General features: G+C 38.0%; 3 protein-coding genes and 1 long non-coding RNA gene across 4 annotated transcripts; 2 read left to right on the forward strand and 2 right to left on the reverse strand.

Moving 5' to 3' along the window:
• The first annotated feature begins 19469 nt into the window (after nt 1-19469).
• LOC145061893 (Chaperone DnaJ-domain superfamily protein) lies at nt 19470-22437 on the forward strand. Its single transcript, XM_079009475.1, has 7 exons — nt 19470-20298; nt 20647-21158; nt 21248-21327; nt 21408-21473; nt 21574-21663; nt 21776-21952; nt 22078-22437. The coding sequence occupies exons 1-7, from the start codon at nt 19751-19753 to the stop codon at nt 22126-22128; spliced, it is 1524 nt and encodes a 507-aa protein (XP_078865601.1). The 5' UTR covers nt 19470-19750; the 3' UTR covers nt 22129-22437.
• Nucleotides 22438-25551: 3114 nt separating this feature from the next.
• Nucleotides 25552-26576, forward strand: LOC145061367 (Mitochondrial transcription termination factor family protein). Its single transcript, XM_079008811.1, has one exon. The coding sequence runs from the start codon at nt 25561-25563 to the stop codon at nt 26512-26514; it is 954 nt and encodes a 317-aa protein (XP_078864937.1). The 5' UTR covers nt 25552-25560; the 3' UTR covers nt 26515-26576.
• A 228-nt stretch (nt 26577-26804) lies between these two features.
• Nucleotides 26805-31101, reverse strand: CIPK23 (CBL-interacting protein kinase 23). The gene is made up of 15 exons (XM_079008810.1): nt 30257-31101; nt 29875-29937; nt 29600-29671; nt 29397-29504; nt 29233-29313; nt 28727-28780; nt 28514-28639; nt 28337-28426; nt 28128-28247; nt 27916-28041; nt 27558-27674; nt 27410-27466; nt 27249-27323; nt 27069-27144; nt 26805-26986 (listed from the first exon to the last, which is right to left on the reverse strand). The coding sequence occupies exons 1-15, from the start codon at nt 30428-30430 to the stop codon at nt 26961-26963; spliced, it is 1365 nt and encodes a 454-aa protein (XP_078864936.1). The 5' UTR covers nt 30431-31101; the 3' UTR covers nt 26805-26960.
• A 28381-nt stretch (nt 31102-59482) lies between these two features.
• LOC145064237 (uncharacterized) lies at nt 59483-61070 on the reverse strand. The gene is made up of 2 exons (XR_013688053.1): nt 59874-61070; nt 59483-59663 (listed from the first exon to the last, which is right to left on the reverse strand). It is a non-coding gene; the product is annotated as an uncharacterized LOC145064237 (long non-coding RNA).
• Between the last annotated feature and the right edge of the window lie 11019 nt (nt 61071-72089).

A 72089-nucleotide genomic window follows, 5' to 3' on the forward strand; every position in this document is an offset into this window, starting at 1 on the left:
TTAGACTCGGCGAGTCGGTCCCCGGACTCGGCGAGTAGACCCTGTTTGGACAAAAACCCTAATACGGGTGTTTGCACCCTATTTAAACGCTCTAACTTGGCCTCCTTTGTCCCTAACACTTCCAGAGAGCTGTAGAAAGAAACCCTAGCCCCCATATTGTTCTTGAGAGTGATTTTGGCTTTGTGGAGAAGGTTTGGAGCTTAGAGGAAGGAAGAGGAGGTTGAAGTGTGCAAGGAGGGGAGGTAGATCTGGAATCTACACTATGAGAAGCTTCCATTCAGGTAGAAAAGTTCTTACCTTGATCACTAGTTCATTCGATCCCCTTTTTGTCCCAAATTAGTGGTTTTCAAGCCCTAAAACCTCAAACTCCATATATTTATGCTCTAAGTTCTGAAAGGACTTCAGATTGGGATCTTATGGACATCTTAGAAGTATAAAGTCTCTGTGGTTGGAGTTATTGAGGTCCCTATTGAGTGTATGACCTCTTAAAGAGATTGGATTTGCCTTCTTGAGCTTATAGGGCCATGCATGCACGTAAAGTTTGCAACTTTACGTGATAAGCATGCCCTAGGAACATAGATATATGGTTTAGAAGCGTTGCATGTCTCAGATTTGGTCTGTATGGGAAATGGGTCGAAGGGACTCGGCGAGTTCTATGAAGATGGTCCTAGACTCGGCGAGTTGGATGAACAACTCGGCGAGTTGGATGAACAACTCGGCGAGTCCTATGAAGATTGCCTGGAACTCGACGAGTTGTTCTTCAAACTCGGCGAGTCATATGAACTTTCACTGAGTAAGAGGGGTTTAAGTGTTGAAGGTCCAACCCTTCGTATCTGCACGTAGAATTAGCAATTTAACGTGTAGAAATAGTCCTAGAACCCCAAATCCTCTTAAGGGATGCTCTGGTGAGGATTTGGAAGCGAGTAGGAGATCTGCTTGTGGGACTCGGCGAGTTGTTCTTGGACTCGGCGAGTCGGATCACGAGTCGGTTCTATATTCCCGAGTAGTGAGTTAAGGGTGAGTCAGTGAGTGGGAAGAGGGACTTGGCGAGTAGGACCAAGTTGGTAGGAGAAGGACTCGGCGAGTCTGTGCCACGACTCGACGAGTCCAGTCAACTGGAAGTTGAATTTGACCAAGGAGTTAACCTTGGACCAGGGATGGGTCAGTCAATTGACCTAAGGGTATTTATGAGCGGCTAATCTATGTTTATGGATTTGTAGCCGGAGGATTACCGGTGCAGCAACCAGACGTCTAGCAGTCAGACTTTCGGTAGCTACTTTTCGAGGTGAGTTTCCCTCCAGTAGTAACGGGTCTAAGGCACCAAGGCCGCTCCATATAGACGATATGTTAGTGTCGGAGTGTAAGCAGAGCCCATATCTCATGGTTGAGTTTGATTATGATATATGCCAGTATGATAGAATTGTTTATACTCGTTGTCTGTGTGATACTTGTACGTTATGGTTTAGCAGTTGAGTGTGGGTGAGGCCCGTATCTCTCTGATAGTGGAGTGTGGGCAAGGCCCATATCTCTCAGATAGAAGAGCGTGGGAGAGGCCCGTATCTCTCAGATAAGGGAGTGTGGGCGAGGCCCGTATCTTCCAGATAGCGGAGTGTGGGCGAGGCCCGTATCTCCCAGCTAGCGGAGTGTGGGTGAGGCCCGTATCTCCTAGTTGTTCATTATATGTTTGTATGGTATGAGGTATTATGGGGGAACTCACTAAGCTTCGTGCTTACGGTTTGTAGTTTTGTTTTCAGGTACCTCTTCTTCAAGGGGGAAGGAGCTGGCGCGGTAGCAGCACATCATACACGCATTTCGTTTTCCGCACCATGAGTCATTCTGGGATTTTGTACTCTGATAGTTGATTGTTTTCATGTTTCGGTTTTTAGACACGATGTATGTTATGAAATGGTTATATCAGACAATGTTTTAATTAAAATCGTTTTCTAAGTATTGATTTAAAAAGAAAAATTTTTGGACGTAAAATTTGGGTCGTTACAAGTTGGTATCTGAGCCTTGGTTTGAGGGATCCGGACACACCCTTGGGGGTGTCTGAACTCAACTCGAGGGATTAGAAGATTTTGAAAAAGGAAATGTTTTCTAAAAGTTAAGAATGAGTTTTTTTTTAAAGAACAAAGTGTGTGATGTGTGCGACTGGCCGAGCTCAAGTAAGTATTCCCCAAAGTACCCATAAAAGTTTATGTTTCGTTTATCAGTTTCAGTAGAACAACATGCTAGAATAGGACTAAGGATCTAGGAGTGATGCCTTAAGTGTCTGCTTTATGTGTTTCAGCTTATGAGAGTTGCATGCTAGTATTGAGTAGATAGTAGTAGGATAGCCTGTTTAGGTTATGCCTGGTAGTATGAGCTTAGCATTGTATGCTAGTTCAGCTTCTCATTATGAGGACAGACTTGCTTGAGTAGTTCTCCTGCGTTCGAATGCTGCTTGCTATGTGCTTTGTGGGACTCTGAGTGAGGAGAGTTAGTCATTAGGTGAATACGTCACATTACACGTGATCAAGGTTGGATAAACTTAGAGTGCTGGAATTGGCCCTATTGCGCAACTCTCGTTTGAGTCTAACCGTTATAGGGATGAGTCTGTTACTCGAAGGATTATCTGAGCCTCATCGCACGTGATGGTATTCAGGTAATGGCTAGTTGACATTACAAGGAGGCCTTCAGCAGCTGAGGACCGGGTAGGGTGGAGTCAGAGATTCCCTAGGGAAAACCTAGGATGAGTATAGCAGTGATTAGCAGTAGAGAAAGGGATCTGGTGGAGTCGAGGCAGTCCTTGAACAAGGTACGGATAGATGTAGAAGGTAGTATGGGCCCGTACTACTGAAAGCAGAGGATCCGTACCCGAACTAAGGAAGGCTGAGACAAGACCAGGGAACTTGAAATAGATGTGATCCTTTTAGAGGTATCAGTATCACTAATGGTTGTCTATGTGTATTGCAGAATGGTGGTACTACGCCAGAGGCCAGCTGGTGGCAGTTCTGGAGAGGGATCGGGTTCGGGATCAGGTTCCGAGCCAGTAGATGAGAGGCTACGCGAGTTCATCGCGTCAGAGATCACCAGAGGCATCCTTGAGTCGACCACCATCATTTTCGGGTCAATCAAGGAAGGGATAGTTGAGCTGATGGAGGACCGCCTCAGGGCGTTCAGGAGTGATATGGCATCTGGCCAGTCAAGATCTCGCACACTGTCCTTTAAGGACTTCAGGGGCAGTGGTGCGCCGGATTTCCATGGGGCGAAGGACCCCATTGCTGCCAGATGATGGATTGCGGACATTGAGTCCGCACAGCTGACCAGCTTCTGCCCCGAGGGGTCGAAGGTGAGATATGCATCAGGATGTTTACGAGACCGAGCTAGAGATTGGTGGGAGTCCGTCGGTGACTCATTGGGAGCCTCGGTTGTTGAGGCTATGACCTGGTCGGACTTTGTGACTAGGTTCAGGGCAGAGTTTGCACCGGCTGTCGAGCTTCAACAGTTGGCTAAAGAGTTTTTAGCCGTGAGGCAGAGTACGGAGACTGTGGCGGAGATCACCGCCAAGTTCCGGGAGAGGGCATTGCTGGTGCCCCAGTATGCGGGAGATGAGGATATGAGGAGGACTCGTTATCATGACATGCTACGGTCTGACATCCGGGAGCATGTTAGCTTTTCAGCTTGCCCTACCCTGGAGTCCATGATTGCCAGGGCGAGGAAAAGGGAGATTGATTTGGTGCACATTCGAAAGAGAAAGGCAGAGACGGGGCAGGTGGTTGGGGCTTCAGGGAAGAAGCCCAAGGGATCAAATGGTAGGCCGAAAGGCCAAGGAGGGTCGGGCCGTTGCAGGAAATGCGGCAGGTCACATGAGGGAGCATGTAGATTGGGATCATCAGGTTGCTACATGTGCGGCAAGGCAGGGCACTTTAGCAGGTATTGTACTGCCCCTGTCTCGGTTGTTCAGACATCTGAGTTGCTGTGTTTCCACTGCAACCAGAGGGGCCACAAGAGGGCCAATTGCCCCCAGTTGATAGCAGCATCAACGCCAGTGAAGGTGCCAGCTCCAGCGACTCTGAGGATCACCGATGGCCGGTAGGGCAAGTCAGAGACTCCAATGGTGAGGAGCCGGGCCTTTCAGCTGACTACAGAGGAGGCACGCGCCACGCCCGATGTGGTGACGGGTATGATTTTTTTATTTATGCTCTATGTTATGCTGCTGTAATTTTTATATGCTATATGTATGTGCTATGTTTAGGATCGTTCCATGTGAACGGTATTCCAGTTCAGGTGTTGTTTGATTTGGGGGCTACCCGATCATTTATTTCTCTTGCGCTTAGCAAGAAGTTTCCTGAGTCTTCGGGCACGTTGGATTGCCCTTTAGAGGTGGAGATTGCCAATGATCGATCAGTGCGAGCATCAGCAGTGTTCAGGGATTGTGTTCTAAGGTTGTTTAAGGAGTGCTACTTGGTGGATTTGGTTCCCATTCCGTTGCGTGGGAACAAGGTGATTATAGGCATGGATTGGTTGAGCCCTAATGGGGAGGTGATAGATTGCGCACAACAACTGGTGAGGATCAGGACCCCAAGTGGGGGAGAGTTGGTGATCCACAGTGAGAGGCCAGAACGTGGACCCGCAGTGTGTTCGGCAGCGAGAGCTAGGCGCTACCTTCAGCAAGGTTGCGCGGGATATGTCGCATATGTTATGGACACCCGGGAGGCAGGTAAGGCGACGGTGAGCGAGGTTCCAGTGGTACGAGACTACGCTGATGTATTCCCTGAGGAGCTTCCGGGAATACCTCTGGGGCAACAGGTAGAGTTCAGGATCGACCTAGTCCCCGGTGCGGCTCCGATAGCTAAGGCACTGTACCGACTGGCTCCTCCCGAGATGCAGGATTTGTCTACACAGCTGCAAGAGCTGTTAGACAAAGGATTCATTAGACCGAGCAGTTCACCTTGGGGAGCCCCGATTCTGTTTGTGAAGAAGAAGGACGGGTCGCATCGGATGTGTATAGACTATCGGGAACTGAATAAGGTAACGGTGAAGAACCGTTACCCACTCCCGAGGATTGATGACCTCTTTGACCAGTTACAGGGAACATCTTGGTTCTCCAAGATCGATTTGCGTTCGGGCTATCATCAGATGAGGGTCAGAGAGGAGGATGTGCAGAAGACCGCGTTTCGGACGCGCTATGGCCATTATGAGTTTGTGGTGATGCCGTTTGGGCTCACCAATGCCCCTGCCGCGTTCATGGACCTCATGAACCGCGTGTGCAGACCAATGCTGGATCGGTCTGTAATAGTTTTCATTGATGACATCTTGGTTTATTCCAAGACGCAAGAGGAACACGAGGGGAATCTACGAGAGGTGTTGGAGACCCTGAGGAGGGAGAGATTATATGCTAAGTTCTCCAAGTGTGAGTTCTGGTTGCGCGAGGTGCAGTTTCTTGGGCACCCTGTCAACCAGGACGGGATTTCGGTGGATCCGGCCAAGGTGGAGGCCGTGATGAGGTGGGAGGTTCCGAAGTCTCCATCTGAAATTCGGAGTTTCCTAGGATTAGCGGGCTACTATCGGAGATTCATTCAGGACTTCTCCAAGATAGTCGTACCCCTGACACGGCTAACCAAGAAAGCTGTGGTCTTTCGATGGGGGCCTGAGCAGCAGGAAGCATTCGAGGTACTGAGACAGAGATTGTGCGAGGCGCCAATCTTAGCCTTTCCAAAGGGCGTAGAGGATTTTGTGGTATATTATGACGCGTCCATTTCAGGGTTGGGCGCGGTATTGATGCAGAGAGGTCATGTCATTGCCTACGCTTCAAGGTAGCTGAAGCCTCACGAGGCGAACTACCCGACGCACGATTTAGAGTTGGGGGCGGTGGTCTTTGCCCTCAAGATTTGGCGACATTACCTCTATGGGGTTCGGTGTACCATTTACACGGACCACAAGAGTTTGAGGTACCTCATGGATCAGCCGAATTTGAACATGAGGCAACGTCGGTGGCTCGATGTGGTGAAGGATTATGATTGTGAGATCCTTTACCACCCAGGGAAGGCCAATGTGGTGGCCAATGCGCTTAGCCGCAAGGTGGCGCCGATCAGGGATATTTGCATGCGGATGACAGTGGTGACTCCGCTTTTGGAGCGGATTCGGGAGGCCCACCAGGAGGCCATGAAGGAGGAACATCGGAAGAGTGAGAGCATAGTGGGTCAGGTTTCCTCCTTCGACTATGCTAGCAGGGGATTATTGACATTACACCGCAGGGTGTGGGTGCCATACCTCGGAGGCGTGCGCCGGGTCTTGATGGAGGAGGCGCACAAATCTCGATTCTCCATTCATCCCGGGGCAACGAAGATGTATAAGGATCTTCGTCTGGACTATTGGTGGCCCTGCATGAAGCGGGATGTGGCTTGGTACGTCTAGCAGTGCTTGACCTGCAGGAAGGTCAAGGCCAAGCATCAGAGACCGCACGACAAGATGCAGCCATTGGATATCCCGTTGTGGAAATGGGAAGATATTACGATGGATTTTATCACGAAGCTACCCAGGACCGCGCGGGGAGTGGATTCTATATGGGTCATCGTGGACCGATTGACCAAGAGCGCCCATTTTATCCCGATTCAGGAGAGCATCGTGGCCAAGAAGTTGGCCGACATCTATATCAGGGAGATAGTGGCGCGACACGGGATGCCAGTATCAGTGATTTCAGATAGAGATGTGCGTTTTACTTCCAGGTTTTGGAAGAAGTTCCATGACGAGTTGGGTACTCGTCTGCATTTCAGCATCGCTTTTCACCCGCAGACGGATGGTCAGAGCGAGCGGACCATCCAAACGTTAGAGGATATGTTGCGGGCATGTGTTCTGGATTTCGGAGGTAGTTAGGATACCTACCTCCCGTTGGCGGAGTTCTCATATAATAATAGCTATCATGCGAGCATCGACCATCCTCCCTTCGAGATGTTGTATGGAAGGAGGTGCAGGACCCCTATATGTTGGGGAGAGGTTGGCCAGAGAGTCATGGGAAGCACCGAAGTGGTGCTCCAGACGACAGAGAAGATCCAGCAGGTCTGGAGTAGGTTTCAGACTGCCCAGAGTCGGCAGAAAAGTTATGCCGACAAGCGCAGTTCAGACTTGGAATTCCAGGTCGGAGATATGGTTCTCCTGAAGGTGTCGCCATGGAAAGGCGTCATCCGATTCAGGAAGCGAGGCAAGTTGGGCGCAAGGTTCATCGGGCCATTCAGGGTTGTAGCCAGGGCGGGCAAGGTGACGTATAGGTTGGATCTGCCATCCGAACTCAACCAGATCCACATCACTTTCCACGTCTCTCAATTCCGGAAGTGTTTGGTAGACGACTCGGCAGTGGTGCCCTTGGAGGATATTCAGGTCGATGACAGCCTGAATTACGTCAAGCGGCCTGTGGCAATCCTCGACAGGAAGTCGAAGGATCTAAGGAACAAGAGGGTGGAACTCGTGAAGGTGCAATGGTAGCACCGAAAGGGATCAGAGTGGAGTTGGGAGCCGGTGGAAGAGATGATGGAGCACTACCCCGAGCTGTTTCAGGATCGAGCAGCAGACTTCGAGGACGAAGTCTAAAATAAGTGGGGGAGATTTGTAGCACCTGGTTCCTGGTACGTACTCCTTGTGATTAATATTTTAATTTAGTGCAGTTTTGCCTTGGACTCGGCGAGTTGAAGGACCAACTCGCCAAGTAGGAGCGGGATAAGGCGCGGGGTTTAAACTTTGGACTCGGCGAGTCGGTCCCCGGACTCGGCGAGTAGACCCTGTTTGGACAAAAACCCTAATCCGGGTGTTTGCACCTTATTTAAACGCTCTAACTTGGCCTCCTTTGTCCCTAACACTTCTAGAGAGCTGTAGAAAGAAACCCTAGCCCCCATATTGTTCTTGAGAGTGATTTTGGCTTTGTGGAGAAGGTTTGGAGCTTAGAGGAAGGAAAAGGAGGTTGAAGTGTGCAAGGAGGGGAGGTAGATCCGGAATCTACACTGTGAGAAGCTTCCATTCAGGTAGAAAAGTTCTTACCTTGATCACTAGTTCATTCGATCCCCCTTTTTGTCCCAAATTAGTGGTTTTCAAGCCCTAAAACCTCAAACTCCATGTATTTATGCTCTAAGTTCTGAAAGGACTTCAGATTGGGATCTTATGGACATCTTAGAAGTATAAAGTCTCTTTGGTTGGAGTTATTGAGGTCCCTATTGAGTGTATGACCTCTTAAAGAGATTGGATTTGCCTTCTTGAGCTTATAGGGCCATGCATGCACGTAAAGTTTGCAACTTTACGTGATAAGCATGCCCTAGAAACATAGATATATGGTTTAAAAGTGTTGCATGCCTCAGATTTGGTCTGTATGGGAAATGGGTCGAAGGGACTCGGCGAGTTCTATGAAGATGGTCCTAGACTCGGCGAGTTGGATGAACAACTCGGCGAGTCCTATGAAGATTGCCTGGAACTCGACGAGTTGTTCTTCAAACTCGGCGAGTCATATGAACTTTCACCGAGTAAGAGGGGTTTAAGTGTTGAAGGTCCAACCCTTCGTATCTGCACGCAGAATTAGCAATTTAACGTGTAGCAATAGTCCCAGAACCCCAAATCCTCTTAAGGGATGCTCTGGTGAGGATTTGGAAGCGAGTAGGAGATCTGCTCGTGGGACTCGGCGAGTCGGATCACGAGTCGGTTCTATATTCCCGAGTAGTGAGTTAAGGGCGACTCAGTGAGTGGGAAGAGGGACTTGGCGAGTAGGACCAGGTTGGTAGGAGAAGGACTCGGCGAGTCTATGCCACGACTCGGCGAGTCCAGTCAACTGGAAGTTGAATTTGACCAAGGAGTTAACCTTGGACCAGGGATGGGTCAGTCAATTGACCTAAGGGTATTTATGAGTGGCTAATCTATGTTTATGGATTTGTAGCCGGAGGATTACCGGTGCAGCAGCCAGACGTCTAGCAGTCAGACTTTCGGTAGCTACTTTTCGAGGTGAGTTTCCTTCCAGTAGTAACGGTTCTAAGGCACCAAGGCCGGCCCGTATAGACGATATGTTAGTGTCGGAGTGTAAGCAGAGCCCGTATCTCATGGTTGAGTTTGATTATGATATATGCCAGTATGATAGAATTGTTTATACTCGTTGTCTGTGTGATATTTGTACGTTATGGTTTAGCAGCTGAGTGTGGGCGAGGCCCGTATCTCTCTGATAGTGGAGTGTGGGCGAGGCCCGTATCTCTCAAATAGAAGAGTGTGGGAGAGGCCCGTATCTCTCAGATAAGGGAGTGTGGAGCCCGTATCTCCCAGATAGCGGAGTGTGGGCGAGGCCCGTATCTCCTAGATGTTCATTTTATGTTTGTATGGTAAGAGGTATTATGGGGGAACTCACTAAGCTTCGTGCTTACGGTTTGCAGTTTTGTTTTCAGGTACCTCTTCTTCAAGGGGGAAGGAGTTGGCGCGGTAGCAGCACATCATACACGCATCTCGTTTTCCGCACCATGACTCATTCTGGGATTTTGTACTCTGATAGTTGATTGTTTTCATGTTTCGGTTTTCAGACATGATGTCTGTTATGAAATGGTTGGATCAGACAGTGTTTTAATTAAAATCGTTTTCTAAGTATTGATGTGGTAATGTTCATGCTAATCCAATTTCAAAGATAATTGTCAATAGATTCATGTTTTGTATTAGTTTAAAGTTTAGACTAATTACATGAAAAAGTTTGATTTGAATTATCTTGTTCTTATGAGCTGCTTAGATTAATAGAAAAGTTAATTGATTATGTGTTTTCAATCCATTTTAATCTAAGAGTTGATTCTAAAATGTGTTTTTGTTACTTGTCCTCAAGTTATATGAAAAGTCACATTTAAGTTTCAAAAAACTCATAAAAGTTAGCAATGGTTACAAAAAATGAAGAGTCTTGTCCATAAGTTATGGAGGTTCAAGAGTCACTTCATTAAGTAATAAAATGTGTAACCTTAATTAATTCCATAAGTTACAAAATAAAGAAAAGGTACATTCTTTTACTAGTTTAAAGTCTTCCACAACTTGTTCTCAAGTTATGGAACTTGAAGAGTCTTTTAATTAAAACTACTTTAAACACATAAGTTATGGAATTAATTAGTTTTGAATAGTTTTCAAAACTTGCCCTCAAGTTTTGGAATTTGAAAAGTTTTCATTTATGAATACTTTAATTCCAAGTTATCCCTTAGAATTTTAAAAGTTAAAATCTAACCCTAATACTTTATAATATTATAAGTTAATAATATATATATATATATATATATATATATATATATGTATAAGAGTAAAGTCAGTCTTACCGTTAGTAGGCCTCATTCACGAAGCTGGTCTATAAGGGGGGTATAAGGTTACTGCATATAAAATGGCAGTTTAATGGGTGTCCACTCTCACCCACCGCTTCGTTGACCAGTGGAGGGTCGTTAGCCGAACAGGTAAGACAAGGACTACAATTCTCCCTTCATTAAAAGTATTAATGATAAATACTAAGTAACTAAACCTTTTATAAATACCCAATCTTAGTTGCTTAGGAAAAAGTGAATAAGGTGCTAATCCATGAAATTACACTTCGCACTTTGTTTAAGTCGGTTAGTGGAGCGTGTGTGGTTAACCGGCACACTAACCTGGACTTAACAAGATAGGCAAAGGGTAACTTAATATTTATCATAGTATTGGTGGAACGTGTGTGGTTAACCGTCACATCGATTAAGGGGTAAATAATTAAGGGTACCAAGTATATTTGCATGGTTACTTCACACCTTGTTTTGTGATCCTCGGCATCCCAATCACAAAACCTAAAGGGCACACTTGAGATTGAAACATGCCATTGAACAGTTCAATGAATCTCAAAAGAATCTAGGAGTTTCAAAAACCAATTAAAACCTAATAATACATTTCGTTTATCTTGGTGGAAATTGGTGAATCGTCATTCACCTACCTTCAAATATTTTATAGCTTGGATTACGGCATCCCTCTTCCAAGTTGTAAAAGTATTGTGTTGGGTCTTAGCCTTAATTTTCATTTTGGGTGTTATATTAAGGACTTTAAATCAACTATCTTGAATATCTCCCAAAAAGATGTCTGGTTTAGACATTTATGATCTTCCCAAATCTCTTGAAACAAGCTTTCCTAAATGAAGATAATGTCCCATGGAAATCATACTTCTTTCACCTCCTCCAATTATTCTCCCTAACCCACAAGTTCAAGGTCACTCAAGCCCTATTGGCAATGAAAGGTCTAGGTGTGATCACATCTTGGAGATGAAGTCACATATTGACAAGCCGGGAGAGTTGGGTGTCAAAGTCTTGAGAAAGTTGGTGGCTCTACTACTTTCTGAGTCACATAGTGAGTTCCTTTGGGACTCCTATGAAACAGACTATGACAAGACCCTTAATGATCTTATCTATTTGCTAAGATCAACTTCCTAAAACTTTATGGACATTGACAATGAAGACACTGGAAATCCAGAAAAAGCATTCTCTTCCCAATGGAAAAGGATCGGCCATAGTCAACTCGGTTGATCAAATGGTAAAGAGCAAGGCTAAGTCTATGATAGTCCCATGTTCCATTACCAAAGCGCCCATATGTTAAATTGCCAAAGGAAGGGGCATTAGTTGCGAAGCTGCCAAATTTTACCTAAGGATGTTAAAGTCAATAAGATTGACTCTACTTCAGGTAAAATCCACTATTTAACTCTGCTAAGTTTCTATTCTGAGATTCTTGATACATGATGTAACTGGGTCACATGTTGCTGTTTTAAGAATCAAAGAAAAGTAAATAAACTTAAAGAAAGAATATGTTGAATCTGATCGCGTAGATGGATTTCTATCGCATAATTTGAAGATCGGATTCTTGAGCTACTTCTTAGGAGTTATGATATATTGCTTAGGAATAGATAACAATAAAGTTTTCATGTGCTTTTGCACTGTAAGGATAGTTTTTCCGCAAAGTTTTTAAAATAAAAGGAAAATTTTTGATTTTATTTATTTTAAAATATCCTTACAATGACATTTGTGAAAATTTTTGTTGCTTATAAAGATTCCATTAAGAGCAAGAGTGGAAATATGAATTTGATTCTCTCATTTGTGGTAATGTATAAACTTACCAAAGAAGGAAAGATTCTCATCACCCAAGTTTCAATCGGAACGGAACTTGGAATCATGCAAGTTGTATAGCATGATGAATGAAAACTTTCAAGCATTGGAAAAATTAAGACTAACTACTTGTTCACATGGATGTGTGAGTCAACTGAAGGACTAAGGGATCGATTACACATTCTTGTGCACTGGTCAAGTCCACCACAAAAGATCGATAAGATTATTCGTCAAAGCTTAGTAAATATGGTTATACTTACAAGCTTAAGTGTAATTCTGAGACATTGGAAAAGGTTCCAATGTATGACAGAGCGAATAAGAAGAATCAACTTAGGCAGAAAGATAAAAGTTTCTCAAATCTGAAAAGATTGGAGAGTACTTTAGTATCAATTTTGTGATCATCTTAATGATTAATAAACCATAACACAATTAGTTCTCTAAGGAAATCTTAGTGCATTCTTATGACTATGAAGAGGAGCTATGAATTGTTGAAGTGGTTAAATCAAGAAGATGACTCATACTTCGTTCCAAAAACAATTCCTAGAGTTATACTCTAAGAATGTAACTTGAGTGACAAATCTTAAAGAAGGTTTATTAACACTATTCAAATGTATGAGTAAAATTTTTCTACTCTTGTACATTTGAAATTGGTAAATTGTGATGTTTTGGATAAAAAAAAGACCAACTAAGGCCAATTGTGTGAAGTGTTTGTCTTGATTAGAATCCACACTATCTCTTGAATATCTGACAAGAAAGTCTTATATGTCAAGAGGACAGTGGGAGTCTTAAAGGTCTTGAAAGTCTCAAAAACTAATCAAGAATAAAACCTGAAGTTCTTCACAAGCACACGACTTGAGGTTCATAACCTATCGTGTTGACATATTCTGTGCCCATTCCAATTAAAGTTGGCTTTGCATATGAGTTCTTAGAGTTCTCAATTGGTTGCACAACAACTTGGAAGCAATGACAGGCCCTTGAGCTGCTAGATGGCAAGAAATTAAGATTGAGTTCAGTCCATATAAGTTTGAATTTGTCATTATCCTTGTTTTGTGACTATGGTTTTGACAATTCACATGGATAAGAACACATACACTATTAAATCTAAGTGTCATAAGGTTTCTCTCCGATTCATGAAAATGATGGTGAGGAAACACTTTCACTGAGTAGATTTTAGCTAGATAGCAATTGTGATATTTGCATTCTCAAAGTCATTAGTGGAGCATGTGTGGTTTACCGGCACACTAACATGGAGTTGTGAGAAGTGGAAAAGGTCTAAACAATCAAGACTATAATTACGACATCCTTTTTCATAGTTCTTAAAATTATTTAGACACACATGTGAGCTATCTAAGATAAGGTGTATGATTATGATAAAGTTTTATCAAAGCAATCTAGTATCATAAATCTGAACTTTGGTAAGAAAGTCAATAAAGTATTGATTTCTAGAAGTCCAGCTGATTTCTGAGTACATGTCAAAGCTAGTGGGAGCATAAGTGTTATGCTAATAATCATCATGTTAGTGGGAGCATGATAATTATGATAAGTATTGCAAGTTAGCAATGTTAATTATAGAAAACAAAAAGTTTCAATTGGGAAAGAGTTGTTTTGTTATAATTAAGGGAGAGGAAATTATACTTCATCTCAAATCTAAAAGCTTAGATTGAGGTTTTAATCGCATTTAGTCAAGGATATATATATGAATTTTATGTTGGAATGGCTCAACATAATGAAAATTCTATATATGGGTCCATTATTTGCGTTCTAAAATTCGATTATGATTACGACACCCCTTTTCATAATCTGAATTATGAGAACTTGGCAAATTGAAATGGAAATATTATAGCAAAAGACTAGTTTAGTCTTTATGTGAGCATCATGAATCGTGTCCCATATGCTTCGGATATAGGATCGATTACATGTGCTATATTCATCCTTTCTAAAATTTTCCAAATGCTTGGGGAATTAAGAAGGGAAAAGGTCTAGAACTGGATATGACTAAAAGGATTAAACAATTGTTGAGGACAATCTAAGGTTTACCAAAGATTGGTTGCTCAAGGACAGTTGGAAGTGTAGTGTTAACTATGGAAGGACCATATTGACATAATCTGTAAGGAGGCAACTCTTTTTCAGAAGTGATAGTCAAAATGGAATATGAAAATGTTTCAAAGTTAGAAATTATTCAATCTGTGTAAGATTAGGAAACTTAATGCAAGAAGGATGTTTCCAAGGAGTTGATCTCCTTTGGAATCCTCTGTAATGGTTGTTGTCAAGTCTGTCTGACTTTGTGCATAATCATTATAAGAGGATCAATGCATATAAGTTTAGAATCTAACAGATTTTAGTAAATGGCATGAATTTGGAATTCTTTCATTTGCCTTAAGGATTTAGGACTGTGAAAAGATCGAGGATCATTGGAGTTATTTTCAATTGATCTATGTCACAAAGTAAAGATCATAGACAAACATAGTATGCATACTTGGTGTATGGCATGACTAGTGTTTAGAAAACATAGTGTATATGCTTGGAGCATGGGATAACTATTGTTTTAAATTCAAGAATAAAGTTGATAGCTGAAATAATATACAATGAATAATGTGTAATCATATGGTGATGAATAAAAGGTGTTTTATTTATGTTCATAGGTTTTGATACCATATTAGATTCAATTATTATTGTGTTTCACTTTGCATGTTTTAACTTCCTGAATAACTAGGTCATTGTTCTGGATGACTAAGTTATTCAAACCATCCACAGTCGGTCATATGTTGGAAGTAGATATGAATTAATACTGTCATGGGTTGGCTTGTAGAGGTCTAAGATGTTGGACAAAGGGCTACAACACTCATGAGTGCTCATAAGTTCTGAGTATTGGATTCAACCCGCGCTCATTGGAATCAGTTCATGGATTTTATCATGAGTGATCATGAGATGATAATATCTTATATTCTTCAAACCTAGAGATATGATTTGTTACTATGAGTTGGTTGTACATTGATTTCACGAAAACGCATTCGGTAACTCGGTGTTATAAAATGTGCCATTGTGTATGATTCAACAAGCAGTAGAACAAGCCATATGAGTCGAAGTTTATCCATTCCTTTTACCTTCGAGATAAAAGCGATATCTGTAGGCCAGGACTGATTTGATTTGTTCAATTAGTTAGTCATCATAAATCGGAAATCGGGAAACAAAAAATGGACAGAGAGAATGATTATAATCCATGTCTCAGTCCATATGATATCTAGAATGGAGGAATATATGATCCCTTATGTAATAGACAAGTCATTGACAAAGGTCAGAGTTCATCTACAAGGTCAGAGTTCCACAGAAGCTTTTGAGAGCTACGATTGCCAGTCGGTTCTTGAAGTCATACGCAATAATAGTTTTAGACTTATCCAAATGGGAGACTGTTGGATTAATGTCTAAGTCCTTAACTATAATTGATAAGACTTGACCCGACCCGACATGGTCCATTTGGGTTGCATGGCATCATGCATTTGGATAGACTATAATGAGAGAAATAACACTTAAGGTTGGTTAATATATTATAAGTTCTAATATATTAATAAGTTTATTTAATTAGTATTGATCAAGAATTAATTTGGAATTAATTAAGTGATCAAAAGGAGACTAATTAAATATATGGGTTGATTGTGTAAATCATTCATTCTTATATATGTGGGCTTGTGATCCAAGATTCCTTATGTTGGACTAAGTCCATGGGGTGACCCATGGATACTCCATGGAGGTTAAAATTCATGGAGCATAAGGAATGGGTAAAGTTATGAGTTACATGGTGTAACCCTAATAGCCACCATATAAAAGAATCCCATGGCTCAAGAAATGGGCACTATGCGAGAGAATGAAGGGCTAGCCGATTTCATGAGGTGTGTATGTTCTCTCAATCTATTCCAAGTGTATTTGGTGTTGTGTGAACCATTTGAGGTGTCACACTTGGGGCACTAGGCACTCAAACTTCATGAAGACAATCTACATCAAAGAGGTATGTAATTCTAACTTGATATATTCATTTGAATCAATGTTATTATGCTAGTTAGGATGAATACCTTGGAAAATTCATATTTGCATGTATAATAGAGAAAACATAGATCCAAGGTATTTAGGGTTGCATGTACACTTAAGAGTGTTAGAATGCTCAAAACCCAATAGGTTATAGGTGTTGGAGTCTCGTGCAGTGCTTCGGGAGCGTAATTTCGTGGTACAATTCGACAGTTGCTAGGTGAGTTATCCTCACTATATCAACAGGGTCTAAGGCACCAAGGCCGGCCGTTTCTCATATCGTATGCTGGTATTGGCTTGATATGTTTAGTGACCTGGTTTAGGTCGGTATCCTGGTATATAAGATGATGTTATGTTTAGTGATATGGTTTAGGTCGATATCTTGGTATATAGGATGATGCTATGTTTAGTGACCTGGTTAGGTCAGTATCCTGGTTAGGATGTCGTTATGCTATATGATCTGCTAGATCAGTTTGTTTATATATGGACTGTTATGTGATTATCTGTTTATGTGCACATGATTGTTGGTATGGGGGTTGGGTTGAGGCGGGTCCTGCTTCGTGTTTTAGGCCAACATATAGACTGTAGACCCAGAAGGGTACATAGTCAGGCCGAAGGCCAACGAGCGGTCCGGATAGGCTGAAGGCCCGAGAGGGCGGTCCAGACGTGTCGAGGCTCGGAGAGTGGTCAAGATAGACTGAAGGCCCAGTAAGGGCGGTCCAGTCACCCTGTAAACTCGATATGCATGGTTGTTCTATATTTGATATATGATATGGTTATGGTATTATGAGGTTGGTATTTTGGGGGAACTCACTAAGCTTTCGGGCTTACAGTTTCAGTTTATTGTTTCAGGTACATCAGGAGATCGTGGCAAGGCAAAGGCGTGATTGTACCGCTCCTCATATTTCATGATTTTTGTGATTTGTTTTTGGGGATACTCTGATGTTTAAACTATTTTGAATACAAGTTGTAATAACTTAATGATTTTTGAATGGATTAAAATGTTTTAAATTGGCTTAAAATTTATGAGTGTTACATTTACCCTTTGACTCCAAAGTGAAAACCGAACTATTGGGTCACATATTTACATTACCTACATCCAAATGGGCCTAAATCTTACCTTTTCAAAGGCCCTAATCCTTATGATGGCCGCTCTTCGGACCACAACCTCGAATTAGGAATTGGTTCGGAACAGGGCGTTACAACTCTCCCCCGCTTATATTAGATTTCGTCCTCGAAATCATTCACTACCATCCCCGGCATACCATGTAACATGAGCAACAGAACCATAATCCCGTGAATATCATATCCTTCCCAAGGCAACCGTAACCAACCCTAATAGAATTCTCCAAACCCAAAGAGAATGAATCCTTAATCCCTTACAGAGGACCACATCTACCCTTCCAAGACCTGAAATATGCATTGGTCTGACTCCTCGACAGACCGCCCCCGCTGAACCATTACCGTGCCAATTCCTTATCGAATAACTGATCGAACAACCACTTCCGGTCCTGATTATCTCGGTGCTACCAACCGAATGAATTCACTTACCATATTCGGATGCCGAACATCCGTCTTAACAGATAGTCCAAATAATCCTTCGAGTAGAGGATCCAGCTCAGCAATGGTTAGACTCAGACGAGAGCTACGCAACAGAGTCAAATCGATTACTCTGAGATTATTTAATCTTACTGCAAGTAGCTTACAATCTCTCAGTCAACGACTACTCAACATAAGGATCCCAAATCACTGTCGCTACTCGGAATACCATATCGCCATCTAGCTGCTTTCCATATCAACCATGACTTCCTTGGATCCCAATCTTGCCTGACACTATCCAAAATATCGGATTCCTGCCCGGTTGCTGAGCCAAGAAGCAACCTTGCATTCACCCCACGCGGCCTCCGGAGGATACCTCGTCTAACAGTAACTGCCCTATCTATACCACCACTCATGGCTACTTCAATCCTCTTGATCCATCTGATCATGATAGGCCGACAACATGTCGCCACTGAATCTAACGCAAAAAGGTGAATGCTACCAGAATAAATATAGTATTACATCATGCCTGGTCTCTTTTGACCTACCCTTTCTTGAATCCGATCATACCGTGACCTACTCACATTCATGTGGCTGACCCGCCTTGGCCTAAATAATCTGAAGGAATCCGTTAGTGAATCACAAATCTGTCACATTCTCATTATCGAATGGGGACCTGTGAATGCTACGGTCTACCCCACAGTCATACAACACTCCCATACTAACTGACCACTGGTGAATGCTACGGGCCACCCCCACAGTTATTATACCACTATACTAGCGACTAACGAACGAATGCTACGGGTCACTCCCGCAGTCTTACAACATTTCTACTCTATCTGTCAACTAGTGAATGCTACGAGCGACACCTCAGTCTTACAACACTTCTATACTACCGGCTAACTAGTGAATGCTATGGGTCATCCCGTAGTCTTACAACAATTCTACTTAATCATCTTGGTTAGCTTGTTATTACATTAATATGTGAGTAAAAGGGTCATCATATTGTGAGTTGTATGAGTGGTGATAGTTGTATGTGTATTAGGGTTTTCTTGTTCGCTTTTTAAGATAATCATTGTTAGAGTTAATATTCGCTTTTGAGATTTATGTTGAATTTCATTTAAGTAGCCCTTGTCTATAGGGCACAACATACTTACCATCAAATAATACTTTTTTTTTTCTCTAGACAAATACTTTAAACATAAAAAACTATTTTGCAAAACCACTGTGAAAACGAAAAAAAACGATGTCGTTAGGTTGTTCGAAGTGGGAAGGGCATCATTGGACGTTGTCACCTTCCACCTCACCGCTAGGTCAACCATGTCCCTCCACCACTACCAATAGGCTACTCTTGACATAAGGAAGAAGAGAGGAGAATAAAGATATAGAGATATAGAGGGGAGAACCAAAGAAGATATAGATAGAGAGAGAAGACGTCAAAAAGCCTAAACCAGACTACATACCCATCACCACCACACCAATGACGACACCCAGGAGTGGTGTTCGTGCCTATCATGCACACAACACGTCTATGACGCCCATTTTCTACGAATAACCTTATAACTATTTAAAAGGGTCTTATCTTATTTTTCAATGGACCCTACAAAATTAATGATTATTAAAAAATTCATTTTTTTTGTTATTTTTCTTAAAATACTTAAAAAGAAGTGTCGTTTTTGTTTTGTTTTTCTTTATTTTTTCTATTATTATCAACTATGTTCCATATCAAACATTCTCTTGTCAGTTGTCACCCATGACCTGTTATTTCCATTTGTTTAGTATCCTTCTATCTTTCTACTTTATATTTTGATTATTTTCTACCACATGGAGGTTGAAGCTAAAAGAACCCACTTTCATCAAAAAGGAATAGCGAAAATGTCGATTACCCATGTCCTAATCCCTGAGGAAAGTGTCACAATTATCAGAAAGCAATCTTTATCGTCTTCCACTGTCCCCAGGCATGAAAAACATCAATCATTTCTCATGGCCCCTCACATCAAACTTTCCAGATAACCATATACCTAAACCATGGAGTTTTACCCACTCTGCAAAACCCCATTACACCCATACAACAACAATCACCACCACCACCGGGCGCCGCCCAACCAAAAATGGACGAATCATGGAGGATGAGAATGGGATCAACGGCAACGGCAACCAAACACCAACCCAGTAACCTCCCTCCGCGACGCTCGGCGGATGAAGCAGATCGCCCGAATGGTGACTGTGGCTACGAATCCCTAGATCCTGAGGACTTTGATGATGTGTTCGGTGGTCCACCTCGCAGTGTGCTTTCTCGTCAATACTCCGTTGATGCCGACTTCGCGAGGTCAAGGAATTTGGTATTTGAAGATATTTTTAGGAAACCGAAAGGGTATATGGATTTGGGAGGGAGGAGTGATCGGACGTTGCCGGAGTTTAGAATTCCGGAGAGTCGAACAGGAGGAGGAGAAAGGCGGAGGACTGAAGAAGAGTTTTACAGTGATATATTTGGTAACTCCAGAAGATCGAGGTCGAGATCTAAGTCGCATACCAACTCAAATTCGAAATCAAAGTCGAATTCGTCTTCAATCTTGAGTTCGGAGGAAGTGAGTCCGTTTCGGCCGGCGGTGGTGGACGACGACGACGTCTCTTTCTCTTCCTTTGCTTCCAAGCTCAGGTCAGTGTACTTGAGTCCCTAAAATTCCAAAATTACTTCAGATTCCGTCTTAGGATTGAATGGAATCCAATTCCATTCCTTTCCTTTATATTAAAAGATTAAAACACCTTCAATATATTGAAATTGAAATAAATAACTAAATATGATTTTATTAAGCATAACTGAAAATTTTAGAACTATATAAATGATAAACTGCTAGAATTATATAACACTTACTATTCTTTGATATTATAATTCCATCGTATTCCGATTCCAATTCCAATTAGTTTGACAAGCTACATTCCTTCAAAAAAAAAAAAAATTTCGTATAAAAATGGAAAGCTCATAGAAGTTTATGATTTTGTGAAGGCCAATAAATGTCTCATCGAAATGGAACACATCGGAGAAGATGCAAACGGCGGAGGAACAACCGGATCCTCCTTGGAGTTGTAATTCTTTCGCTAAAACCCAAAGCGTCGAGAGTGATTATATCCAGAAATTCAAAGGTTGCTATTCCGGATTCTCACAAAGGGTTTCATCTCCAGAAATTATCAGTTTTGGACTCGATTCATACACCAGTACTCTCAAGGAGTCCATAGAGGATCTGCAAGTCAACTCCCCGGCATCATCCGCAGTGTCTTCGTTTTATCAGGAGCAAGATGAAGGAAAAGACATCGATCCAGAAGACGAAGAAGAAGACGAAGACGAAGTTATGAGCTCTTACGTAATTGAAATAAACCCTAGGAATCGGGAAAGAATAGGCGAAGGGATCGGTATAGATGAAGCGATTGCTTGGGCTAAACAAAAGTGTGAAACGCGTAATTTGGAGAAAGTATGGAGTAAAGAAGAAGCTGAGGAAGACGAATGTGGTGGCGTAGAAGGTGATGCAACTAACAATTCCAAATTATTTCAACTTTGAAGTAGCATTTACATTACTAATTTTCGATTTGTATGTTATGTTTCTTTTCAGACACAAACACAAACCCAGCTGGTGTAAAACAGGTTCCTGAAGTGCAGATCACCGGACATTCATCAAGAGAATCACCATTGGTGAACATTTTAGCACTAGTTTTCAGTTCATATGTTCTTAACTTCTTATACTGACTGTGTCTCTTAATCTTCACATGCAGTTGGATAAACAAAAGGAATGGACTACAGAAGAATCACTGGAAAAAGATGCGAGCCCATGTAAACAGGTAAAATTTTGCCATGTTATAATGAAAACCTTGGTAGATATACATGCATGAATCCATGAATTTTCTTTTAACACTTGTGTTCTTGGATTATTTATACAAGATGGAACTAGAATTGTTGGATGAGGATATAAAATTGTGGTCTGATGGAAAAGAACCAAACATCCGATTACTTTTATCAACATTACATCATGTAAGTGGATGTGGATGTTGTTTCTTTTTTACTTAATGACTTAATCCATTAAGTCCTTATCTTTTTACAAATTTGCCCTCATCGATTCATTGTTAATCTTGGATGAATTCAGATTCTATGGCCTAGTAGTGGCTGGATCATGATACCTTTATCAAACCTCAAAGAAAGCTCAAATGTGAAGAAAGCTTATCAGAAAGCACGATTATGTCTGCACCCTGATAAACTCCAGCAACGAGGTGCCACCATCCCACAAAAATATGTTGCAGAGAAAGCATTTCCAATCCTACAGGTAAATCTCTCTCTCTCTCTCTCTCTCTCTCTCTCTCTCTCTCACACACACACACACACACACACAATGAGGATGGGTTTTGAAATATGGTTAGTGATGAGTTTGTTGATGATGTTTTTGGTTAGGATGCATGGGCTACTTTTATATCAGAAGATGTTCGTTCATCTGTAACATGAAAGTGGATGCAAGAATCTGTGTGAACATGTTTAGACACACACACACACACACATACATACACATAAAAAACACACACACAAACACATATGTATGTATGTATATATATATATATATGTAAAGGGAAGTTGTGATGGGTTGTGTAATGATAAAAATGGAAAAGCATGATTTGAGAAGATGACTGCAGAAGAATTTGCAGGAGTGGTGTGTTTTGAAGAGATATAGAAGATATTAAGATAGTGTTTGTTTGTGTCATCAAGTAACGATATTCTGACATGTTGGTTATAAATTTTGTGGTTTTTCTTTTTTAATTTAAACTTGAGATTAGTAATCTGAATTAATGAGTGTGTGAAATTGTTACGTGTTTGTTGTATAAAAACAAACATAGTTGGTGCTTTTTGATTGTTGTTATATAACACTGTTATTTGAGTCACAAAGGTTAATACTCTGCTCATTTCTAGACAACAAACAAATATATATTTTTTATTTTTTTTAGTTGTGCCATAACAGTGCTTTTTATTACAACTCTAGTTAAATTGCATGCCAAACACTATTGTCAACACAATTTTATTCTTTCAAAGTTAATGGTGTCTTATGTTATCTTTTAAAAGTGTTTAAACTTGTACAACATCAAAATGTAGTTTAAGAAAAAAAATATGGATTATTTATATAACGCATTCAAAACTGTTTATTAGCGCTACAAAACCGTAATAATTAGTCGAAATACTAAAAATTAACTTACCAATATAAACAAAAGCACTTTAAATAACCAATCCCAAACTCCTCTTAAAAAACAACCAATATTGCACAATGTTGGTCAACAATTATCTAATTGGAGTCTGAAATAAACTTGTACTAGGAATATATATGGTTGGTTTAAAATCAGAAATCTAGTCTAGGCCGATTTTTGCTTTAGACAAAGTGCTTTTTTTAATCAATATTATTTCATTTATAATATGCAAAAATGTTGTAAAACATAAATTATGTAAGCTATTTCTATCCGGAAATAAATAAAATTTAAAATATGTTATTATTGTACAATAATACAATATCAAGAATGAGAATTGGCCTAAAATAAATTGTTCTTCTAGATGCCTCATATACATGGTCCATTCAACAAACGTGTTTTAAAATTATGGTTATTGTTACTGTAGCCCAACAATGTTTAGTATATTGGTTTAAATGGTCTCTCATGTTTTTTTTTTTTTTTTTTTTTTTTTTTTTTTTTTTTTTTTTTTTTTTTTTTCATATGAACTTATGAGCTTATGATTAGTTTATATGAACTTATGCCTTTCATATGGTTACCCGATCATCACCATCCTAATCACCAGTTTGCATATGTCACCTAGTTGCCAACTAATCCACTTTATTTGTCATGTTGGTGTGAGAGCTATGACCAATACTTGTGATTGCACCAATGACTGCCACCACACTAGCTCCACGAACTAGCTTCGTTTTCGTCGTTTGCCCTTTGATTGCGCCAGTGATTATCCCGATTAGACTCAATTTCATTAGGGAAATTTCTGAATCGGATCGTGAAATTGGATTAGGGAAGAATGAAGAATGAAAAAACAAACCTAAAGTGAAGATGCAAGTGAGAAACGTTGAGAAGATTCTATTGATGAGATTTAGAAGAGTCTCGATTTGGAAATTAGGCATGGTGTTCGCCAACCTGAGCAATATACAGACGAAATGAGGGAGTCGGTGGAGGTGGGAATAATGTAGAGGAATGGGGGTGTTCGCCGACCAGAGTATACTTCTCCTACATTGTAATTCCAAAACCAGAATCTTGGAAAGTGTAGGTATTTTCTGATGTGGTGGTGGGTGTAAACAAAGAGAAGGGGGTGGCGGTGGTGACTGGATTTTCCGGTGTGATGGTGGCAGGAAGCTTCACTAAGGCAACGAGCCCTCGCTCTAGATTCAAGTATCAAAAGGCTTCATTCATTCATTGCTTCCTCTCTCAAGAAAGGGAATTTGGATCCAAAAGATGCTGAAAAAATAAGGCTTTGTTTGTTTGGTTGAATCTATTATCTTAAACTTCATAAAATGAACTAGATGTGTGATGAATCAAGCTCATATCCATTCTTGATCCCTTGCATTTGAACACACAAAAAGTCACACAATCGTTCTGGTCAATCGCAAAATAAGCACCAGGATGAAAAGAATTAAAATGACCATATATGGAGAAATAAATATTGAAACCACCACTAATCAAGAAAGGAAAAATCAAAACCATTACAGATCTATAAAGTCACAAATTAAACAAAATCAAAATCAACCACCATCACTGATCACTGCTTCTTGGTCTTTCCCATCTGAATTTGCTAGAGACCTACTTCGGAAATATTTCAAACACAACAATTCTAAAGCTTCATTCAACAACTAAACACATATGTAACAACTTTAGCGACAAAAAAAAGGAATTAGATTCACCTGTTATGAGTTTCATTTATTGATTTTTGCGTTTGAATGTAACGATTTAAGAAGATCGTATCGTATCAGATCCATAAAATGTATAGTTGCCAGAGGAAAAGATTTTGGCTTACGTGGCGACGATGATTCAACTCACCACTTAGTTATTTTTGACTTACCTACCTGGTTGACAGTTGACAAGAGAATGTAACCTTAAAAAATGAGTAAATATGAGTAAATGTACCAAATTAATCGATAAAACACAAGTTCGTACCCTTTAAAGGCAAAGAAATCACGATGAACCATTTAAACCAATATACTAAACATTGTTGGGCTACAGTAACAATAACCCTCAAAATTATAATTCAAATGCCTAATTTAAAATTTCTAAAGTCACTATCGATGTAAAATTAAGAAGTCAAATAGTCTAAATGTATGAAGTTTTTGAAAATGGCATCATAACACATTCATTTTGGATACACAATAAAATTAGTTTCAATTTTGAATCACATAAGCTTCAACTTTGAGATTTAAAAGCTCTAAAATAAAGTAAGTTTCATGTTTGAATCCCAAACCCTAAATTTTGATTTCCAACAACTTTAAACAATCATATTGACTCATCTGCAATGAATAAAATATAACTAATAAATCAAATACTCAACACTCCCATTGCTGAACTCGAATCAAGGTGTTATTCTCGAAAACCGCAACATATCACATCAAAACCAACTAAGCAACTAGGTCTACACTCTACTATTCTAATATCTACTATGTTATAAAAACTCTATACGAGGACTATCAATGTAAATTTTGAAAAGTCAAAGGGCCTAAAAGATAATTTCATGAGTGGTTCTTTGTACAAAAGATTGAGAGTAACCTCTTACCTCATCCATAAAATCATCCAACAGCCAATGGGTTTCTAGCAAAATTGCCCACCTCACCTCACCTCACCTAACCTACCCCACCCCACCCCACCCCACCCCTCTCTTTTTGCACCGGATATATAAGATATATATAGATATATGCACCCCACCTCCCTCTCTTCCTTCACACACAAAAACACCATGGCTGCAACAACAGCAATGACAACATTCAACTCATACTCACCTCAAGAACAAGCACAAGAATCAACAGACACCCCTCAACTTTCAAAAAAACCCAAAACCCTCCTCCATAAACACCCTCTCTACACTCCAACCCACTCAAAACTCTCCCTCCAATTCAAAGAAAAAATCCTCTGTCTCGAAGTCATGGGAATCGATTCAGGGAAAGCCCTTTCCTTAAACCCTTCAATCCATTCCACCTCCCTCGATTCCATTCACTCCATCATCACATTCCTCCGATCCAAAGGCATCCAACAGAAAGACCTTCCAAGAATCATCGGTATGTGCCCTCAAATCCTCACATCCACCATCACCAACGATCTCATTCCGATTTTCAATTTCCTTTCACACGATCTCAAAATCCCAGATCACAATTTCCGAAGAGTCATCAATAAATGCCCTCGATTGCTAGTTTCGAGCGTTGAAAACCAACTGAAACCTGCTCTGTTTTACCTTCAAAGACTTGGGTTTCGGGATTTGGGGGCGTTGGCTTATCAGGATTGTGTATTGTTGGTGTCGAATGTGGAGAACACGTTGATTCCGAAGCTGGATTACTTGATTGGACTTGGGTTTTCGAAAAGGGAAGCGATTGAGATGGTTTTGAGGTGTCCTGGGTTGTTTACTTTCAGTCTTGAGAATAATTTTAAGCCGAAATTCGAGTATTTTGAGAAGGAAATGATGAGGGATTTGAGTGAATTGAAGGATTTCCCACAGTATTTTGCTTTTAGTTTGGAGAAGAGGATTAAGCCTAGGCATTTGGAGGCTTTGGAATGTGGGATTAAGATTCCATTACCACTTTTACTTAAAACCACTGATGAAGAGTTTGCAGATTTGTTAAAGCAGGGGGATAACAACAAATCAAGATATTTGTAAATTCATTCGTTCTTCTCTTTGTAAGTATTGAGAATAAATAGCTACCTACTTTTATTTATTTATCTATTTATATTATTTTATAGTGAATTTTTCTTTTTTTAGATGACTTTATAACAAAAAAAGTGAAAGTAAACAAATCAATGGAAATAGGTAGCTATTTTGTCACATTTAATCCTCTATGGAAAAAAACTACAAGTCTTATTTGTGGATCATTTATGTTTTTTAACATCATTTTTTATTTTTAAGGACTTCTAATAGACATATCAAAGACAAGGCTGACAATGCAAGTCTTCTATTAAACATCATTCATCATAAAATCGTATGAAAACCATTACATTACATAGTTTAGTGTTTTAGTCATGACAATATATAAATATATAATTATATATAGATCAAACGAAAACAAGAAATTAAAAATAATAACCAAAACATCCAAAAATCCATTATCAAGGAGGTAGTGTAGTGGTAGTACCTGAAAAAAAAAATGAAAAAAGAAAGAAATATTTATTAAAATTTTCATTGAAGCACTTAATCGAAATAGACAAAAAAGATACCATTCAGATCTCCATTTGCTTCATCTCCATTTCTCCACACAATATCCTTCAATCCAGTAGAAAGGTTCTTGTAAAACTGCATACTCAACAACAAATAAAATGTATACATTAACAACATTTTCTCCTGAAAAAGATCTGAATGCAAAGAATTCATGACATTTTTATTTTGATTTTGTATACCTTGTGAAATTCTAATGTATCTCCTCCTGCTTTTCGAACCTCAACCATGTGCAATGAAGGTGCCACTTCAAAAATCTGAAAAAAAAGTAATATTTTAATAAAGATTTTTATAACCAAAAAAATAACAAATAGTTCCCAGTTAATTTTTTTTTTAAATATACCTCTGTTGCAACAGATAAATGACCCTTGCGTCCAGTCTTTTCGCCTTGAAGTTTCAACTGTTGTGAAAAAAAAAAAGATTATATAATGGACCATTTTTTTTTCTAATTCAAAAATATAAAAAAGGAACATGCTTTATTATCTTATCACCTTGTAGTTATTTTTCTTGACATCAAATCCAAGTGGAGTAGCAGCTTCTTCTATTTTTGATATAATCTCATTGGCTGGACATTTGGATGTAAATCTTGTTTCACGCTTCACAAGCCCCTATCAAATTGTTTTTTTTTCCCGAATGTAAGGGTACAATAGTCATTTAATCTCCTTTTCACATATTTTAAAAAGTAAGGGTAAAATAGTCATTTAATCTCTTTTTGACATAATAAAGAACAACTTAATAAAGAAAGTCAGGAAAATGAGTTTTTTTTTTCCCATCTAGTCCTAACTTTTTTAAAATTCGTACTTTATTTTTTTTTTTTTAACATAAATTATTGGGGAATAAAAAAATTACCATTTGTTTTTCAAAAAGAGAACTGAGATTGAGGCCTTGAGATTTAGAAATTAGCTCAAAAGCATTCATGGTGACAGGTTGAGCAGGGCGTTCATCCCGCCTTTCCACTACAAGGATAGGAGAATCCTATATTTCATAAAACAAAACACCATCAACACAAGGGTATAACCGTAAAATGACACATCATCATATCTTAGAGAGAGCATCATCACCCCAGCTTCATTGAAAATAGCATCCACATCAGCAAGACTAACATCCTCTTGTTCAAATCTAGGTGGCACATATCCTTTCTTAAACCATTCATTCTCCACCACTTCAGCTGTTGTAATTCTCTGTCATAAAACAAAAAAAAAATTACAATATTGGATTTTGACTTTTTATTTTGACTTGATACAGAAAAAAAAATGACTTATTAACATACTGTTAAAGGATTAGGATCCAGAATCCTTTTGATTAGCTTCTTTGCACTTGAAGAGAACCATGGAGGACAAGAAAAGTCAGCCTTGAATATCTGCAATCACTTCAATTATCTTACAAAATATTCCGATATTAACCCTAATGTAAATGTAAAGGATGCTAGAAATAGAAATTCAAATACCTTCTTGTATAAAGCCATAAGATTTGATTCTTCAAAAGGAAGGTATCCAGCCATAAGAACAAAAAGAATTACACCACATGACCATAAATCAGCCTTAGCTCCATCATAACCCTTGTTGTTGATCACCTAATCAAATACATAAAACCAAACCCTGACAAAATTAGCTTAATCAAGATCTGTAAAAAAAATATTTAGGACCAAAATACAACTTACCTCAGGGGCAACATAGTTTGGGGTCCCACATGTTGTGTGTAATAATCCATCTTCCTGTAAACAAACTTAGTTCAATCTCCCCTATTTTATATTTTTATGGTAATGATGCTTACAAAATATTTTAGAAAATCACATCACACTTAGGGAAATGGAAGGAGAAAGTAAACGAGGGCAAATTAGTAAAAAGTTAGGACTTAATCGGGAAAGTCTCCTTTTTCCTAACTTTTCTCTTTTAAGTTGTTCTTTCTGCATTAAGTCAAAGAAAGTCAAAAGGAAACACCCAACGGGTGTTTCTTTTTGACTTAATGCAGAATGAACGACTTAATAGAGAAAGTTAGGAAAAAAGGAGGCTTTCCCGATTAAGCCCTAACTTTTTACTAATTTGCCCTCGTTTACTTTCTCCTTTCGTTTCCGTATGTGTGATGTGATTTTCTAGAATATCTTTTAAACATCATTTATTCACACAAAACTTAATGGGAAAATAATAAGGAAAATATGACACTTACACGAACTTGTTGTGGAAGTGCACTTAATCCAAAATCAGAAACTTTGAGACAACCAGTTGCATCCAATAGTAAATTTTCAGGCTGAAAAAAATAAAGAAAGAAATAGTGGTGTTTATATAAGAGAAAAGAAGATGTATAAAAATCTTTTAAGTAAGAAAAATGACCTTGAGATCTCTATGAAAAACACCACGACTATGGCAATAATCTACAGCATTAATGAGCTGCTGAAAGTACTTTCTTGCTTCATCTTCTTTAAGTCTACCTCTAGTTGCCTGAAAAATATAAGGACAATTTTTATTATTATTATGCAAATTGTGAATTATCACATGATATATATGGAAAATTTAAAGCTACAATGAAAACTTACAATTTTGTCGAATAGTTCACCACCTGTGACAAATTCCAAAACAATGTATATTTTTGTCTTGCTTGCCATAACCTAATACAAAACAACAATCCCTTGATTATGTTACTGCAAAAAGCTTAAAAATAAATGTAAAAAGGAATGTTTTTCATTAATATGAATTGAAACTTGAAAGGGTAAACTAAGTTTTTATAGAAGATACACGTGTGTAATTAATGCTAAGATTCTAATTTCTATATGTGACTTAATAGTGGAAATGTACTGATTGACATACTAACCTCATGCATTCGAATGACATTTGGGTGTCTGATAAGTTTCATTGTTGATATCTCTCGTTTGATCTGCAATTTCCCAAAAGAAATGTTACAAAAACAACTGCAAACAAAAGAAAACACAGAGGAACTAAATCACTGATTATCGAACATGGCAACAGATGGACTTTTGTGTTCAAAAAACAATCCCAATGCAATTATAAGGAATCAAGCTATAGAGTGAAGAAAGAAAACTAGATAACTCGATGATTATTAGATCATATTACAGATTTTCAATATGATCCCTCTGCACTTGAATCATGAAAGAACGAATCGCGAAAGCTGATTGAGATCAGGCACTTGAATGAAGGATTTACGAAATCAACGTTTATGAACAGAGACTCCATACCTGAGTGATCATCTTATGCTTGAGAACTTTCTCCTTATCGAGAATCTTGATGGCAACATTCTCGTTTGTTTCAGTATTTCTAGCGAACTTCACCTTCGCAAACGTCCCTTCCCCAAGCGTCCTTCCGAGCTCATACCTACCGACTCTTGTCCTCGAAGGTCGCGACGACGACATCTGTTTACCCCCTCCTTCTAACCCTCTATGTAAAGTATACCAAATGAAACCCCCGTCTGTTATCTATCTATACAGAAATATACAAGTATATTCCTATGAATCTTTGACGATCTTTCCAAAAATTGTATTATTCCATCTTCTTTATTCGAAATCGAAAGAAATATCAAGTTAAGATATGCATATACCATCCATTTCCCCCCGAAGAACTTTTTCAATCAAATCAAAGTCTCTTCTTCTTACAAGGTTGCCAAACCTGAGATCTGGAAACACTCATCTTCCCTAAAAATTCAGATTAAGAAAGGAGATGAAGCAAAGAGAAAGAAACCCTAGAACGAATTAACCGCGTAGGAACCGCCTTCGAGATCTTCAAACATTAAAGCATGATCATAATTAGCTGAAAACGGGATCACAACATGACAGGTCTTCAATTTCCAAAAAGTAAACATTCAAAGAGAAAGATTGGGAAAAATGAAGGGATTTTTGGCATGCCAATTTTGGGGAAATTGGGGGGTTTTGAGAATCTTGATCTCTTTGGTAAAAACGGAGGGCAAAACGAAGGGGGTTGACGCACACAGAAATCACAATAATTGAATGGCGTGGTTTTGGTTACTTGAATAAGAATTTCATATTCGCATGAATTCTTCCCCAGTACAACCTCTCTCCCTAATCTTCTAAATTAATGTATAAAGAATGCTTAATTTTTGTTTTTGTCGTCTTTCATAGGATTATAATATATTCCTTTCCTTAATCACTAAAATACTAAAATAAAATAAGATCTTTTCATAGATATCATAAAATAATCAAAATCTATGCAAACATCAAAATGTCTTTCTTTTTATAAATTTATTGTGGTTTGGTAAGTTTGATTTAATTTTTAAAAAGTTGTTAGGTTGTGTCCATATAGTTTCAAACAATTACATCATTAGTCCCTTTTGATGGATGTCGTTAATAACAAGACGTTAAGTCAAAGTAAAAGACCTATATATATCTTTTTTATTTTTGTTATTCTTCATTTTCCAAAACTATAGAGACCAAATGTGTAATTGAGAAAAAACGAAGCCAAAAAACTAAAATCTTTAATACCCATTGACCATGTTCGATCCTAATCCTTTGCATTATCCAGTGGATACATTGCCACCTTGTGTTGTATTAGCAGCGTCCTTCGACAACATGTGCTCGCATTTTCTCCTTAAAATGAAAACCTATTGGTACCCAAAGCCTCCCCTCGCATCACCTAATTGTATAACTCTTCGACAAGCAACTCCATCACCTTATTGTTTGTGTCTACCAAAATGTCATCCCTTTGGTTTCCCTTAAATGTCTTCACCTCACCGTTACTCTAGTGAGCCTTATCCCTTCTGTCTTCAATCTCCATTTTTTGCATTCATTTCTACCCTCCAGTCTCCACCTTCTTCATAGAGCTACATCAGAAGACATTTTTACATTTTAGTGGTAAACATGGAAGATAATATAAGATAATTTCGTTTGGAGAGGGCGAGGCAACAAAGGCATGCTCCAAGTTCATATTAGAGGTGGAGATTAAATCTAAAAATTGAAACTCATACACATATCACTTTCATGGATTTTTTGATTCTTAATTGTGAAAAAATTGACTGTTATTTGAATTTCATTTGTTTCTTGTTTACATAACCTTATAGTTAGGTTTTGTTTTTTTTTTTGAACAACGTATACACGCACCAACTACTTTACTCGTAAATTAGAAGTGAAGATTAAATCTACGTCTTTCATCCTAAGCGAGAGTTGAACGCTCAACCTTTGGTTGGGGAACATAACCTTCAACAACTTGTGATACCGCTAGGCCAAGGTCCTTTGGTATTTTCGTTAACTACTATCAAATTTCAAGATTTTGTTAACCCGTGATTATTTCTAGTGATTATTAACTGAAACTTGCATATAAAGGTCAACTTTTGATCTATGTATCCAACAATACTATGTGGGATACGTTAGCTTTAATTGAAACTAGTAAAAAAAACCTGGGCTTTGCCCTGCGTACGTTTTTTTTTTTGTTAAGATATTGTGTAACATTGTACTTTATGCTTCAAAAATATGAAACTCGTTTTATATTTAGATGACGTGACTATAACTAAGTAGAATTTTAAAGTACGATGCCATAATAGTAGAACTAATAGTAGCATGCTATAATGTATACACATCGTCCAAAGTAAGTCCCCTTTTCTTGTATTCAACCCTCAATTATCATCTTGGAAGGTTTCATATCGGTGCAACAGATAACATGTAACGACTCGAAACTCCAAGGTAAATATTTTTTTCTATTTTAAAACAATAAATCATACAAACTAGTTATTTTAAAACCGATCAAAGTGAATATATCATTTAAACATCAGAGTAATATCATTAATTGTCAATGCGGAAAACTTTGGAGGATGTTGTGCAGTCACACTGGGCCCTTCCTTTTCGAACAGAAAGTACCTGAAACCATAAATATGAAACCGTAAGCACAAATGAAACATCCCAAAAATATGGTCCAAAAATTTCGTTTTTATTTATAATAAAACCATAGTAATCTGAATCATCTCATAAAAACATAAGTGGTAATATCTCAAGACATCATGTCAAAACACTGTATCAAAATCACATATCAAAATATCAAAGTAAATCATCCCAGGCTAAACGTTGTGGTGTGTGCAATGCAGTCATCCCGAGCTCTTCCCTTTGCTACCAGAAGTACCTAAAACCAAAACTGAAAATTGTAAGCATGAAGCTTAGTGAGTCTCCCCAAACTACCACATACCATACAAATAATCATGCTACTAAGAGATACAGGCCCCACTCACACTCAAGGAGATACGGGCCTCGCCCACACTCGGCTAACTGTGAGATATGGGCCCCGCCCATACTCAGCTGCTAAACATACATACAAGTATCACACAAACATCAAGTATAATCGAATCTATCACTCAGTCTTATATCCATACTCAAGTAACGTTATGAGATATGGGCCCCGCCCACACTCAGCTATCTATGAGATATGAGTCTCGCCCACACTCAACCACTAATCAAAACATATACGGGCCGGCCTTGGTGCCTTCGACTCATTTAACCAAGAGGAAAACTCACCTCGTAAAGCTAACTGTGAAATCTCACGTGAGGAATCTCTGACGGCTGCTCTAACGAATCCATGACTATCATTATCACAATAACACTTAGTCAAAATCTCATAATCATTCTTAGGGTAAAATAACCATTTTACCCCCTGGTCAAAGTCAACGTTCTGGGTTGGCTCAACTCGCCGAGTTGACCCATCAACTCGTCGAGTTCTATAAATCAAATACCCTGAAATCGCGATCCAACTCGTCGAGTCATCCCCCTGACTCGCCGAGTTCCCTGGCTACTCATAGTCGCGATTAAGCGAGTCAACTCATCAAGTCATCCTCAGACTCGTCGAGTTCTACCATGTTCAAAATCGGGACAAATCGACTCAACTCGTCGAGTTCCTCTATGGACTCGACGAGTTCCTCAGTCTGTTTGGGCTATCTTAATAGATTAAGCCCCTACTCTTTCAGATCTGAGCTTCTTACTTCTCATATATACTGAAAATGCCCTTTTAAGAGTAAAATTTTCAATTTTACCCATTTATACCCTCATTTGACGGGTTTAGCTCAAACCCTAAATCTTTAGGACATAGATCTTGGTTCACAAGTCATCCTTACACCAAACTAAAGCATACAAACAAAGATCTAGGCCTTAAACACTTAATAAACACATAAAGCTTCCACTTTTCACTCCATGCATGGCCTTTTGGAGCTTAAAAGGCCAAAAATAACATCCTATGGCTTGCATGGGCTTCAATGGTTATAAAGGTTGCACTTTTATGCCATGAAAGCCCTCAATGATTCCCAATGTGATGGTTCACTCACTTGGGACGTCCATATCCCAAAGATCAAGCTTCTTGGACCAAAAACCCAATAAAAAGATGATAAGAGATCTAAGAAGCTACTATGCAAGTTTGAGACTTGTTTACCCAAAAATGCTGCAAATGGAGTGAAGTTTTTGGATCTACTCTCTTCTTCTTGAGTCCTCTAGCTTCCTCTTCTTCCACAAGCTTCAAAAGCACATGTTTTCTGTCAAAAAGGTCTCACAAGCTCACACAAGGCTCTAGGGTTTCGTGGCTAGGGTTTTGGGACTTGTAGGTTGTAAATGAGGCCAACCTTTAGGGATTAATGTGTTTAAATAAGGTGCAAAACCTTGAAATTAGGGTTTCACTCTGGCAGTCCTACTCATCGAGTTGAGGCTTCCAACTTGTCGAGTAGACTTCAAAACCCACGTCCAAATCCATTTCCTACTCGACGAGTTTGGGGCCTCAAACTCGTCCAGTTCCAGCCTAAAAATGAATAAAATTATAATTTAAAAACATACCAGGAACCCGGTGTTACAACAAAGCTTAGTGGGTTTCCCAAAATACCACATACCAAAACATATAAGTGTCACGGGCTACTCCCATGGTCTTTCCTTGCAATGTTGAGGGCCAAATCTTGGTCTTACATACAAATGTCATGGGCTACTCCCATGGTCTTTCCTTGCAATGTTGAGGGCCAAATCCTGGTCTTACATACAAGTGCCATGGGCTACCCCCATGGTCATTATTTGCGACGCCGAGGGTTAAATCCCGGTCTTACACACAAGTGCCATGGGCTACCCCCATGGTCTTTCATACAATAATCACAAAGACAATAAGCATTCCATAAAACAAGAAATGGGTCGACATTGGTGCCTTCAACCCATGGATATGGTGAGAAAACTCACCTCATAGTTTGAAAGAATAGTTGCACCGATCACTGCTCTAAAAGCTATCTCTACCGGTCACCTATATAATTAACAGGGACCTAAATCTCAAACTGAAACATCCCAAAAACACAACCCAAAAATTTAGTTTTTAAAACATTAATAAAACCATCAACCATCCAAAATCATAAGTAAAATCATAACCATGTATCATAAAACATCATAGTATCTGTCTCAAATCAAAATCTCATATCAAATCATTAGAGTGAACTCCCAGGTTGTGACTGTGGTGTGTGCCATGCGATCAACCCAAGCCATTCCCTTTGCTAGTGGAAGTAACCAAAACTGAAAACTATAAGCACAAAGCTTAGTGAGCTCTCCCAAACTACCACATGCCATACAATAACACAAATAACACATACTGGGCCTTGCCCACTGCATCGGGCCCCGCTCGGCATCAGACCGAAGTCCGGCATAATCTGGGCCCCGCCCACTGCATCGGGACCCGCCCAGCATCGGACCAAAGTCTGGAATAACTTGGGCCCGCCCGACATCAGACCGAAGTCCGGAAGAACTTGGGCCCTGCCCGACATCAGACAGAAGTCCGGAATAAACTGAACATAACATAACATGAACATATAGAATAGTCACATACTGCATCGGGCTTGCCCGACATTGGACCGAAGTCCGGATTATATAACACATATTACAAACATACATGAATCACGAAGACATCAAGCATACCTATTACTGCATCGGGCCCCGCCCGACATCGGACCGAAGTCTAGAACTACTATCATCTAAACAGGCCGACATTGTGGCCGCAGACCCATTCCTACTAGAAGGAAACTCACCTCACACTGCTGAAGTCCCGCTGACAGAACCATAGCTGCTCGATGGCAGATTCCCGATCTGTCAATATCAAAATAACACCTGATTAATAATTGGGTTCTAACACATATTCATAAATCCATGCTTGGGGTAAAAGACTACTTTACCTCGTAACTTGGCTTGACTCAAGTCCAAGGCCCAATCCAAAGGCCCAAAAGTCTAATAATGGACCAAGACCAAATTGGCTCAAACCTCTACATGGACTTCCCTTAAGGCCCAAATGTTCAGTCCAGTCCAACATATCTCATTCTAAGGGCCCAATATCATACAACCATCTAGGCCCAAACTATGACTGGATTTTCCAAATTGGCCCCAATCTTTCATATGGGCCTTACCCTAAAGCCCAACTAATTACTCTAGTCCATTTGATTATTCTTGGATGACCCATTAATAAACCAATTACCAAAGCCCAATCGAAAGGCCTAACCCAAGGCCTAAGTGAAACTAGGGTTTCACATAAAATGGCGATTAGGGTAAGTGTTTCTTACTTAACCCATTAAGGACTTAATCCATTAAGTCCTTTACTCTACTAGATCAATGATATGGAGAAATTGGGCTTAATACACAATCCAATCTCAACGGCCCAATAGTGGGTCCAATAAGTCTAAGGCCCAATTACCCACAATTAGGGTTTTCTAATCCCTAATTAGGGTTTTTCACCCAAACATGGCCCAATAGGTCCAAAACTAATCCTTAAGCCCATTAGGGTTTCACATAGAATGATGATTAAGGTTAAGTTTCCTACTTAACCCATTAAGGACTTAATCCATTAAGTCCAATATCGCTTAGATTAATCTTTGCCAATGATTATTATTTAATATCTCAAGTTATTAAATAATTCCCGCGTGTCTCGGTTAATTCCCTAAATTAGGGTTTTATTGGCATTAGGGTTTTCCAACCCAAATACTAGCCCATTTATCAATTTGTCGGGCTTTTAGGTCAATTAGGGCTTTATTGGGCCTCTTAGGCCCACTAGAATATCATTAAGCCCATTAGGGTTTTATGTGGGTCAATTAGGGTCCATTAGGGCTTACAAGGCCCATTAGGGTTTCAAGCACCCCAAACGAATCAAACTCAACGAGGCACGCAGACTGCCACCCGACACGGCGGCCGCTAGTGGCAGGAGGCGACAACCACCACCCTAAGGTGGTGGTTTTCAATTTCTTTCCATTATTCCATTTTTTTTACAATTTAAAATGATCATACCAAATAAAGACACACACACTAAATAAACACACACACGCAACCACCCTTGCGGTGGTCGGCGGTGGCATGTGGCGGCAGCCACCATCCTATGGTGGTGGTGATGCCTTTTCCGGGAATTCCAGCCATACACACATACACTCACCAACTACAACACACCCATCTTCACGTCTTTTGCTCAGAAAGAGAAGCCAACCACCCACCTGGCGGTGTATGGCGGCGGCAGCAACAACTCTTGCGATAACAGCCACCACCTCACGGTGGTGGTGGCGGTTCTGTTGTTTCTTAGCCAAGAAACACACGCCCATAACACCAAATCTCGCACATCCATATTCGAATACGCACCAGCCCCGACCATCCCTGCGGTGGTGTGAAGCAGACGAGCAGAAAACGACGGAATATACATCAGGATCCCACATCGTCGCTGCACCGGGCAGAAGCGAAGAAGGAAAGGAAGAATATAGTAAGGAGGTGGTCATCCGACATCCAAGCAGCAACAACGACTAGGCTATCTTAGAACTCCACCGCTCATAACTAGACATCGAATTCACAACTCACCCTTCGCCGTTCACAGTGCAGAAACCTGGTCTCGGTGGTCCTTGTCGCTCACAACGTCGCCGACAGTAGATAGCGACTTGGTCGGATCGGAAAAAGAACAAGGAGAGGGAGATGACGGCTACTTCACTCATGGCGGCTGGAACCTTTAGGTTTAGGGTTTGACATGGTGAGGGTGTCGGGTTATATCTGATGGGTTTGAGCCATAAGAACTTTCCTATGTGCACATGCAAACCCTAATGCTTGGATCTAGGTTTCTCTAATTGAACATGCAATGTATCCAAGGCTTGCAATTCTAGATCTAGTGTAAACAATTGAATCATAACATATGAAATCAGATCTAGAAGAATACCTTAAGTTAATTGCTTGAAACTTCCTATTCTTGGAGCTAAGAGTCACAATTGTCACTCCTCTAATGGCTTACAAACACCAAATAGCAAGAGGATGATCTTGAGAGAGAGAGAGGAGGTGAGGAAATCGGCTCTAGGGTTTCTTTCTTTCAAGAGTAGTCGATTTCCCTCACCCATGGGATCTATTTATACTATGAGCTACTAGGGTTTCACCCTTAACCCTAATTGAATAACTTAGGCCCTAAGAAATCCAAAGATCCTTCTAGATATGAGGCTTGGACGATTTTAAGGTATCCAAACCCTAAAATTCGTCCCCCTTAATATCCATAAGGATTCATAGCCCGAAACACAACTATCATACATTTGACAGTTTATGCCCCTTTATTCAATTAATCTCTTTAAGTCACCAAATTAATTCTTAATTAATTTATGACTTATATCAATCAAATAATATTATTATTCCTTTAATATATTACTCTCATAATATGTTAATAATATCTCTTCTCTCTTTACAAATCATCCTGTCAAGTTGCTATGGTAAAGGCAACCCAAAAGGACCATGCACAACTGGGTCAAGTACTTACCAAATATAGTTACAGCCTTAGACACTAATCCAACAGTCTCCCACTTGGATAAGTCTAGTAACTATATATGCAACCACAATCCGATTAGCAATCATAGCTCTCAAAGACGTTGTCAAACTCTGATCTTATCAGTATCCTGTCCTTTAGATAAGGGATCATACAGTCCTCTGTTTAGATATTGTGCGGACAATCTCATGGAACATAGTCATACTTATTGTCCAGCAGTTGGTTTCTCGATCTCAGATTCATTTGATGTAGAACTTAATTGAACACATCAATTCAGTCTTGGCTGGACCCGACACATAAGTCAAATCAAATCATCGAGGGGCCCTGATATCGCTTTTACCCTCTTAGGATAAAAGTAACAGATAAACTTCGACTTATATGCATTTACTGTTTACTAATCAACTATACACAACAATGCGTTTTATGACATCAATTTACTGATGCGGTTTCGCATTGTCAATGCACAACCAATTAATAAACAATAAACCATATATCTTGGTTTTAAGACCATATGATATTATCGTCTTGTGATCACTTGCGGTACATTCCATAAAGTGATTCCAGCAAGCGCGGGTTTATTCCAATGCTCAAAACTTGTTCATAAGCACTCATGAACATTGCAACAAACCTTTGCTATGTATAATACCTTTTAGACAATCTACACATCAATTCATGACAATCTTCATTCATACCTACTTCCAACATATGAACGATTGTGGACCATTCGAATAATTCGATTATTCTTAATAACTCAATTATTCAGGAAGTCAAAACATGCAAAGTGAAACAATAGTTAAACAATTAACATAAGATAATAGCTTTACTTATAAATAATACTCCTTTATTTAATCATCAAATGTCAATTACATTTATCTATTACATGTTTCTAAACTATCTAATCTAAACTAATATCATCTTTCAGCCCAATGCTCCTAGCGTGCTGCAAATGCTTAACCCTACTCAGTCCCATCATAAGCGGATCTGCTGGGTTATCCTCTGACGATACCCTCTTTACTACGAGGTGTCCTTCTTCTACTCGATGTCTAATAAAGTGATATTTTCTGTCGATATGCCGAGATCTACCATGATCCCTCGGTTCCTTGGTCAAGGCAACCGCTCCTTCATTATCACAGAAAATTTCCATAGGCTCCTTTATGGCAGGAACAACTCCAAGGTCACCAATGAAGTTCTTTAACCACATCGCCTCCTTTGACGCTTCGCTCGCTACAATGTACTCTGATTCGCACGTTGAATCAGCTACGGTCTCTTGCTTGGAACTTTTCCAAGTCATTGCTCCTCCATTAAGGGTAAAGACCTAGCCCAACTGCGAAAGGTAGTTGTCCCTGTCGGTCTGGAAGCTGGCGTCACTATACCCTCGCACCTTTAAGTCATCACTCCCTCTGAGGACTAAAAACCATTCATTGGTCCTCCGAATGTACTTAAGGATATTATTAACTGCGATCCAATGAGCTCTACCAGGGTTCCCTTGATATCTACTGACCATGCTCAAAGCAAAGGCCACATCAGGGAGAGTACAAGTCATAGCATACATGATTGAGCCAACTGCGGAAGCATAAGGTACTCGGCTCATCTCAACTACCTCGGCTTCTGTACTCGGACTTTGAGTCTTACTCAATTTGGCATTACTTTGTATCGGTAGTTCTCCCTTCTTCGAGTTTTCCATACTAAAACGTTTTAGTACCTTATACAAGTAAGTATTCTGACTAAGTCCTATTAGTCTCTTACTTCATTCTCTCACTATCCTTATTCCCAAAATATAGGAAGCCTCTCCGAGGTCCTTCATAGCGAAACACTTCCCGAGCCAGGACTTAACCTCCTGCAGAGTCAGGATGTCGTTTCCTATGAGTAGTATGTCATCGACATACAAAACGAGGAAGCTAACTATACTCATACTGGCCTTGACATATACACATGATTCATTTTCACTTCGTACAAATCCAAACTCTTTGAGTTTCTCATCGAAGCAAAGATTCCATCTGCGAGATGCTTGCTTAAGTCCATAAATGGACTTCTCAAGCTTGCACACTCTATTGGGATGCTTAGGATCGACAAAACCCTCTGGCTGAGCCATGTAAACATCCTCAACCAACTTCCCATTAAGGAAAGCGGTCTTGACATCCATCTGCCATATCTCATAATCATGAAATGCAGCAATGGCTATCATCACCCTTATAGACTTTATTTTAGCAACTGGCGAGAAGGTTTCATCATAGTCAACTCCGGGAGTTTGAGTAAAGCCCTTCGCAACCAATCGTGCCTTATACGTGTGCACATTCCCATCCACGTTGGTCTTCTTCTTGAAGATCCATTTGCACCCAACCGTCTTACGTCCGGGCACATTGTCAACCAAATTCCAAACTTGGTTGTCATACATGGACTGAATCTCGTTGCCTCTTTCCATTTTGCAGACTCTGGGCCTGCCATGGCTTCCTTATAGCTATTAGGTTCATCTAGATTTATTAGTGTACCATCACTAATATACGTGTCCCCTTCGGTAGTAATATGAAATCCATAAAACTGGGGTTGAACTCTAACTCTCTCGGAACGTCTAAAAGGTAAGGACTCGTCAATTGGTTCAACCGAAGTTTCCTCCTCGGGTTGAGTGCCAACATTAGAGGTTCCTTCATCGCTCGACTCTTGAATCTCTTCAAGATCGATTTGCCTCCCACTGTCCCCTTGGCTTATGAGTTCTCGCTCTCGAAAAACCCCTATCCTCGCAACGAAGACAACATTGTCACTCGGTCTATAGAAGAGATATCCAAAGGATTTCTGCAGGTAGCCGATGAAAATACACCACTCACTACGAGGTTCGAGCTTGTCGTGAGTTTCTCGTCTTACGAAAACTTCACAGCCCCAAACCTTGATATGTGCCAATGAGGGAGCTTTCCCTGTCCATATTTCGTGAGGTGTTTTGGCAACCTTCTTTGTAGGGACTCGGTTAAGGATATGGGCGGCAGTCTCTAAGGCATACCCCTAGAATGAGATAGGTAGTGAAGCACGACTCATCATAGAACAAACCGTGTCTAACAGGGTTCGATTACGCCTTTTTGCCACACCATTCAACTGCGGTGTCCTAGGTAGCGTCAATTGTGAAACTATTCTGCATTCCTTGAGATAGTCGTGGAATTCAAGACTTAGGTACTCTCCTCCTCGATCGGATCGAAGCATCTTGATTTTCCTACCCAATTGATTCTCCACTTCATGTTTAAACTCTTTGAACTTTTCAAACGTTTCTGACTTGTGGTTGATTAAGTAAATATACCCATATCTATTATAATCATCGGTGAAAGTCACGTAGAAGCGGTTCCCATCCTTTGTGGTGGATCTAAAGGGCCTACACATGTCGGTGTGTATGAGATCCAATAAACCCTCACCCCTCTCACAAGTGCCAGTGAAGGGTGACTTGGTCATCTTTCCAAGTAAACAAGATTCGCACGTGTCATCTTCCCTAAGGTCGAATGACTTCAACACTCCATCCTTTTGGAGTTGGGCTATGCGCTTCTTGTTGACATGTCCAAGACGACAATGCCACAAGCATGCTTTATCCATATTGTTGGAAGAATCCATACACAACACATCATTTCCTAGGTTATCTACAACCATAACAGTTTCATAAATTCCATTACAAGGCATTGCTTCAAAATATAAAACACCATTTAGATAAGCATAAATCGAACCATTCTCATTATTAAACGAATATCTAAATCCTTGTCTAAATAAACCATGAAAAGAAATGATGTTTCTTGCCATATCTGGCGAGTAGCAACAATTATTTAAATCTAAACTGAATCCATTACTAAGCACTAGAGAATACACTCTAATCTTGGTCATAAGCGACGATCTTCTGTTCCCCATGATTAGATTTATTCTTCCAAGCTCCACATCCCTATTTCTTCTTAGTCCCTGCAAATCAGAACAAATGTGATAACCACATCTTGTATCAAGAACCCAAGAAATAGCATGAGATGAGTCATTAGATTTAATTGATACATGCAAAAGATGGCTTGATCTTTCCATCCTTGATGGCTTGCAGATATTTTGGGCAGCTTCTCTTCCAATGCCCTATTTTGTGGCAATGGTGGCACTCTGCCTCCTTTGGGTTGGGGTTGGGCTTACCAGGGCCAACCTTAGTCCCACTAGAAGAGGAACCATCTTGGGACTTTCCCTTGTGGTGGCTCATTGAAGAAGCCTTCCTCTTCTTGCCCCTTCCCTGCCTAATAGCCAAAACAGGAGCAACGGGTGGATTGGGAGTTAATGCAACAGACTTGTCCTTGAGGTTGCTCTCAGCAGTCCTTAGGAGCCCTTGGAGTTTGCTTAGGGTGACCTCTTCCTTGTTCATGTAGTAGGTCATCCTAAATTGGTTGTAGCACGAGGGCAAGGAGTGAAGAACAATGTCGATAGGCAAATCTTCCCCAAAGTTAACATTTAACTTGCGAAGACGATCAACATATCTTTGCATCTTTTGTAAGTGCACGCTTAGAGATTCTCCACTTCCCATCTTAGCAGTGATCATATTTGTTATGATCTTATAGCGCTCTTGCCTCGCGATTTGATGGTATCTCTCCATTAAGTCTTGATGCATCTCGTACGGATACATGTCCTCATAGGACTTTTGGAATTCGGGGTTCATCGTGGCTAGCATAATGCAATGGACTTTCGTTGCATCACGCGCATGGGTCTCAAAGACATCCATTTCTTCGGGAGTAGCGATTTCTGGATTGATCTTTTCGAGCTTCTCGTCGAGGACATACTCTTTGTCCTCGTAGCGCCACTACTAGAAAAACAGCCTTTTACGACGCTCATTGCACGTCGTAAAACGCTCAGACGACGCGCAAATGCGCGTCAAGGAAGGCCCTGTCATAAAGACAGACGGCGCGCATTTACGACGCGCATTTATGACACGCAATGCGTATCAAGGAAGACCCTGTCATAAAGGAAGACGACACGCATTTACGTGTCATAACCTTACGACGCACATGTTTATGACACGCAATGCGTATCAAGGAAGTCCCTGTCAAGAAAGGCCATGTCATAAATAAAGACGACACATATTTTTGCGTATCGTAATTTTAATTTAAAAAAAAATTATTTATAGATTTACTGATTTTCAAATAATATTTTCATTTCATGTCTCATAATAGAAAAAATATATATTTATATATTTATTAATTTTTAAATTAAATTTGCATTTAATCTCTCATAATAGAAATAAAATACCATATACAAAAAATACAATCCATTGCATAATATAAAATAAAATTTCAAAGTCAAAAAATAAAATAAATTGCACAAATTATAATATGTCATACAAAGAATCATTCAAATGTTAAAGAAAAATAATACATTGCTAACATGCATGGGTTATACATTCCTATAAAACTAAAAAATTTATGTTTCTTACTGGAATATGTGTGTAATTGTCTCCTTCATCAACCTCCATGTCCAAAGTCGGATCTACCTTTTTAATCTGTATGTATAACAAAGACAAAAATATCCTAGTATTCATCAGATTTTATCTATCTACGATACAAAATAATCAACATGCCATTGAATTTATAACAGGGGTAAAGTCGGAAAAAACTCCAACAAACTATACCTGTTGTCCCAGATTAGTCAGGAAACTTTTTTTGTCCACATTGGGTCCTTGAACAAGTATTTTTGTGGCTATAGAAGAGTCAACATTTTAAAGTTGACTTAACCGGTAAACCTGCTATTGCCAACCCATAAGGACCTAATATGAAACAATGGGCATAGTTTGTTGGAGTTTTTTCCCTTTACAACTAATATTAGGCAGGTGATGGAACATGATATGAAACTAACCTCCTTCGATGATGTGCTTGTAGCAGGTGCATTTGATGTCTCTATTGACCCAGGGCAAACAACTGTTACCATGATTCCCTTTTGGTAAAACTGAAATAATAAGTGTGATTATCATAATTATAAACTTTTTGATTTTTTATTTAATAAAAGAAAGTTAATATAAAGTTGGTGTACCTCAGATCGCAAGGAATGAAAGTAGCCATTTAAAGCAAATTTTTAAGAAGAATATACCGCTTGACCTGGTGCAGGAGCCTTAACTGCAGCACTACTCATCTACATATAAATATAATGGAATTGTAAATTATATAAAGTGAAAAAGGGAAAATGTAAGATGCATTACAGGAAATATAAATAATTTTGGAACAAAGATGAAGCAACACTTCCTCCTCTATTGACCAACTTTATCACAAATCATCATAAACTACACAATATCACATGTCTTGTTATAAAAAAAAGTAATAGTATGTTGCTATTTTATGCAACTTACCCGGAATCTGGTGGGCCATTAATGGTAGTGTTAGTGTTGTTGTTGTTGTTGCTGTTGCTATTAGGAGCAATGTCGTTTGATTGACATTAAGCATCACAAGCATCAATTCTTGTTCTACTTGTGGTTCCTTAGAAAGATCTTCCTTCCACCCGATGCATCAAAATTCAAGACAGAATTGAAAAGCTAAGACAAGACTTTTAATTCAGGTTGATTGTAAAACAAAGCCAGTTACTGGAAAAGGATGCAACCTCCTTTAAGACATTCTCTACAACTTGTTTCAAAACCTTCTTAGTTTCATAGATAACTATTATGGTCAACAAAGATTTCTCCTTTATCATGATTAAGATAATTAAAACAGAAATGAAGCTGATTCAAAAGAGAAAACAAGTCCAATTGATCCAACAGAATACCTGATGATGGGTCAAAAGATTAAAAAAAAAAGAAACAAAATTTACCTCCTATTCTTGTTGACTTGTTTCATGGATCCACATGAGCTCTAATGTGCTTGATCAGACTTGTTTTCAACACCTCTGGAACTCGTGGGATAAAAGTAGCCTTTGCCTCACCTATCAGTTTCTTCCTACAAAATCATCCATCTTATATATTTATTTATTTATTAATAATCAAAAATCTACAGACACGCTACTCAGGTAATTAGGAAAACAGAATCATATATAGTAATTACTAAGAAATGGAATCAGAATATTTTAAAATTTTCAAACTAGTTAAATGAGGGAAAGTTTAAACAACAAAACAAAACAATATAACCAAAAACAAAACAGATTAATTATGCTTAAACATAACATCCCAAATATATATAGCCCTTATAATATAAAGAGACAAAAACTCAAAATAAATACAATGGTTAAACATACAATAACTCAAAGCATTTTCAAAAAAAAGTCATGAAAATGTTTCTTTTTAATAACCAAAAACATTTTTACACTAAAGCTGGAAAACAATCACTAATATCAAAGAAACATACTCGTGAAACCAGCATATATGCTTGTTGTACCAGTTCCAACCACAACTATCAAAAGTAGTGGTTGCCCATAAGTCACAGCCAATCCCACAATACCTGATTATTAAACCAACAAGTTACATCAATCGATTCCTCTTCATGAACCTTTTTCTTGTCCAAAACCCCGAATTGTGCCTACTCCAGCAATCGATTCTCCAAAAGATTATTAATTGGAGATTCATGTATGCTAACAATCCTGTATGATTGATGGATGTCTCTGTATTAAACCCACTTATTTTCATAAAAACATTACACCAACCCATTAGTTATAACAAAGTTAGATGTACAAATTAGAAAAAGAGTTGAACCTTCATTATCATAACACAAAATTGAAACATAAGTTATTATAACATTCATTCCTTCCTATTGTAGCATTTCAGTTTGGAAATTAGCCGATTATAGCAACGTAATCCCAATAAAAAGAAATTTCATTGCTATAATTGGGTGACTTGGTGAATATAAACATTACCAGAATCAAAAGAGAAACCATGTTATAGCTTACATTGTAGGAAATGGAAACCCCGTCTAGTCAGAAAGATTTGTTTCTCCATGATAGCCTCTGGAATCATATTTAATGAGGCTGATGCTGACTTTGATATATTTATCCATATTTGGGAAGAGTGAAAGCAGCAAAGCCAGATTTCTTGCAGCAGCCTCACGAACTACATTGGCAGAATCCTCTATGAGTTGTTGTACAATAGATAGGATGAGGGAGTCTCGAATCTCTGGCCTCACAAATTCTGCAAGCTCCCCACATGATTGAGCTACAAGTATCCTGCCTTCCTCATACATGTGACTAATCTCCATAAGATTAAATAAAAATAAATAAATAAAGAAAATCACAAAACAATAAAACAATAAAATGAAATCTTTTTATCCTCACTTGCTCCCAACATTGGGGAAGCAACTCTGTTTCTGTTCGCATCTCTCCAACATTCCTAGCAAGCGTGACACAGACCTAAATTGAAAAGAATATGTTATATATAAGAATGTCTAATAGACAAAAGGGGTGCAATTAAGGTCACCTGTGAGGCCATGTCTTCAGATCATCTTCAGTGGACTTGAAGATCAAGTCAATGAAAACTTTATTTGTGGGATTAGTGGGGAAGGGAGGGGAGTCATTGTCAACACTCCATAATATGTTTCTAGAAAATCCATGAAGTTCAAGAGAACCTACATTTGAGAACTGCATTCATCAAGCAAATCTGATCATGTTTATGATATATCCATCTTCATTATTTTTTTTTTGAAATAGCCAAAAAATGACAAGGAGGCACACATAGATGCATACATACATGTATCTATATGCATACATACATGTATTTCTATCTATATATGTATGTATACATATGCATGTATGTATAGCTATATGTGTGTACAATTGCAAACTAAAAAAACAACGGGAAAACCAAACAAGATACCATCTATGTACATGTATTATGTGTGTACATGTATTATTTGGAACTAACCATGGAAGTCCGGTCAAAGGTGGGTCAACAAAAACAGGATACCATCTGATGGCTTTTAGTTCAGACCAAAACTCGTCTCCTGGCATTTCATCGAACAGCTTGCCTACATAATCTTCATGAAATGCATCAGAGAATTTGTTAGAAGGGAAGAACAAATCCTTGTGTAGAAATTTTTCTAACTCAGGTATATGAGGATCATATAGCCTGTAAAAGATAGAAGATAAATCATCTTTACACTAGAATCAAACACTAAATGAACCTGGATGCGAAGTAGGAGAACACATATACATCCTCCTTGGTTTATCCAACTGCTTTTTTGACGCTTGATTACTATTATTACTCCTCGGAATTACAGAGATCGAACGACTCGGAGAAATTTGACGATTGTTGAGAGAAAATCGTATATTCGATGCCGATGGAGATGATCCGTATACGTTGACACGTGTATGTGATGCAGATCGGTTCTGAAAGAACGACGACGGGCTCGACAAGAAGGCGGAGGTGGAGGAAGCAAACGAGTTTGACGATGGCGAGGTGTAGAATCTTCCGGAAGGAGAGTGAGCTCGGAGTACGGGTTTTTGGGTCGGATTCGCAATTGATTTACAGTTAAAGAAATTTTGGGTTTTTGAGAAGATAAGGAAGGGAGAAGTAGCCATGGTTATCTGATTGAGGGTTTTTGTGTTTTTAATTGAGAGAATTAGTGTGAGGGCAGAGAGTAGGTGGAGACATTTTGCCGGTGGGAGATCGGAGATTTGGTGATGACTTAGGTTTTTTTTGGGGTATTTGAGTAAGAGAGAGAAGAAAGGTGGAAAGAAGGTAATCGCACGGCGAGCCTTTCAAACTTTTCAGAATTTCATTTCCCCCCAGAGAAGAGATCCCGCGTTTCATTAAAAAAATATAAAGCGACATGGTTACACGACGCCCATTTTATGTTATGTGCCCTCCGTGTTTTTTTTCTTTCAATGTGACACTTATTTTAGGGCGCGCAAAAGTACGTGACCTAAATCCTTCTAATTTTTGGAGAGATAACATTATTTTTAGAGAACACACATTTGCGTATCATAAAATACCGCGTGTCATGGTTCGCACGTCATTAAAGGGTATTTTTCTAGTAGTGCGCGCAATCGTGCGAATGTATCTTATCCATTCGCTAAAGTTCGATCCGTCAAAAGTCACTTTTTGACAAAGGCTCATTAGCGTGAATGAGTTAGCAGCAACATTGTTCGCGTTAGACATCTACAAATAGAAAGGAACAAAGTTTTATTAGAGTTAAGTCCCTAATTAACACCCAAAATGAAAAATTAGGGCTAGGACCCAACAACATTATTTACACATTAGAAAAGGGATGCCGTAATCCAACATGCAAATAATTTTGAGGTAAGTGAATGATGATTCACTAATTCTTCACCATGAAAAACATAAGCTTAAGTTTTAAATGTATTGAGAATTCCTAGATTTCTTTGAGATTCATTGAACTTTTCAATGACATGTTTAAATCTCGATATGCCCCTCTAGTTTGTGACTGGGATGCCGAGGATCAAAAGCGGGTGTGAATAACCATGCAAATATACGTGATGCCCTCATTGTTACATTCATCTATTCGATGTGCCGGTAAACCACACACACTCCATCGAACTATGACAAACAATGAGTCACCCTTTACTACAATTGCTTAGAACCAATTAGTGTGCCCGTTAACCACACGCGCTCCACTAACTTCTCAGCAAGGGTACAAAGTGTAATTTCATGGGATTGCATCAATTCACTTTTCCTAAAGTAACTAAGATTGGGAATTTTATGAAACACGTTTAGTTACTTTCTATAGATTCATTATACTTATTAATGAGGAGAGGATTTCCCTATCCTACCCGTTCGGCTAACGACCCTCTACCAGTTAAGCAAGCAATGGGTGTGAGTGTACACCCATTAAGTGCCATTTTATAGGCAGCAACCTTATACCCACCTTATAGACTGACTTCGTGAATGAGGCCTACTAACGGTAAGACTAGCATTTTAAATCATATATATATATATATATATATATATATATATATATATATATATATTAAGCTTGTAATAATATAATAGTATAGTGTTGAATTTTAAACTTGTAAAATTATAGGGTTTGAAATTTAAATTATTCAAATTAAACTTTTAATCACAAAATTTAAATTTCAAAACTTGAGGACAAGTTTTAAACTTTTCAAAACATAAAGATCAAATAGCAAATAATATAAATCAAACAATTAGATTATTTAAATTTGATCTAGTCAATATTACTTGCAAGACAATTCACCAATTCAATTCAAATAATCAATTATTATCATATAAGGAAATTATTATTCAATTAAATGGTAATTATCTTTTTCTTGGTCAAGAATATACCCAAATATATGATAAAATTTGGATTTTAATGACCCAAAACAATTAAGGCAAGTATCCTCAAGCTAAATAGCAAGAAATCCCGAAATCAACTCTAACTGGGGCTAGAACTCGCCGAGTTGGATCTACTCGCCGAGTTCACCAGTCAGAATCACAAAAATCGAATTTTTTCAAGCAAAAGCAATCAACCAAAGCATCAATTCAATAGGAATCAATCAAAGCTCTGATACCACTGATGGGTTTGAGCCATAAGAACTTTCCTATGTGCACATGCAAACCCTAATGCTTGGATCTGGGTTTCTCTAATTGAACATGCAATGTATCTAAGGCTTGCAATTCTAGATCTAGTGTAAACAATTGAATCATAGCATATGAAATCAGATCTAGAAGAATACCTTAAGTTAATTGCTTGAAACTTCCTGTTCTTGGAGCTAAGAGTCACAATTGTCACTCCTCTAATGGCTTACAAACACCAACTAGCAAGAGGATGATCTTGAGAGAGAGAGAGGAGGTGAGGAAATCGGCTCTAGGGTTTCTTTCTTTCAAGAGTAGTCGATTTCCCTCACCTATGGGATCTATTTATACTATGAGCTACTAGGGTTTCACCCTTAACCCTAATTGAATAACTTAGGCCCTAAGAAATCCAAAGATCCTTCTAGATATGAGGCTTGGACGATTTTAAGGTATCCAAACCCTAAAATTCGTCCCCCTTAATATCCATAAGGATTCATAGCTCGAAACACAACTATCATACATTTGACAGTTTATGCCCCTTTATTCAATTAATCTCTTTAAGTCACCAAATTAATTCTTAATTAATTTATGACTTATATCAATCAAATAATATTATTATTCCTTTAATATATTACTCTCATAATATGTTAATAATATCTCTTCTCTCTTTACAAATCATCCTGTCAAGTTGCTATGGTAAAGGCAACCCAAAAGGACCATGCACAACCGGGTCAAGTACTTACCAAATATAGTTACAGCCTTAGACACTAATCCAACAATATCCTCGACCACTTTAAATCTTTCGCAAAATTACAACTCTGGTCCCTCCAGCTCTAATTTAATTCGAATCAGATCAATATTTTACCTTTTTAACCCATACTATCTAAAATCTTTACAATTCAACTCTATATGTTACCATTTAGGCCCTAAGCTCCCAAAATCTCTTCAAATTAAGTCCCAATAGATTACCAAGTAGTCCCCACCCTTATAATTATTTACAGAACCAATCCAAAACTTACACGTTTAGCCCCCGACTTCTAATATTGTAACAATTAACTCCTCGAGACCAATTCTTATTATAAAATTATTGATTTTAGGGCTACTATCCATTCCTCAACTTTATCTATTTATTCATTTAATAAACGGGGTGTTACACAAACTATAAATCAAATTACCCAAAATGCCCTTAGGTCAAAATTAGTCATCCCTGGTCAAAGTCAAAGTTAACGGTCAAGGTCTAAAAGTCAGTATTTATTCCTAGCGGAGTACGCCCTGCATACCAAGAGAGAATGCCCAACGTACTGTGATGTTTACCAAAAGCGGGGCGCTGACCGCGTACGCGCAACCTACCACAAGGCACGTTCAACATATGTAGGTTAATCCCAAAACTCCATTATGAGCTTATTCCTTAAATCCTTACATCCAAAACTCAGATCCAAGCCCAAAATGATGTCTTAAATCATAAAGTTTCCAACTTTATGACTTTGCATGGCTATAAAGTGCTTAATGTCAAAAACCCTAAGTTCTTAACTCAATAAGACATCAAAACTATTGTATGGAAGGACCAATATCACATTTTTATGGTTCATAATAGTTCCATAATGGATAAAGTTTCCAACTTTATCCATTTGAATGGCCCTAACAAACAAGATCTAGTCTTTAAGTCTCAAAGGGACCCAAAAGTGCATCTTTTACAACTTAATCCATTAAGTCCAAGTCTCTAACCTTCATATCTAAATCAAAATGATGTTTAGATGGATAAAGTTTAAAACTTTATCCATAACAAGGTCACAAACCTTCAAGATCTAAACTTTGTGCACTTAAAGTGACCAAAAGCTCATAACACTCAACACTAGCTAGATCTTACAATTCCATCATCAAGATTCAAACTTTATGCCTCTAGGAGAAAGATCAAGGTGCACAAAGTACGAATATACAAGTTCCAATGCAACCAACAGTTCTTTAATTGTAACGCCTCAAATTTCATGAAAATTTTTTCATTTTTAATTCTCAAAATATTACTCAAATTCAAGTCATCACATAAATTGTAAGTTATTATCAAAATAATATCAAAGTATCCCAAAATCCTAAATCTTCATAAGCCGACGCATGTGTACAATCATGCCTCCGCCTTCCCGAGATCTACAGAAGTACTTGAAACACATTTAAATCGACACAGTAAGCACGAAGCTTAGTGAGTTTCCCAAAATACCACATACACAAATAATAAGCCTCTCGTGGCTATATCTCGATAAGGACCTTTTGGTCATGTGTCTCAGTGAAGACCCTCCAGTCCCACGTCTCGGTATAGACCCTACGGTCATAGCTCAACATACATACAAAATAATATAACAACATAAGTTACAAAGAAAACATGCATAATAACACATAAAGCAGATAAGACCCTCCGGTCAATAATATAAATAAGATCCGATCAATAATATAAATAAGACCCTCCGGTTACGCGAGCATTACCACACAGGTAAGTATAGTGAGAAGACTCACCTCAACCGCTACACGATAAATCCTACACTGCCGCTGCTACTGCGCACTGGCTCCTGAATTGGGCCAAAACAACCCAACACCATAATAAAAAACTATGCAAGGCTACACCCCAACACTATGCCCCAAAGATGGCCCCACCCAACCAGGCTCACAATGACCCAAACCCAATGGGCCCACCAAGGCCTAACAAGAGATCCACAAAAGGCCCACTAATGGCCCATTTTCGAAATTGGGTGCAACCCCCATATGGGCCTTATCCTAAGACCAAGGCTTCTCTTAGCCCAACAATATTCTCAGATGGTCCAGAGGCCTAAACAAAAGGTCCAAACAAAACGGCCCAAGGATACGAATCCCAAAACACAACAAGCCTACAACGAGACTACATGAGGGAGTATCTCCCCTGGTATGCTCAGCGTACACGCGACTCCTGATCGGGGAAACTAGACCAGTATGCGGGGCGTACTGGGACTTACGCGGGGCATACAGATCAGGACCAAAAACTCTATTTTCGACTTAACCACTTCAACCCAAAGCATCCAATCCTAAATGAAGCTTCATTACAAGCTCCTAACCGATAAAGTTGGAGACTTTATCAGTTTGCATGTCTTAATGGGACCCAACTTCCAAAAAAAACCATCAAGACTCTCTTAAATCATCCTACCACGTGCATGAAGAGGTCTAAACAACCAAGTTCTCATTCTTATGAATCAATGCAACCCAAGACACTTAAAAGGACAGGAGATTTACTATGGAGTTCACCAAACTCACAAAGCTCCAATCTTGGGACATAAAACCCTATAAATGGACCCAAAACCAAAACTATCACAACAATGAGCAAGTTTCAAACTTGATACCTATGGAAGATGCACCAACAAGAGTAGAACTCAGATTCAAAAGCTAGAAGCACAAGCTATCCTCTTTCAAGGTTCCTTCTTCACCAAGAGCTTCACCAAGAACACTCAAATGAGCCTCCATATTCATACAAGCTAGGGGAAACGAGATTAGGGTTTGAGAGGGCTTGGAGACTGGAAATGGTGGCTGAAAATGAGGCCATCATGTTCCTTAAATAAGGTCACCTCAAAAATATTAGGGTTTCTTTCTGGACCTAGTACGCCCAACATACTAGGTGGCCTTCGCGATCATGCAAAGCGCATGAGTATGTTGTGCGTACACAAGTGTACGCCCCACATACCCAATTGCCACCCATTTCTCAATAAGGACTAAACTTGCCATAACTTCAAACTATAATAACTTTTTTGTTATAAGTCCGTTTCCAACGAATCTTATATCCATGAAAGGTGGTGAGAAGCCCTATGATTCTAGCAACTCATCAAAACCTTAAAACTCTACAAACAAAACCCAAAATTCATAAAAGACCGAGCCAACGCCTTTACCGATACTCTTGGGCTCTAAAGCACAACTCGAACCCTTTTATCACACAACCTACCTTATCCCCATCCAAAAAAGGGCCTAAACCTTTCTCTTTAAAATCCTTAAAACCTTCTCATGCCCGGGTTACGACCCACGAGCCTTAAATCGTCAACCACCATATTTTGGCGGGGATTGGTTTTGATTTAATCAGTTTGTTTCTCTATTCCTAGATCTCATTGTGCAGGTACTCTAATTTAAAACCCCAAAATAAAAAAAAGTTATGGTTTGGAAATGACCACTCCTTGTATTGAAGACAAACTTTCTGAGCTATCTCAGTTAGTTATGATGAATGAAAGTGACCAAAGTGTGCAAGCCTCGCCTCTTCTTTGCGATTTTGCGCCCAAAATAGATGTCATTCCGACATGTGTCCATATTTACAAGGAGAATGGGAAGAAGTGCAAGAAAGGGGAAGCTACTACTAGTTAAACCAATGGAGTTATGGTCAACCTCAACATGATCATTGGTGGGACAACAACCAATCTTAGGGATACAACCAATACCAAAGCCCATACCAAGCTTGGAGAAATGACCAATACAAACCAACTCCACAGTTCCAACATCCATATCCTCTACCTCCTCAGCAACCTAAAACGCCAAGCATGTCCTTATAGGACATTGTGAAAAGCATTGCCACTCCTACCCAAAATTTCTAGGAAACAACCCAAGCTAGCCTCAAAATCTTAGAGCAACAAAGAACACAACTTGCTCAATCAATAAGTATAATGGAAGCTCAAGACAAACTACCATATAAAGAGAGCCCATGACATAGTGTATATGCCATTCCTTTGAAAGATGAGAAAAGTTTTGATGGCCAAAAGAGTGTTATATGGAGAAGAGGAAGAATGAGTAAAAGTGGAAGAGGCTGTTAAGGAGGAAAAAGAAATTGAGAAAGATGATAATGAAACTATAGAGGAAGTGTTAGGTGTTAAGGAAAGAGAGGTTGAGCCACACACTATCATTGAGAAACTAATTCCAATTGTATAAAACCCACAAGATCCGGAAACGATAAATATGTCGTACCCTTCAAAGGATACGTATCCCGAAAAGGAAGACGTCGAACCGATCACCAACTCGACCACCATGTCAAAGAGGGAAGAGTTGGTTACCTTACTGAACAAGTACAAGAAAGAATACGGTTGGATGTTTTCTATTATCAAAGGTCTAAGTCCAGTATAGTTCTATCGTTAAAAGAAAGTCAAATACAAGAAAAGAGTCCCAATGGAGGTGTGGAAATTAAAAAATGTCGGCACGGGGTAAATTTGCAAGGTTAATGGACATCGATTGATGCCATTTTATAAAGGTTTTAATTCAAATGTCCAGGATGTCATCCATTTGGATGCCCCAAAGTGTTAAAGTGAAGTTTGGAGGCGTCACGCCAAAGACATTATAGAAGGACATTTTTTGGTAGCATTGTGCTTTCGTCTTTTATAAACCGAATAAAATGATTTTGATTTTTTTTTGTTTGAAAGTGATAATTTTTGGAAAATTTCAAGCTTCATTCTCACCTTTGGTCCAAACTTTTGTTGCCCTTTTGAAATCGGGACTTTACGAGAATCATTTTGGCCAAAAATCAAGTTTTTAGAAAAATTCAATTTTTTTTTGAAGTGCAGGAATCCGTGCGGCCACTGTGCAGCCCATTCCTTGCATGAGTAGAAAGTACCTCCAATTCCGTTCAACATGTACGACCAACGTACGGGTTCTACGCGGCCCGCATGGTTGATTTCGACACTTACTATTTTTTTGAGCTTCAGTTCGCGTGGCCTTTACACGACCATTATGCGACCCGCAGAAAACGAAGATTCATGTTCTGGTCAATCAGTTAACTTGCAGAAAAGAAGAAGCACTCGACGCGGCCCACACCCTACCTGCGTAAGCTGTGTTGACCGTAATTTAAGTGGGTTGACTTCTGTTGACCAACATTGACTGAGGTTGACTATCTTGACCAGATGAATTAAATGGCAACCCTTCTTCTTCCCTACCCCTATCACCGTCTTCTTCTTCCTTACATATTCTTTTCCCTCTCAAGAACACCCACCTCCATTGAATTCCCACACAAAAACTTGATTTCACAGAGATCTACCGATTGGAATTTCACGAAACCACCGCCACAAACATCTCATGTTGCCCAATCCTTCGATTTAGGTTATTTCTGCCCTTACCTTAAGCATTGAGGATAATGCTTGTTCTTAAGCTTGGGGTGGGATATTTCCTTTTCTTTTTACTTTTTCATGCATTTTTTCTAATTAGGTTGCATATCATATTAGTTTAAGCTAATTTGCATTCATTTTTTTTTTTTATAAAATTCCAAAAAGATTTTATTTTCTTCTTTTCCACTTTTTAATTTTTGCATAACATTTAGTTTAGGACATTAACATACATGTATTTTTGTTGTCTGTTTATTCTTACCCCCTTGGATGTCATGGAACAAGTTCATAGTTATTGTATCATTATTGGTCCAGGATCTCGTTATTTTCTCACACATCGAACCGGGACCATTAGGCCGCAGTTTGGGACTTCATACTTGGGATCAACTGTTGGAGCTTAAAGGGGTAAGTGATCATGGCCATGTAGTTTTCATGAAGAATTATGCATGCAATACTAACAACTATAAGATATACTATAACAATGGATGTTCTTAGCGATGCGGTCCATGCCGTCGAGAGGATCATACTTGATCATGTTTGAATTGTTAGGATGAAACACCGGTGCTTGTCCCCGAGTAGAATCCATATCCGGTCTCTTTACATTACCATTTTTTTTGCGATTTCCTTAGGTTTTTAGAGAGTCTTTTAGCCTACATTTAGACATTTTCGTTATATTTCTAAAAATCACAAGTTTGAAAAGGAGTCTACATCTCTATGCTTCACATATGATCATTTTCACAACTTAGACCATTCGGATTATTATTACTTTTCGGTTCCACTTACATACTTTTGGGAACCAAATTTCGAGTAAAAAACTTTCCTTGATAAAAATTTCGATATGTTAGTACATTACATTCAAGTTTCCTCCTGTAAAAAAAGTGAGAAGCTCAAGCCAATTCCATGCTGTGATTATGTTAGATGGGTGACTGATTCAATTTTTGAACAAAATTTTATTACATTTTGGTCACCCGGCGTTCGATACTCATTTATTTAGGTATGTTTTATTGTATATAGATCAAAATGTTTTTCGAAATTGGTGATTTTAAGGAGTCTGTTGAGTCGGATACTACGGGAGGTTCGAGCCAACACTAAGTGAACTGATTCGTACAACGGTGCCCGAGCGATAAAACCCAATCATACATGAGAGTAGCCGATAGATGTGGGATCATAGAACTTTCACGATAAGAGTGTACACTTAAATAAGAGCTCCACACAAGCCCATCCATATGCCTTCCCCTTATTACAGATGTTCTTCATTGTATGCATATTCCATTGGGGCTGCGACTAACCATCCCTCCTTACTCACCTAGAAGAGTTGTCCTGGCTGTGGTTTATGGTTATTTTGTCATCGGATGAAAAATTCATGAGATAATAGCAAGATCAATTCTAACCATGTTGACCAACTGTGATCAAATTCTATGGTTCTATCCATTATTTTTATTTTTCCTAGGGTAGTTCATCCCAATTTCATTTTAATCTTGTCTTACTTGAGGACAAGTAAGGTTTAAGCTTGGGGTGATTTGATAATTTTATTTTATTTACTTCTTTTTATAGTTTATTTTATTATATTTCATTCATATTTTAGTTAATTTCCATGCATATTTTCCTTTTTGTTATTTTATGACTATTTCGGGTACACTCTAGTTTCGTGAGCATAATTACAGGTTTTTTGGAGACTAGTGGAGCGGGATATTTGGGAGGCGATTGGACTTGGTGAACAATAAAGATTTTTGGGCTTAATATCTATTAGAGGTGATGCATAAAATGGGCTTTAGATGGATGGAGCATGGAAGAAGATAATCTCTTAATTAAACGAAGATGGAAGAATTTTTCGAGCATGCGAGAATAAATGATCGGGCGATTACGAGAGCTTTGGAGGATTTGGAAAATACAATTTGGGCTCAAATTGAAGAGAACTTGAAGAAAAATGGTCTATAAGCTGATCGAACTCAAACCGGGCCAATGGACTAAGCTATGGAGGCCCAATACTCAAAGAAGTCCCATTCTCCGTTAGTTCACGCAGCCCGCATGAGGTCATGTAGGGGAAAAATCGTGATTTACTTTTGGCTTCTATTTGAGGAAGTTTGGTGGGACTCTTTTGACACTTCTTCACATCCGATTTTGGAGCACTTTCTCTGGAGATTTTGAAGACTTTGAAGGGCAAGAACACTTGAAGAACATCATCTTTTCATCTCTAAATCTTGCTACATGTTTGGTACATTTTACTTTAGTTTTAGTTTCTTGAGTTTAGCCATGCTAGGCTAAACTAATATTGGTTGACTTTGATGAAATCATTTGAATGTTTGTTGAATGTTGAAGACTCCATGAACTTGTTCTTGAATTTTTATGAAAATGTTTTGTGTTTTAACATCTTATTACTCCCTGTATGTTTTTATTCATAAGTTTAAATGTATTTGTAGTGATTAGTTGACTAATTTCTTGATTAAGTAAAAGACCCTCAAATTAGCAAGAAACAAGTTATTCTTTTATTGGTTTTACTTCACACAATCATAAAAACATTTTCTCCAACATGGAAGTGGAAGCATTTGACTCCTCTTGGATTTGGTGACTTTTTGGTTCTTAATGCTAGTTGACTTTTTCTAATTACATGCTTAATGGAAATTGTGACTTTAACTAAGGAAATTGTTATGAGCTTCTCTAACCATTTTAACAACTAAGAAAAGTCTAGGTAATCTCAAGCTTCTTAGAGTACTATATCCAAATTAAAGATTTAAAACAAATATTGCACCATTGGATTCTAATGATATGTTCATCAAATGTTCAAGTAAGGTAACCTTAAGTCAACCATCTTTCTCTTATTGATTTTACAGCAAACTCTTGTTTTTGTTGAATTGTCTATTTAAATCTTAGTTTAGTTCTAGTTTTATTTCAAGTATTTCAAAAAGACCAAAACCCCCATTTTTAATTTTATTGTCATTTTATAAGTATTTTTGCAAAGAGATTTTCATAGAGTTATAAAATTGAACCAATCTCCGTGGATTCGACTCCTTTATCACTATACAATATTTTAGTGTAAAAGATTTAGGGTTATTAATTTGTTGGCCTCGACAACCATCAAATTTTGGCGCCGTTGTCGGGGATTGGTTTTGATTTAATTAGTTTGTTTCTCTATTCCTAGATCTCACTGTGCAGGTACTCAAATATAAAACTCCAAAATAAAAAAGTAAGAAATGAACACTCCTTGCATTGAAGACCAACTTTCTATTCAAAGCTTAAGAAATAGACCAAACATTCTATTCAGTTTATCAACTAAAGATCCCACTTGAGTTAATGTAAACATAATTCTATCTAAAAATTCATTTGGTAAAAAGTTGATGTAAATCTAACCATCCTCTCTGATACATCCTGTAATAAACCAAGAATGTCTAATGTATTAATCGGGTAAAAATACTTTCAACACATAAATATAGACCTCATCCTTGACGACCAGAGAAATCTTTGACCATGTTTCAAATGTGATATAAACATATGAACATATCAAGTGATGTAGTTTTATTTTGTCATAGAAACAAGAAAGAAAATTACTAAACTTAATAAATAGATAAACCGTAATACCTATCAACTTTCTTCATAACAACAATCAATTTCCCCCATTTCTTAAAAGAACCTGAAAACAATAAGATCTGGCATTGAAAAATAAACCCAAAAAGTTTTAGGTTTGCAACCAATTAATACACACCTTATCATCTGTTTCTAGACCTAACCTTAAATAGTGAGACTCGAACCTGCAAGAATTCAAAATAAATGCAGGATTAACATATTAATCTAACATGAGATTTGGATGAATATAAAAAGAAATTAGAGATTTTTTATTCGGGGTTTCTTTAGTAGTCTCTGGTGAAAAACAGAACCGGGGAAGGATTCACACAGGAAGGTAAGATAAATGGCATTTTTATGACATGTAGGGTTGGAGGTGGCTTGGATTTTGTTTCGTAATCCAAAGAATGGTACAACTTGCTGGTAGCGTTGTAAGGATGTCGGATGAGATTGTGGTGGCAGAAAGGGAGGGGACGGGATGATGATGTTGGTTGAGTTTAGGGTTTTATTGTATCAGTGGTTGCTGGTATCAACAGTGAGGAATGGTTGTGAGGAGCAAAGGAGTAGAGGGGGAAGAGTGGGTGACTATGGTGGGTTATCTCACTGATAACAAAATATGAGAGAGAATAAGAAGGAGATATGGAGATTACCCTGAAGATGTTGCCAAGACCTATGAGGGGGGGGGGGGGGGGGTGTATGTAGAGGTCGTGAGGGATAATGAGGGAAATTTGTGCAAGATGAAGATAGCCCCGTATTACTTGATGGTTGATAAGAACTGAGATTCAATGAATCTATGAAGAATGAAATAAAACGAGGAATCGTTTCCCTTTGTCTTTCTCTTTTTCTCTCTTTCTACCAAAGTCCTGCCAGCTGCTCCTTTTAGCCCTTGAAGTCCAGCGCTGATTGCAAGGATGGCTGGCTGAAGGGCTCTCGATGTCGACTGAGAGAGAGTGGGGAGAGGATTTCTTGTTATCAAATTTGACATCAGAATAATGAGAAAGAGGATTTCTTGTAGCGAAAGATTAGCGGTTTAACAGAGAGAACTGTGTAGGGGGGCGGGCCGACAGAAGAGTGTTGAGGTTTCCAAAAAAGGACTGAGATGGGAACGATGGAAGTGTGTTTTTCTTCAAACCATAGTGAAAATAAATGTTAATATGATTTGACCTTATAAACAGTGAAATAACATTGGGTAAATGTCACTGTAACCCAACCAACTATCGAGGTTTGTTTTAAATGATCCATCATTTTATTTATTTATTTATTGTAGTTTAGGGGTACAAAGTCCATTTTTACTTGTTAATAAAAGACAATGACTTATAATTTTCGGTTTCCATGATGATAGGGATTTTCTCACTAAAAAAGAAATAAAACTAAAATCCACCTCACCTTACATCTCATCCAACCTTTTCTTCTTCCACAAAGCTTTTTTTGTCGATCCCAGTCACAGTCACAAAAACCAACCACTACTCTTCCTCAAATAGCTTAAGATTAAACTCCATCATAATCGACTCAAGATACTAATTTTTTCTCCATATAAGGTTGAGATAAATACATACGTCTATACAACATTAGAAACTTCGACCAACTAATCAATACATTAGGAAGTGAACTTCTCATATGAGGTATGAACTCGAGAATGACATATAATCCCTACACAACAATATATATATATATATATATATATATATATATATATATATATATATATATATATATATATATAAACACCATACAACAATATCAACACCTCCGACTGTAATCGACGATTTCGGATCTCAACGAGAATATTTTTGACCATTCATGAGCATATAAATCTAATTCTTTTTTCAACATAAGTTGATGATGATTTTGATGATTCAGGGACCGAATCAAGATAATTTGTTGCAAATGAAACTTTGGACATGCAATTTTCACAACCGATAGCCACAAATTTAATCGAACATCTCTAAGAAACTGATATTTTTATCTGAATCTGGGTAAATGGACATATACCAAATTTAGATAATACTTCATACCAAGCATTTAACAATTCTCACTTTTTTGGTTAACAAAATATGTAAAAACCATAATTCAAAATTATCAGAAGTTCTTCGGATATGAGGAGATCGTATCCAATTGCTAGTGACTAGTCTTAACAGATCAGAGATAGACATCGATGCAAATAAGGTGAAGTTGTTGTTGTATTTGATATCATTGTGGATTTCGGAATTATCGATGGCGTTGGCGAAGGAAGGGAAGCCTTTGAACGAAATCGGTTCCAGATTTGTTTGTCAAGAACACGAGTCGTGGAAGATCCGAACCAAATAAGACCTTTTAGGTTTTGCTCACCAATATTCGTTTTGGAACTCAAGAACCAAATTCAATAATGAAAATCACAAAAATCAAAGATTTGCTTCACCATGAACCCGATTTCAGATCTTAAGTTATGGTTTGTGTCTGTTTCAGACCCATAACACTATTTCTTCACTTTTTGAACACACATACATAAACGATTTCTTGAGTTCTCGACACCAAAATCATTTTTTAAAACCCAAAGAACCCACAAGAAATCCCAAAAAACCTAGAATAATTTGACATTTTGCAGAAATTGAATGTGTGTGTGTGCGCCCTCATGTATAAAACCCATAAAAATTCATGAGTTTAGTTCTTAGATGTTCTTGTGTGTGTTCCATAAACACATAAAGAAAAAGAGAGAAAACAAGAGACGAGAGATAAGAGTAAAGAGTAGTGAAGATGTTAAAAATTTTATATACATGGCAAATGAGTTGGCAAGTTTTATGTAGCGACATGGCGGTTATTTTGCTAACTAGCTCCAAGTTTACCGGTAACCTCCTTCATATTCTATAAAATGACCTTTTAAAACCTAAAAATTGACGTTAATACCCTTGGGATGCAAAAAAAAAAAAAAATAATAATATGAGAGACCATTTAAAACAAAACCCGATAGTTGGATGTTTTGTTTGTTTTGTAGCGATCCAATGTTTTTAATGTCTCCCAAAAGCGGATGGACGTTTTGCTTGTTTTGTAGGGATCCAATCGTTTCACCATATATCTAGTTGTGGTAAAAAAGTTAGCATAAGTTGGCTAGTTTGGTTAGCTTGCCTTCATATTATGTTGTCTTCTTTGTCACAATTTGTGGGTAGCTGCTTGCTAGTTTTTTAATGTTGTTGAAGAAACCCCAATAATTAATGGAACATGTTGGAAACTTGTGTTAATTTCCATCAAACAATAACAATCTAGCGGAGTGCAATCAAGTGAGAGATTGTTAAGCTGTGGAGACTAATTCATCCTTTTTGATCCTATAGCCGTTTGGTAGACAAAGCATGAGATCCTATATTAGATACCACACTAATTAATTGAGTCTAGAAGAAGATTTGTTAAAATTTTCGGGCTTGGCCTTATTGTCAACTTACTAGTATTTATATCCCTTAAATTCGTGTAACCTAATGTATTTGTAAGTTATTCGGCAATATCACATGAAATCTTTCTTTTTCATGTTCGTTCATGGACGTAGCCGATCAGTTTGATTGTATTGACCACGTTAAATATTGTCTTCTATATTCCCATTTGCATTATTTCTTCGTGGGAAATCGTTGAATTTTTTATTGAAGTGCTTAAACCTTATCACTTATCACTTCTTTGCTCTATATTTTGAAATTTTAATCAGGTGGATTATAAGCAAGTCTATTAAATAGCCAAATTCTTAAAACATGTCTCGAATATAGCAACATGTGCAATTTAGATGTCCATATACTACATAAAATTGGTTTATTCCCTGGAACTCCAAGTTTCCATCATAATACATATTGCTAACGTAAACTAGATCATGTGAATGCATGTTTTAGCCTTCACCAAAATTCTCTAACTTCAATTACTCAGAAGACAACCCATAACTAGCTATAGCCAAAAGAGAGCAAAAAAACACTTGTTTCTGAGAACCGGGGATGATAGAAAAGACTAGAGTAGAATCATAGTTCACCAATCGTCTGTTAGACTGTTACAGTGGACCTCCCTTATTTTTGGTATGTTCGAAAACAAAGAACGTTTAATTTACTCCTATTTGTTTGATAATTCGGAGGAGAAGAAAATGATGAGTTGAAAGCATCCACCTTTGCTTCCTCTCATTAACCGAAACTTCCCTCTCATCCTCTTCACTTATTGTCTCCATGATTTTTATTGTCCGTTGCCTCATCCCACTGACAAAAAGTGGTGGTGCTACCTCACTCACAAACCTTTCTAACCTTGAGCTCGCCATTTACTGTGTGTGTGTGTGTGTGTGTGTGTGAGAGAGAGAGAGAGAGAGAGAGAGAGAGAGAGAGAGAGAGAGAGAGAGAGAGAGAGAGAGAGAGAGAGAGAGTTTCTGATTATGGAAATTTCATAGGTTGCAGATGATAGTATATATGGTAGCTAGGACAACAATAAACAATACAGAACTTATAAGGAACTTAAAGTTTGTGCAACTCAAGAAACCATGATTAGACATGTAAGTTCATTTATAAATTAGTAGGCCTCGTATACCCCCTTATTAATTTTCAACGTGCATGTAGGATATGTTATACTAATGATTTGTCCTCAAAATAAAGTTACCCATTTCAGAATGAGCCCTCATGCATCACTTGTTGAGTTGCTGTCCTAATTTTAAGAGTCACTATATAAGTTTTCAAACTTTTCTGCCGATTATATTAATTGCATTTAACAAATCTTTTCATGGAGAAAAAGTAATACGACATTTGCGACATTAATGCCAGTCGTATATTAGATGCATGGTATGTGGATACAATTAAAGATATGGTTTTTGTTGGCATCGAAAATCTCCTTTTTTGCACTTTTTCTTTGTTATTCCAACTAGACCCACCTTGTGAAAGGTCACACATTGACGTTGATTTAGCACACCAGCATTACAAGCAAATCTTTTCCAAGGGAGCTGGATCTTTAAGTTAATACAGATTTTGTATTTCTTGTAAATATCCTTAATTTACAAAGACACATGAGCTCTTGCTTCACACCTGCTAACTTCACCAAGATAGCACAAATAAAGAATATATGATATAAGAACAAAAAAAGTCAACAACTTTGATCATCCGATCACTGTTAATTACTATAACTGTATGTGTATAAATTGATATCATAAAACAGGTAACCTGACCAAGATGACTACGTATCCATATCAAAGCCACCATGACCAAGTCAGCTGTGTCCTACTCAATTGCTCTCAAATCAGAAGCCATTGCCGTGTAGAAAGGGTATAAAATTAATTAAAGGAATAAAGCAGATGTATGTTGACTTTCATTCACTTTCTAAAGCACAAATTTGGATTTATTAAGAGACGTAGGTGCCGGGCCATTTTTTGCCGTAACAATAATACACTATATTTTAATTTGAAAAGGTAGCAACTACTAATTAACTCCGTATAGCCCCTCTGCAAATATTTCTATGAAAGGTACTTAGTGATTAAGAGATGCAGCTGGAAAGCATGGTCAATGTTTATTAAGCTTAAGTATTTCAACAAGTTAATAAACAATTTCTCAAAAGAGTAGCAATGCAAAAACCAAAAATTTAAAAGATACAAACAAATTACCTGGTTCATCCAATCAATATGACCGGTTACTAGGTTTTATTTAGTTATTATATTTTATTTTTTAACAACAAACTAATCTACTTCTAAATTACCATATATGTCTCTAACGAGACTTGAACCCATAACCTCTCAACTGAGAGAGTCATTCCTTACTTTACTGAGTTACTAGTTATGTTAGTGTGTAGGGTTAGGGTTTAGGCCTAAGGCCTCTACGGTTTAGGTTTTTCTTTATATATTTCTATGTGATGTGATTGTCAATTGAGTAATCAAATAAGTTATTATCTATCATGGTATCAGAGCTTCAGGTTGAACTCTCTGTTGCTGACCACAACCTTTGGTTGTTGACCTCTACCTCTGAGGACATTTTCTAGTCGTTGTCGGGAGGTGCATTCCGAGTACCCCCCCCCCCCCCCCCCCCCCTTCTAAAAATTTCTCCCTTTTCTCCTCCTAAATAAAACCCTAACTACTTTTGGTGTCAACTTCGCAGATAATTTCTAACTGCTAAAGCCATCGCCTCAAGATCTAGATAAGAGGAGGTGCATAACTAATATCACACAAAGTACACATTTTCCATATTTGCCGAATCTTAAATTTATTTATAATGATTTATATCTTTAGTTGAGAAAACAGAAATCCATATGGATATAAGATTCACACAACAAAAATATCAAGTTTTAGTGGTGACACCATTAGCGGCGACACCCAACATTTGTGTTAGGTGTCGCCACTAATGGGGTCACCACTAAAGCTTATCGACCCCAATCCACATGAAACTCTGGGGTTAAACCTTATCCATTGATTTTGTGTATAATCCAACAACTAGAAGCACGATACATACACACTAATAGCGGTGACATCAATACCGATGACGAGTGTCATCGCTAGTACCAAAAAAAAAAGATCGCCAATACTTCCATCCAAAGACATCATGCCCTGCTAATACTCGTCGCAGATTATTCCCTTCCTATAGTGTGACACTTACACTTGAAGCATGGTTTCAATCGTTGTCGCCACAAAAATGATACTAGAGGGAATGAGATGAGCAATGATGACATGTAGCTATTTTTAGGATATATGTGTTTTTTTTTTTTTTTTTTTTTTTTTTTTTTTTTTTTTTTTGCATTTGGAAGGCATTGGAATTAGGGTTTCCCATGTTTGCCCATAAATAGGTTTATATCCTCGTCATCGTTAGTAGCTAGATTTATGTGAGAGATCAAAGTGAGATACAAATTTTAAGTGTTTGTAATAGTTTCAGAAAGTTAATAAAATAATCTCTCTCTCTCTCTTTCATAGGTCATCTTGACCAAACCATGTTAAATATTGTGTTCTTTTGATTTAAGATTTTTAGAAGTTTTATTCCGCGAGTGTCACAGAAGTTTGTTTGACTTTTGTTGGAAGTGCCTAACTTGTTTTGTTGTTATCCCAATACACATCACATTCCTAAATCATTTTTGCCACATCTTTAATCATGATATGCTCGGACCATATGCGATGTTAGTTTTTTTTTTTTTTATATTGCTTATGTTAATATTTTTTGCATAGAAATGTGATTTATGTATGATAAAAATGAAGTCATTATCCTATTAGTATTATAACTTCATGTTGCATGCTAGCTAGCTAACTTCATAGTTCACACCAATATAACACAAAACCAATGATATTATATTATATAAGAACAAATAGCCAATAAGTCTGATAAACCTATCATTTGTATAATTGCCTACGTAAAATGATAACATAAAACCAAATAACTTTACCAAGATGAGCCCGCCTTTGTTATGAAATGTAGAGTCATCAGTCCTACTCAATTGCTCTCAAATCAGAAACAATTGCCGTGTAAAAAGGGTATCAAATTAAAGGAAAAAAGCATATGTATGTTGAGTTTCATCCACCTTCTAAAGCACAATTTTGGATTTTAATTAGTGCCCATTTTTGGCCTGACAATTGTTCGCTCACATTTATTCTGAAAAGCTATGTATCAAGATTCAAGAGGGCTACTTGAACATATTTATTTCTTCAGGCGTAAAGTGTTTTATTCCTTACAAATGCAAGACACTGCTTTCTTGTTTCCCTTAAAATGCTCCTACTTGTTTTACCCTTCACCTTTTTTTTTTATTATAAATTTCCTTTGTACCAGATCTAGCAACATTAAACCTTAACTTTTATCCCATACAAATTCCATTTCAGTTTCTCAAAGGCTTTGACAAACATTTTAATTAGTTTCTTAAAGGCTTTGACAACATTAACCCTGATAATATTGCATAGTCGAACCTTTTACAAAATCAAAATGCATTCCAATTCCTTGCCACATAAACATCAATGACCACTCCGTGCTGACGTGCTGACAGACTAAATTCCACAACATATTTTCGTCTTAATTAAGGGAAATTAATTATAGGAAAAAGTGTTTGCAGCTATAGCACCCAACAAGTTATCATCTTTCCCTGATTTCCTACTTATCTTAAAACTCTTAAACTCTTCTTCCATCTCTATTAGCTTGATATCTTTTTGACTCACCTGCCACTCACCAATAATCCTCCTAATTCTTAATTCACCTTATTTTAATTTCAACCTTATTATGGAAATAAGTATTTCTAGTGATGTTTTTATATTCTAACAACAATTAATTAATACAAACAAACAAAATACAAGTATTGTCTTATGACTATAGTTACATGAAGTGTCTATCTTCATGCATGAAATGTTGGAGACACCGACAATTTCATTGTTTCATCATCTATGCCTCCACAGTTTCATGGTTTTTTAAACTATTTTGTGCACATGTTATTTGTGAAATCTTGTTTACATGGCAAATTTACGGGCTCTATGTGTGAATTTACAACCATGATTTGGCTAAATTACACCAATCGTCCCTCGTGTATATGTCAGAAAGCGTGTTTAGTTCCTATTTTCAAAAATTAACTCGCACAGTCCCTTGTTAGCTTAAAACTTGCACGTTTCGTCCCTCCGGACATAAAAAGACCCTTTTGCCCTTACTTATTTCTTTTTTGATATGTTTATTAATTATTAATTATTAATCTATTAAAAAATGTTTAATTAAATATAAACACCATCGCAATGATAATCTATCATGTTTCCCTAGCTTGTATTTTAATGATAAACAACTTGAATGTATGGTTGGCATACACAACTGTCATGTTCACCTTAATAACAAGTCCATCACAATGCAAATACAAAAGTTGAAAGCTTATCTAGTTCATTCGGTATGACCTCTTATCCAAGGCATGATGAAATTAAAAGCCATCGTGAGGATATGGATGGACCACATACTATCCATTCTATCTTATTTTGCTCTATCTGTTTTCGTTTAGGGAGTACTTTTGCTGTAATTTCTTACAACATGGCATCAAGGTTAATTATGTTCATTCTATATTTGGTATCACAAAAATAAGATTTTTAAATAGAGGGCAAAAATGTCTGTTCAAATCAACCGATCACACATTTAATTTTGTGTGAAATATGATGATTAAAACCAGCTAGCTTCACCATGATGAGAGCTACGTACCAGGACCCAAAATAATTAACACTGCCTTTCTAACAAAAATAAATGTCTTGAATTTATTACAGAAAATGACACGAGCAAGAAGACTCTGAAACAATTGCCGTATGAAAAAGGGTTTCTAATTAAAGGGAAAAAAGGATTTATGTCAATGTTCATCCAATTAATACTCGTTAAAGCACAAGTTTGGATTTGTATGCAGGACCAATATTTTTGTCTCACAAAAACTTTAGATTGAAATACATAACTAATCGACACCAATGAACATGGTTACTTTCCAAATTCTTCTACATGATCAGATGTAGTTGGAGTGAGACATATAAAAGGGATCTTTATACCATTACCTACAAATTAGAATTAATCATTGTAACTGTTAGTGTGTTTATCGAAGGAGACCATATTTTACCATTCCAAAATTTCTACGTCTTTCCAAATTTCTTTTATAATAAGATAATATTCTATTTTGTTTTTTTAAAAATGATTTTATTGTCGATAATATATAGATTTTAGTAAAGTTAAAGTTGTAAATTCATAATAATGTCAACATTTGGAAACTTTGCATGTAAATTATCCTAATTTAATAAAGTCTTAATTATATGAATAATGATAAAAATTATTACTATTATTGTTGTTTTATCGCATTTTATTAACTAGTTACACATAATTCACGACAAACAAATGTGATTACATGTCGATAGAATTAACGATCAAGTACCGCAGAAATGATTTTGGTTGACTGTTAAACAAAGAAAATAAGCGGTCCACTGGCTCTTCTTACTCCTATAAATAATCCAACACATGCATGACATATTCACTCATCCTTCTCTTCAACTATCTCCCCTCTCCATATACCGAATAAATCCATAGCACTACAGTCATGGCAACAAGACTTCTCTTTGCTTCCGTACCCAAAGCCCACCCGAAGAGTAGCAAACCATCACAACACCGCACTCCATTTTCTGCAGTTGCAGCATCCCGTTTTCTACAGATCTCAAGACTTCATGCTTCTAAAACTCTCGAGACAATATACGAAGAAGAAATGACCACATGCAGTGAAAGCAGAGATGGTGTTGCAGATGTATTTACAAATGCTTCACCTTTGCCTTCGGTTTCTGCCTCTTTTTTGCTATCTAGCAGGTCGACATGCTTAGTTAAAATGCAGAAACACTTATCGAAGAACTCTCACAACTTCCGATGTGCTTATGGTAGTAATTAGTATTCATTTCTATTGTTTGGTTATATTTAAAGGATATACGTTGGAAAAGTTAGAGTATGTTGAAGAAGGATATCAAGAACTATGGAAGGGTAAATATTGCTTGGGTCGTTAAGGTGGTGTTGTCAATTTTAGCTTTGTGGCTTCACTCCTTGTTGGTCTTGCATCGTTGGTCATCCTGCTGAGGGGTTATTTCAGGGATCTCATCATATGACTATTTTGTTTAGAAACCCTTCTTGGAGCTATGTTTGGGGGAATAGCTTTTTGGTTCCCTAGACTTTTTTTTTTTTTTTCGTGTCTTCTATTTTAGTTTCGTGCAGTCGCTTCTTCTATATATATAATTTGTAATCTTATGCAACAAAGTCGGATTTTCTAAGTGTCATTTCCTTGTATTGGTGGATGCACAACCTTTTCGATCTCTAGGGTATAATGGAAGTTTATTGTTGTAAACGTGAATTTCTTATAAGACAATCATGCAGTCAGTCATGCTCTTGATTATTTTCCCTTTTCATTTTCTGGTTCTTTCTGTTCATTGATGGCATCCCACCAAATATACTATTTTGTTAACCATGTAATTTTCATCATAAAAGATAACAAATAATGTAATAATGAAGACGTGAATTAGTTAAAAATAATATTGAAATAGAACAATCATTTTTGTTTTTAACTAATCACTTACTCCACTCAATATAACAATTCAAAGAGTGAAAGCAACTTTTACCTTTCATTTACTATTTATATAATTTATTTATTTTGGTGTTGAATTAGATTTTTCTTAAAAAGATCGGTCTTCACATAACCATGTCCTAGAGGCCAGGGAGATGTTTGAGGTGAAACCGACTAAGAGCTAGACGTTTCATGTTTGAGTTGTGGATGTTCGAAGACCTATAGATCACAAAGAGATCCGATAGCATCTCAAGATTACGTTCTGAGGCAAGTTAGGGGGTATTACTCAAGAGAGTAAATGAGAACTTTAAAGAGAATTTGGTAGTGAGATGTTACTTGGTGATCTCTTATATGTAAGAGGTATTTATAGTGTTGTCGAGGAGAAAATGCTTGTCATAAGGTATGATCTATGTTCATCTATCGTGTATATTTTTTGCAGGTGACCCTGGGTGGCGCGATCTCTTAGTAGAATTAGGCAAGACTCTTTTGGCTTCATCGTGCGGGTTTCGAAATCGATTGTTGTTGTGGTTGCTCAACCATGATATAAGGTGAGATTATCCATACTGGAGTAAGGGTTTGGTATAGCCAAATGCTAAGTCTCCTTCCAATTTGGTAGGCATAGCGAGATCCTTTGGCCAACATTCGATTATCGTACTTATCTTATCCTGATAGACACAATGATTTTTTGTTAACCGACTAGTTGTTTTTAGTGTTATCGATGCTAAACATGTGCCACATGCATGTGTTAATTATCGTAATAAGAGATTATGTTTTCTTGATGTGTGGTTTAATATACTAAAATGTAATCAAAATTTTAAATTTATAAAACTGGTTTATTCTCAAGTAGACTAAAACACACACCAAAAAACTCTGAAACAATTGCCATACGAAAAAGGGTTTCTAATTAAAGGGAAAAAAGGATTTATGTCAATGCTTATCCAATTAATACTCGTTAAAGCACAATTTTGGATTTGTATGCCGGACCAATATTTTTGTCTCACAAAAACTTTGGATTGAAATACATAACTAATCGACACCAATGAACATGGTTACTTTCCAAATTCTTCTACATGATCAATGTAGTTACTGTTAGTGTGTTTATTGAAGGAGACCACATTTTACCATTCCAAAATTTGTACATCTTTCCAAATTTCTTTTATAAAGGAAGAAAACAAGTGATACAAACAAAAATAAATAAATAATAATAATAATAATAATAGAGGACGACCAAAATGAATAATACAAAGATGTCATCGT

Source organism: Lactuca serriola, chromosome 7 (assembly GCF_051521515.1).
Source record: "Lactuca serriola cultivar US96UC23 chromosome 7, Lser_US96UC23_V15, whole genome shotgun sequence".
Lineage (NCBI taxonomy): Eukaryota > Viridiplantae > Streptophyta > Magnoliopsida > Asterales > Asteraceae > Lactuca > Lactuca serriola.

What these genes read in the sequence shown, in the direction of transcription:
- LOC145061893 (XM_079009475.1), top strand. Translation starts at nt 19,751, where the DNA reads ATGGACGAATCATGGAGGATGAGAATGGGATCAACGGCAACGGCAACC. An exon ending in CGAATGTGGTGGCGTAGAAG is followed by an intron (nt 21,159 to 21,247) that starts GTGATGCAACTA and finishes GTTTCTTTTCAG; the next exon opens with ACACAAACACAAACCCAGCT. An exon ending in CATCAAGAGAATCACCATTG is followed by an intron (nt 21,328 to 21,407) that starts GTGAACATTTTA and finishes CTTCACATGCAG; the next exon opens with TTGGATAAACAAAAGGAATG.
- LOC145061367 (XM_079008811.1), top strand. Translation starts at nt 25,561, where the DNA reads ATGCACCCCACCTCCCTCTCTTCCTTCACACACAAAAACACCATGGCT.
- CIPK23 (XM_079008810.1), bottom strand. Translation starts at nt 30,430, where the DNA reads ATGTCGTCGTCGCGACCTTCGAGGACAAGAGTCGGTAGGTATGAGCTC. An exon ending in AGCATAAGATGATCACTCAG is followed by an intron (nt 29,938 to 30,256) that starts GTATGGAGTCTC and finishes GGGAAATTGCAG; the next exon opens with ATCAAACGAGAGATATCAAC. An exon ending in ATGTCATTCGAATGCATGAG is followed by an intron (nt 29,672 to 29,874) that starts GTTAGTATGTCA and finishes GTTTTGTATTAG; the next exon opens with GTTATGGCAAGCAAGACAAA.